Here is a 58,546-nt window from a genome sequence, read left to right as displayed (position 1 = left end):
CCTCGCCCCAGCTGCTGCAGGAATTCAGTACCAGACACTGGTTCATGAATCAATCACCTTTATTCATAGCCCAGATTACAGAGGTACATTCGACAGCAGCAGCAGCAGCTTAGGGCCTGCTGACGATCTGTGCCGTTTATAAAAACAAATACACAACATACGTTAGAATACAAAATAAAAACAGATGGAACATGTCAGACTGCAGACCAGCTTTCAAATGTAAACAAGTAAATGGATGCAGAATATATATATATGTATGTACAATTCAAAGCTTATTTCCACCTGTAGTTTGGTGATGATTTAAAATCCTCCCATTTTCATTATTCCCCCCAAAAAAACCTTGATACCACAGATTGGACCACAAAATATTCATATTTAATATAACTGAATAAATAAAAGAAAACATGGCAAAGTTGAATACACAGATACCGTATGATTCCAATGAGAGTTTTACTATGACGGAGGATTAGGACCATTGTTAGGGGACAAGGAGTTGTAATATTTTGACGGTTAAAATGTTCTTGTGAAACCAGAAGAAAAAAGAAACAGTTTTTGAATAGTAGTTCTAACATGACCATTCTCAGTGCATGAAGACACTTATAATAATAGTAATACTTTGACACTTTTTAAAGAGCTACTGATGCCACCCAGTTAGCCTGGCTCTGCCTAAAGGTGGGAAGTTCAGGAGGTCACATCTCCCATGCAAGTCACATTTCTGCAAATAACCACCTCTAAAGCCACAACGTGTTATTTTTAGTCATCGGTTTCTGTACAGGTTAAACAAACAAGTGGTAATGTGCTAATCAGTGAGCTTTAAAGGTGTTATTAGGTCGACCGTGTTACCTTTAAAGAGCCAGGCTAGCTCCACTTCTTCTGGTAATGCTAAGTTTAGCTAATCAGCTTCATTTTCACAGTACAAATCTGATCAACAAAACTAAACTGCACATTTCCTAAAAATGCTGAACTACTCCTTTAAGATTCACTTCATGAAAGACGAAAGTGACATTTGTCATAACATATGGCTTTGATTTTTGTAATACCACAATTATTGTTATAACACTGACATTTTACCAATAAAATTACAACTTTAATGTAATAAATGACATTTTCCCCCAACAAAGGCCCTCACATTCCATGGGAAATATTGCTATTATGCAAATAATAGTGTGACTTGGTCCTTTTTAAACCATGACATGAAACTTATCGTCCACCCACATATGATGTCTTTAAAAGTAGTCTGTTGTAAAGGACTGAAACATTTAGGTTCACAGCAGCAGCAGCTAAAGAACCAAGATGTTTTAAAAATAAAAATGACTCTACTGATCATTCTTCTAATGTAAAATAAGCAGCCGGAGAGAGAACGTGCAGGAATCACTAGAATTGCACCTTAATTAAAAAGGGAGATTTGCTGTGATTATAAAGTTTTAGAGCACTTACATGTGTCTATATATACTTTCTTGTTCCTGTTTGTAGTATGATGCACAATAAATGACTTTCTTCAGGGCTACATCATCCTCAAAAGTCCCCAGTGGGGGAAAAAAGCTGATTTATGTCAGGCTTTGTCAACACCACCCGTACACTTCGCCCTGCAGGTGCTGCCCTCCTTAATAATCTCTCTCCACACACGCTCAGTTGTGGTTACTCTGATGTTGTCTTAGAGCAAACACAGGCATCAAGGTGAGACGATTAAGTGGTGCTACATTAATTCCCAAAATGCTGTTTGGTTTACATGCATATTCTGAGTCCAGCTGTATCTACTCACACCCTGCAGAAGGCAGATAAGGCTGTAGTGTTCTTACATTCACTGGTTAGACAACCTGGAATTGTGCTTGGAAGGAAGCGGATATTTAGACCTTTATTCTGAGGAAGTAAGGATGCAAGTTTTTTTTTTTGTTGTTGTTTTGGTTCATATTTATTCTCAGGAATCACATGGTGTGTGTGTGTGTGTGTGTGTGTGTGTGTGTGGACAGCAGACGGACGAGTAAGAGGTCACCTGGGTTTACACCAACACCCAGCTGGGTCTCAGAGGTCCCCCTGAATATTGCACATGGGGGACTGGTTCCTCATCACCAAGCTCCTCTTCCCCCTCAGAAGCCTCATCAGTGTCGGTGTCGACGGTCAGCAGGACCTGAGGGAGGAGATGAGCAGGCAACGCTCAGATGACACAGCACAAACCAGACCCTTTAAGACCCCATGCAGAGAATTAATGTCAGATACTGAGAGTTTCATTTTGGATCCAGACCAAAAAAAAAAAAAAAAAAAAAATCTATCAGTCTCCATTTACTCCAACTTTGAAGACACCTTCCAGCAGCACAGAATCAACCATCCAAGGAGTAAATTCCACAAGTCTCTGACAGTTAGAGTTTCATATTTCGGTGTGTTGCAGTAGGTTAGTGTACGACATGGGAAAGCTGATAAAAGACCATTTTAAAGAGCAGCATAGATTCTGACAGTGTGAACACAATGCTGGCAGCATAGACGTCTACCTGATCAATACATATGGGACAAGAATAAGCTGCAACGATCATCTAACTGAACTGCACCATATAGACCCTGTATGGACCACATTAACTGAACTCCCCTGCACCCCCGATGCCACAGGCAGAAACAACAGCAGCATTGTGGCTGTCGCTCCCACCACCACGCCCACTGAGGTCTCATCCGAGTCAATGCCCCTCTCTCCATCTGTGATCCTCCTCCACTTCACTCTACTTTCCATAACATCAGCGCGTGGAAATGGCTCCTAAATGTCACTTTTATTCCCGGGATGAAGGCTCGATTTATGGCTGCCTGGCAGATGACCAGAGGAAAGAGAAAGAGGAGGGAGGGATAAACACACATCCCACTGAAGACCAGGGCCACGCACCCAACAGCCACCAGCCACCAGCCCCCCCCCCTTAGTCTGAGTTCAGTCTTTCCTGAGAGAGGACAAAATACACAACACAGCTATGTGAAGGAGGTGGCTATTAAAGTGAATCTCTGGATTACAGTAACAGCCTGTTATGGTTTCAACCAAAAACACAGGAGCCAAATGAAAAGGTCCAGGGATCCAGTTGCTTCTGCAGCTGAGCCAGAGCCAAAGATCCAACATGTGTTCAACTCAAACACATCTAACAGACTGAGACATATATGATGTTTTTCCCACAATTCACAGTTCACTCTCCATCCTGCCTCCAAAACCACAGACATGTTGAAACCTGGGAAAGTAAAAGTACCAGCATGGCTGCATATAAGCAGCAGTACATAAGAAAGTATAGGAGCAAGGACATTAAATCCACAAATGCACTGCATTGGTCTAAAACAGCTTCCAAAGGGTTTAATGTGGTGTCATTTCCCATAAGTGGCTGTGGGAATCTAACACAGCCAGACTTAAAGAGTCAACTCCCCTAAGTCGACGGGAGAAATATTTTCCCCATTAACCCTGATGTTGGTTTTATTTGCTGAGGTTTTGAAATTTCTACCACCAAAACCTCTAAGTTAGGAAGAAGAAACTATCTTTAACTACATGCAGTTATAAAATATATTTTTAAAAATCTCAAAGGCAGAAATAACACAAGATCTGGAATGAGTCATATTTGTATCCAAATGTCAACGTATAATAATAATTTCAAGGAATTAAAAAGCTTTCACATTTTTAACAGCAAAGAAATCCTGCAAATGCAGAATCTCCCAGCTCGACAGGGAGAAACAGCCTGACTCAGTGTTTCCTGGACTCAGTTCATTTGGGTTTGTTCCTTGATAAAAAGTGTAGACGGAAAATCTGCCCGTGTGAGTGTCTACACTGTGTTCATCCCCCAAAACAACAGGTGCAGCTGACACCCAGCGTGACGGTGCAGACTACATCGGCCGTCAGCACCCGTTTTCACACAGTAAAGGCTGCTGCAAAGATTTTCATCTGCTACATTCTTGTTTGCAGCCATTTGGACGATCCAACACGGACATTATGGGCATTTGGTGGGAATAGTCAATTTTATCACAACAAAAATGATTCCTCTGTATGTTGATTCACTTCCAGAGCAGCAAAGATCTCACTTAAATCAGATGTTTTAATAGGCTCAGCTGTTCTCACCTGGGACTCCTCACTGTTCTCCCAGGGCAGAGAGTCGGCCTTCTTCACCGAGCTGTCGCAGGAGTCGTCCAGGCTCTTCGTCGTCTTGTACTTCCTCATCATCAGGCTGTCCACCACCCAGAACATGATGGACTGTAGGGGGCGCCAGGGAGACACGGATGGGTCACTAATGCTGCAGCGATACGACTGAACTTCTTATATAACATGTGATAAACTCACATTAACTATAAAGGGCACGATGAGCATGACCAGCACCAGCTCCAGCTGAGGGTTCACGATGTAGCTCAGCAAAACCTCCTGCAACTGGAACACAAGAAGAAAACACCGACATCAGGAACCAGGCTGATGGTTACGCTCCGTTACATGGTAAACTGGCCAAATAACAACTAAGATTTTCATTTAGATTTTTTAGTAACTTCAGTACCTGCACACTGTCAATACAAATGAATTATTCTGATCCTAATAATGAGGGTTTAGTCTTTAAACAAAGGAAGTGCTGTCTCCAAACAGCACAAAGAGCTTCACTAAAAACTGATTTCTATCAGGAAGTAAACAAATAAACTGCCTTTTTATCCCTTGAGAGGGCAGCTGTTGCTATGACGAGGCCTTACTCGGATAACAAATATGATCCCCAGTGTCACACAAACAAACTGCCCTTCAAAACATTAGCATTACTCTGTTTCCATTAGAATCCAAGGACAAGTCATTTTTTATCTTCTGCTTGTTTATTCTTGGTGACTTTCATCTCTTGATGCTGCCAGATAATTTCCAATGACAAACCAAACACAGCCAAAATGGAAATATGGGAAGCTTCATAAAATCTGCTGATTTTTTCATGTTGTCTGGTTGACTACAAGATCAGTGTTAGATGTAAAAATGTTCTGTCAGTCACAATAAATATGATCTGAGGTTTATTTAAGATTGGAGCCTCGTGTGTTTTAACAGGTCAAAAAATTCAACTTTTCCCAAGTGTGATATTATCACAGAAACCCATCTTTCCCACAGGACCTGAAAGCAGCACAGACATCTGCACAGTGTCCTTACTTTGGACCATCCGGGGATGAGCAACACCAGGCTGATCACACCTTTCTCCAGCACCATGATCAGCAGGTAGATGCCACACTGGCCCAGCCAGGCTGCAGCCTGAGGAGGGTCCCCTGCAGGGGGAACGAACACAAAAACACAGCACACGATTAAAGCAGCACGATGGTTTAGTCCAAAAGCAGGAAGGAGAAAAGGGGTCTGTGTTTATGGTCTTCTAAAGGTCTGTAATGTGACTCTCCAGCACAAAGGGTGACAGGTCTGTAATTAGGGCAGGAAGGAGAAGATGAGACACAAAGGAACAAACTAGTGCTCATCCTTTAATGATTACTAGACCAAAACAAACTCATCTTATGTGACTTATTGAATAAATACTGAGCATCTCTGTAACACAGCTTTGTGAAATTCATAGTGTTCCCTTCAAAAAGAACCAAAACCCTCAGAGAACTGAAAATTTCCACTACAAACATGGAACATAAGGAAAAAAAAAAGAGTTCCTCCCTGTCTGAAGCCACCGGGAATACTGTCCAGACGGCTGCTGCTGCAGATGTTGATGCTCCTTCCTGCCTGGCTCCAGCTGCCCTGCACTGCCATCTAGTGGTAGAAACCACAGCTGCAGCTTTAAGCTTTAAAAATAAGAACTCACCATATTCTCCAAACACGAGCAACGTCCATTGTTTGTACTCCACCAACTTGGACACCAACTTGACAGCCGCCCAGATGACCAGCATGCCCAGCGTGGCATCCAGCAGGAAGTTCATCAGATACCTGTGGAAAAACAGGAAGTTGTACCTTACTGGTATTTTCCCCAACAGTCGTATCTCATCCCACCATGATGCGTTTGTGGTCATTAATAGCTCACAGCGTGCATGGGTCCTCTTTGGTGAGTGTGGACAGGAAGACATTGGCAAAGTGGATGAATAGAGCACCAATGGCCTGCTTGGATGTGTCAAAAAACCTGGAAAAGATTCATATAAAAGATTTGGATAAACACTTTAGTGTCAGGCATCACCAAGAAAATATATTTGCCAAGAGTTTTATAACTTATGACTGTGTGAGGTGAAATGTGAAGGTTTTGATGGACAGATAGGATGAAAGATAATTCTGACCAGATTCTCCACGGTCGCCTGATTCCTGCAGGTTCCCTGAACCTCTTCACTGTAAACAACAACAAAAAGTCAATCAGTTAATAACTTTGCCATCAGTCTCATGTTTTTCCTGTGAAACAATAACATGCAGGGCGTTGCTGTAACTTCCTTTACAAGCTGCCACTGGGCTCAGGGTGAACAGATTCCTGCTGTTCCTCTATCTCCTTATTTCACAAGGTCACACAGTGAGTCAGTGTCTGAAAACTGGAACAAAGCATCAAGCAGACACATTTTAAATCTGTAAACAACGTTTCTTTTTCCAGATGTGGATCTCTGACTAAGCTGAACTGTGAATAGTGCTGGGTCTCTACACTTTTAAAGTGTCTTCATGAAGTTTTCTTTAGGGCTGAAACATTGTACAAATCTGATGTAGATGCTTCTCAACATTTGCCCTGCAATTAACTTTTCTCTTCAGAAAATTGCTAAATGTGACAGTTTTTAAACCTAAAGCTCTGTGTTAAAGAGCTCTGGTGATGAAGATCCAACTTTTATCTGCAGGTTAAATGACGAGTCAGTGAAGCATAACTCCCAGAAAAAGCTTGGAGGAAGAGGAGCACTCTCAACACAGATCAGCAGAGGGGTGTGTGGTGCAGGCTCGGCTGTGACTTGGCATAGCTCCACTCTGATCATAGCAGTTATTGCTTTGCTGCACATAAATAATGCAGTTTAAATATTAACAGATCTATGTGCTTTAATCAAGAGCAATACTTGTACACATGCCGAGGAGGAAAAGGGGAAAAATGAGGTGGGAGGAGAATCGATCTCTCCGCTAATAAGTAACCGAGTGGAGGTTAGAGCTAATTGATCTCACTCACCCTCAAGGCCCGGCCTCATTCTGCAACACTTCACTGCCCTGAGGATTCAACCGCTCTGAACTCGTCTGTGTGATTAGCTGATGAAATCACCATGACTGCACTGACCTTTAACTGCACACTGATAATTAGATCAGACGACAACACACTCAATGAAATATGTAAACACTGCACAGAATGCTCAAGGAATTAGGATTGCGACACATCCATGGCCATACAATTAGTCTCCACACAGATATTTCAACAATATCTGCATATCAGGCAAAAGGAAAAAATTAAGCACATAGAATTAGGTTTTGGTGAATAGTTCCATTATTTTTTAAATCAACTGAGCAAACTCGGTGTGTAATATTCAGGAAAACACACTGGAAAAGAGGAAAAACTACAAAATAAATATCCAGGAAGTTGTAAAGGCCAACTGTGTGTGTGTCTGGATATCAACTAGGCGAGTCTGTAAAATAAAACCTGGACCCAGGTTCTATTGTTGTTAGTATTAAAGTTTGCCTGTGGTGCCAAAACATTCCCCAAGTCAGCTGCCACAGAATCACAAGTTTGTTTGCAGTCAATAGACACTGATCAGTCTGAGGAAACCACAGTGTTTCACAAGGAGGATCCTGTTGTTATTAAAACTGACATCTCACTCAAAACTGACAGTAATTGTAAAAACCCTTTGGGCAGCAGCCAGTTGAATATTAGGTTCAATTTCACTGAACAAACATGTGGAGGTTTGGTCAACGGGCTGTTGACGAGCCTGTTGGTCGGGTAACAAAAGCCCTTAACCTGCAATTCTTCTCTTGGGAGCACCGCCGACGAGACTTCCCTTGAAATCATTGCAATTTGTGATGCTGCTTTGGTGAAAGGCGCATAATCCATGTGCAGTTGTAAACCAAACGTATTCATCGTTAATTTTGGTCTTAATGGTAAATTCGGTGTATAAATCCTTCAAAAAATACCACGTGATTTTGTTAAAATATGTATCTAAATGAATAGTTCACATGTAGCGCTACCGCTTCCAGCACCTATCTAATTGGTGGACGTGAAAGAGGTTCAGGGTAATGACAGTCAACAAACACAGAAGTTCATTTATAATATGTAATACTTAGAGCATTAGAGTGTGCCGAAAGGAACAGAGACTCATTTTTAGATATGTAATGTTTCAAAAACCGTTACACCTGCTATGTGATCTCACCGAAACGGAAGCTTAAGCCAAAAGTAGCAAATTTTTAAACGGAGTTTGGTACCGAGCTAAGCAGGCAGCGCGCAAACAAACGTCAACAAAAACGCCATGTGGACTCGTGCAGCAGATTTCTGCACCTGAGCAAACACAAACAAACAAACACACACAACAGGGCTGTTTCAGGGGCTCACACACTCACACATCAACGTGCTGAAGGCGACGACGGCCAGCAGCCCCTGGATCAGGACGCCGAACCGGTCGGTCAGAGCCCCGTTGTCGCAGCCGTGAGGTTTCGCCTTGTTGATGTCGGACATGTTTGAGACCACAACCACCGGGGTATCGTCCGCGAATCTCTTCACCAGGAAGACCCCGGTGTATCCGTACAGGTCCATGCTGACGGGACCAAAACAACAACAACACGGCCGCTGCGGACAAAAGGACAGGAAGCGCTTTAAACCTTCCGCTGCTCGACAGAAACAAACCGACGGGCTTTTAATTTCCAGGGGTCGGTTTGAGGTCAGGTCCTGTCCCGTCAGTGCTTCCAGAGGCTGGTGCTACATGTCAGGAGGCCAAAACAAACGACAGGACCGAGAAGGTGACTGGGATCCATGTTTGTGATCAGGGAAACAACAAACAGGCTAACTTCCGTTAATCATACTTCAAAATAAAAGACTTTTGGAACGACCCGCAGAAATAAAATGTTAAACTTTTACAAACTGAAGAGCCATTTTATTTTACAACACGCCTTATAAACACAACATTAGCACCTGAATCGTGCCATCATTATCATGCTTTATATGTTGTCGTTTGGTTGTCTATGCACCTAGACCTCCCTGGAAAACTGTGCTGATACAGACTGGATCATCCTGTTGAAATAAATAGTTTTACATTTAGGCTCTTGTCACCAAAAATGTCCACACTTTTATAAGAATCGTCAAGCAAAGTCTTCAATCTGCAGGTCTAGGAGCATTTTACCTTTGGCCTGTCTTGATCATTTATTTTATACAACCTCGTAACCTTCAAACGTTTGTTGTTATAGATGCAATTTATTTTTTTGTTGGTGTAGAATTTTCTTCACACAAAAGTGGAGGAATCAAATAAGGACAAAACCTGCTCTGAAACTTAAAAAAAGGTTTAATTAGTTTTGTTTAAATAATTTAATGAAATCACTAAAAGTATAAGGAGTTTTTCGAAAATCTCATTTGGTATGTAGAAATGATATAGAAATATCTGTATATTAAAAACTGTCTGGTGTTTTTCCACTGGCTGCTTTTATTAGCTGCACCAGTCTTTTGTTTCTCGACAGCATTTTTCCACTGGTTTTATTCTGAAATAACATTTCCTGCTGTGTTCGCCTCATTTTGACGCAAAATTGGCGCAAGTCTGCCTCACGTGAATCTGTAATAAAGGAGATTTGTAGGTTCAGAGTTTGTCAGGTACAACACCAGTGTGTACATACTGGTCACCAGTAAAGAGGGGGCTCTTACTGTGGGATTCTTTACAACAGAGTCTGATGCCAAAGTAGAGACTTTACAGGATGACACATATATATTTCTGAATTTCCCCCATGGAATAAAGTATCTATCTGTCATATATCTATCTATCTATCTATCTATCTATCTATCTATCTATCTGCTAAGAAAATCAGATAGGTGGATTTATTTCATTTGCAGAAAAGGAGATTGTTAAAAATAAAGTTCTGTCTCTTTACTGGATCATCCCACAAATTACTGTGTGTTTCCACCAGGAGACACAAATGAAACATTTCGGGTGAGGAAATTAGCAGCAAACAAATGTTGAAACTCACATCAGTGATAATTTTATCAACGACCATTAGTGGCTCATTCACTTCCATTACCCTGATTAAACTGAGCTGACTCTCCTTGATAAATGCATCTTTAGAAATGGTTAAAGAATTACTGCTTCATTTATTTACACCGCATATAGATGTTTTGGTTGTTAGTCGTTGTGGAGTAATGGATGGTTTGGGGGATTTTGGATTAAATCCTAAATAAACAGCCAAATAAACTGTTTGCTTCATTTAACAACAAACCCCACACGGTTCTGAACAACTTTACTGTCAGTCAACCTGGAGAAAAACTCTCCTTCACAAGCCAGAATTATAGAAGGGTGCAGTCAAACAAAAAAAATGGTCTGTGCAGCGCGCAGAGGGTCTGCGGGCCCATGCACAAGTCGCATGCATGCACGCATTGCACGTGTGTACGCGTGTGCAAAACGGGGGCACATAATCCTGTCTCCCACGCCCTTGGAAAAGCTTCTTCTCGGGCAGATTAATGGAGCACGGCGCACGCTTCTACCATCTGTTCCTGCAGCGGCACGACACCAGCCCCGGTCCCGGCTCCGGTGCCGCCTCTGCTCTCTTTATGGATCCTTTGTGTCTTTGTGAATCAGACCTGCTGCCAAAAACACAACACCGAACTTCCCGTTACAAGTTTCAAAATAAAATCCATATAGGCTATCAGTTATGAATAATTGCGCCACGGTGCGTCATAGTAGCCGACATTTATTTTGCGGATTAGTGTGTAGGTTATATCCCTTATAATTATTTAGTATTTAGTACTTTTGTTTTTGTCTCCTCTCTAATCATCGCTGGGTCTTAACACCAGTTTAAAAGGCTTTATCAAGCGCAGTTTTATATCTCGGCATCTACTTTTATTTTATTCCTGTGGGTCTTTTGTTGAATTGTGCCGTCAGTCGTGTATCTGTCTGACTCCAGAAGTTTCTGTTTCGTTAACCATCCAGCTCCACGTCTCGATATTGACTTTCAGAGTTAAGAACCACAGATGTGATAACTTTTATCAGGCCTACGTGACAGCATGAGTTTTCTCTACAAGTCTTCCGACATGCACATGAACCTATTAGTTAACATGTATTGTTCCAGGGCAAAATATAGAAATGTGACAAATACACTCGTCATGTTTTGTCTTTTGAATAAACGAGTTATTTTTATTCGACCCGACATTTAGGTGAAAGTCGGGGGACTTCGGTGGTTTTTCAAGGGGGATTCCCAGAGAGAATTTGCTCTACGTCCTAAAGGTCCAGTGGACAACGCGCTTCTGAGCAGTAATTTTATTCCACACGCTGCTCCCAAAGGTCAAGCGTGAAACTCCATGCTTAAAGAGGAACATGCTCTTTGAATTTCCCTGAAGTTTATAAATTGCCCCCAACTAACCTCGTGTCGCACCGTCAGTAAATATAGAGCCACGCAGGTTTCACTTTCTGTGTGCTAAAGGTTATCACCACCCAGTCCAGTTTTAAGTGACTGCCATAAAACCCCGAGCGCATCTCAGTGGCACCAAGTTACCTGCGCTGGGAACATCCGTCGGTTTTGAGGCTTTTACGGAAACACCGTGCCAAACCTTTGAACTATTGTACACGACTGCTCGCCTGTCAGGGGTTGTGTGCAATGTGCTCCTGCCGCTAGAGGATAGTGTTGACTTTGATTAAAAGATGGCCTTGGGTTATTAAAATAACAAAATCTCCAGATATTTCTCAAGAGCTGTTTGGAGAAAAGCAATTGCCCAAAATGCCCAGCGGATCAGAGAGACGTGGTCAGAAGAGCAAACGGTGATAAGAGTTTATAAATTATTTACCTTTCCGGCTGATTCACGCAAATAAGCAACTGAGGATTATTGTTAAGCTGCTGCTGTATTATATTTCCATATATTTCCCATAAATAAGCTTTTATCGTTACTTCGATTATCAGAGACGTTTTTCTTCAGGGTCATAATGGAGCTGGATGTGTGGGAGAAAGAATCATTGCTTTGGATCAAATAACTGCATGTGAAGCCTAAAATAAAAGACGGATTTCACTTAAAATTGAATTTAGTTAAGACTGATGAGGAATTGAAGTATATTTGTAGGTTAATACCGTTACATCAGAACAGGCTTTGATGTTTGGTTGTGTAACGCAGTTTTCCGCTCTGGAGCCGACTGAACTCCAGTTCCCTGTTTATATCAGGCTGGATACACATTTTTCGCTACGGCACTAAAAGGTCAACGAAGGAGTTGGCTTGAAAATATCTGTAGATGTTTTTTGGACATGCGCAGAGGGGAGATGCCATATTGGAACGGGGGCAGCAGCAGCTGAAAGACGTCGCTCGCGTTGCTTTGCTCGAGCTCACGCGAACGAGGAGGGAAAAAAACCGAGGGGGTCTCGAGAAGGAAAGGTGACAGCGAAACTTGGACAGGTAAGACAGGTGGCGGCTCCGGCGGTCCCGGGAGCCTTTCCCGTGGCTGCTGCGTTTTCTTATTTTCCTTGTGTCGACGAAATAAACAGAGGGAGAGTTATTTTTCTCCTCCTCCGCTTTAAGAATCCCGAACTGCTCCCGAGGCCGTTTCTGTAGAAACGAGAAAATAGTCGCGAGCGCTGGCTCACGAGCCCAAGTTGTACAAAGTGTCTCTCACGCGTTGTAATTAACAGCTTTCACCGGCGGTCTCGTGGCACTCTCGGTAATACCGATTATTGCGCTGCGTTTTCCTCCCTTCACGTGTAACTATCATGTTATTAACTGTTTTGCAAATAACGCGAATTTTAATGATCTGCGCGGAAAAACACGCATCGTACCCGCCGAGACGTTAATTCACGCACGTCAGAAGAGCACGACGCAATTTTGTTTGCTCTGAAACGCGAAGTTGTTTTTGCAGATTCATGTTAGGATCGACTTATTGCGATCGTGCGCCTATAGATGAGTCATGTGGAATTTTTTTTCGTCGTGCTTGTGTGCGTAAAAGCCATCGGAAAATACCAGACACTGCCAAAATGTCAAACCACTTTCAACATGGCGGGTTATGGTGTTCGTGGGGGAAAACTGCGCCTTAAAATCTTTGAACGAGGAAAAAATAAAATGATGGCAGATAACGCGCCCGGTTCTGTTTCTTTTGATGCACATACACGAGGTTTAATCAATTAAATTCAAAATGTGCATTTGGCAACTCTGTGGGAGTTTTTTTCCGCTGCAGTTTTGAGTGTGCAAAGTACATGACCGGAGTGCCAGGCAGGCTGCTGGGCGGCTACACCCCTCACAGCCTCATCTTCCTTATGTGCACTTAACGTTTCCTCTTTCACTTTTATCAAAAAATGCTGCTGCTCGATCGATGTCTGCTCCCAGACCACATTTTGTCACATTAATATTCTTTTTCCAAATCAAACCGACAGCGGATTTATTTCATTGCACCTTTTTCATGCCATCTTAGGTAAATATGTTGATGATTGCACAGTCGTATTGTTTCTCCACCGGCGCGTTTGCTATGATTAAGCAGATAATTGGGTTAAACCGCGCGGATCTCTTTTAATTATTTCTCTTTTTTTACGGGTGGTCTGCAAATCCGGGGTTTACAGCTTTGCATTATTTCCGAGGATTCGCCCTCCAGATTAAATTCGTCACCATAATGAACAGAAACAATAAAGCCTGCGCGCTGTGGAGCCGCCGATAGACGTGTTGTTCAGAATGAATCAATTATGCTTCAGACTTCTTGTTGCTCCAGTGTCTTTTTCACGGAGCTGCAGGTTGATCAAGAAAAATGAGCACAATGTAAAAGGAAAATGAAAACGTGGCCATAAAAGTAAAAATACAAACGATCCACTCTCTCCCTGCTGCACAATATTGGCCTGGACTGTAACCACCCAGGACCCGGTCGTGATAAGGCATTGTATGTTAATTCTCTGTGTATCACGCAGTAAGCAAGTCTGCAATAAAGACAGAGGGACAAAGCAGCTGCCACTTTAAAGGAAATATTGATTCCTTTTAGCAAACTAAGTCTCTGCCTGTATTTGAATAAGGGGAGGACTTAGGCAAATGTCAGGTCTGACTTCTCCCGTTTTTAAAGACTGCAGGTTGTGTGGAAAGCTTTGTGCACATGTGTGTTTAGTAGGAAGGTGTTGAAATAAAGGTCTGGGCTGAGGGAGTCCACCCCCCCACCCCCTGACTGCTGCACTCTTTTCTGTTTTCTGGAGCCCACCAGGAGCATTTGCTCTTGTCCCTTCATCGTTTTATAGTTAGCTGAGCTGAGTGAGCATCACAGGCTGCACTGTGCAAACATCAATGTTAAAAAAATAATGTAGGAGGAAAGAAGTCAAATTGTTACAGCACAGCCTCCTGCTGTTAGGAGGAAACAACTCTTGGATGGGTCTAAAAGAGGAGAACCTAATGGGGAGTAATGCAATAAAACCCAAGCCTGTGCAATGGTAGTTAATCTCTAAATCCCCCATTAAATCTTTGGCATGGATGGCTTTACAGAAAGGCAGGAGGACGACACGTGGATGCCCAGCGCCCCATCAGGGGCTAATCAATAAAAACCCCACTTCTAAATGTGAGACCACAGGGGCACAAACGTCCTGTGTCTGAGATTAACTCTCCTCTACCAGTTTAATCCCCCCACTGCCCAATCTGTGCTGCTTCCTCGGGAAAGCCGCGGGCCAGAGCGGTTCTTTAAATACAAACACAACTCCAGTGAACAAACGCTCCGGAAACGCTGCTTGTTTCAGGATTAAAGACATTTACAGCCACGTTCTGAACAAAAGCCTGAGGACGCTTTTCTCTGCCTCACCGTCCGAACGTCTTTCCAATATTGTTTCACCAGTGAGGGAGGAAATAAGGAGAAGCTCATTGTGCTGTTTCAGGGAGCTGAATGTGATTTTCCAACTATGATTAATTTTGGGAGATTCAACAAAGTTTTCTGTAAAAACTCCTCTTTAAATGTTTCTACTCACAGAAACGTGCTTTGACTTTGAGTCTGTGACATGGAAACATCTTCAGGCAACTGTGAAAAAGAAAAAGAGTAAAATATGCGACCTTTGAAATTCCAGAGAAGATCCAAAACTTTGCAAAGATAATAAATATGTCAGGGTAAATTTTAGGGAAATGAGCAATGTGGTCCATAAGTATTTGGACAATGACACATTTCCTGTTTTTTTGGCTGTGAACTCCAGCACATTGGATTTAAAACGAAAGTCCGGAGGAGGTTCCCATTTTCACCGAGTGATCCGTGTGGGAGCACAAGCGGCTTCTGGATAGACAGGAGGACAATGACAGGGCTGCAGTCCCTGCACTGTTCATTTGATGTGGTGGTTAAAAGCCTCAAATTAAAGTCAAAGTCAGAACTTTAACCATGTAGTACCCTGTGCTGCAGTTACAGAGCCATGTTCATCAGGGCTGCGTTTCATTTACAACACAAAACCTCTGACTCTTCAATCAGGGCTGCAATTAATCCTAAATCTCATGTCATTTATCTGCTAAATGCCAGAAAATAGTGCAAAAGATTTTCAGAAAAAGCAGCAAATTGTCACATTTGAGAAGCTGAAACCAGCAACATTTGGCATTTTCCTTAATAAATGACATGTTGATTCATTTGTTTAAATTCATTCATTTACAAATAGAGTTAATGTTGGTTTTAATCATAAACTGGCGCCTGATGTGTAAATAATTCACTCATTTTTAGTGTTAGCTGGGATCAGCAGGCTCGTGCGCTCTGTCAGTGTGATGCTGTTACGCTGTGGGACAAAGATCTGCTGTGCTTCTCCTCCTATTATGGGATGCCAATGTTTGAGTTTTAATGAGCATATGTAAAGGACCGCGATGGTGACACCAGCTGATGACTGTGGGGCAGGAAACAGTGATAGGCTGTGGGAGGGGGCGAAGAAGTGCAGCGAATGGCGTCATATGAGCCAAATGAGCTCAGCGTGTTGTTTACGCAGTGATGTATGCTGGAGCCACCGTGGGACGTGTGCGGTGGGGGGGGGGCACACACAGTCTCTGTAGCCTCTCAGTTCTGTAAATACACCCAGCTCAAACAGCAGCAGGAGCACTTTGTGTGTGCTTTCCTTTTCTCTGCATTTCAGGCTTGTTTTGGACGCGGGGCTTTAGTCTGCTCTCATCCGGATTGTTGCACTCTCGCATTTTTTTCCTGTTTTCTTTATCTCGCCTGGGAACGTCTCAGGATGGCCGGAACACCTGAACACAGGTTGAGGATATTTTCCGCTCCCTTGGATGTTGTTCTCAAAGTTGAGAGTGACAACATGATCCTGGAGATTTGTTTTTGGCGTGATTGAGGATTTCTATGTGATGGCAACGTGTCTCAGAGTCAGGTTGCCAGGTTGATGGAAGTGGAGGGAAGTCGGAGCGTGAGTCACTGCTGATGTGACTGCATGACCACAGGCGACCGCCAGGCAAGTGACAAACAAGGTTATTGTTATTGTGAAGATGATGCTTTCCACATACTGTTCAGATGTTTTCTCCACCTTTCATTCTGCCTGTGCTTTGTGTGCAGTTAAAGTCGGTCTTTTCTGTGATGGACATTCACAGAAGTTGTAGGATTAAGGCAGAAGGACATGACAGATTGTTTTCATGGTTTGTCCTGGTTTCATGAGGCTAATTCATTATGAACTTGAATCATTACCTATATGCAGGAGTTCTTGGGCTGTGTGGAGTCTGCATGTTCTCCCTGTGGCCGTGTGGGTTTTCAAGCAGTAGATAATGGAAGGATCGATGTCTCAGACCCTTTTAAGCGAATATCCTTTTTGGTGTGAGAATGAGTTGGTTTTCTCTTCGTTATATCGTTGTAAACTGGATTTATCCCTGTTAGGTGGAGAAAACAAGACACTTTATGGCATCAGTAACGCCAATGAAACAGACTCTTAGTGTTTTAAACACCAAGCAATTAATCAGTGAATATAAAAAAAACAGCAGATCAATGAAAGAAATGAAAATAGCTATCTGAGTTTGATACCTCTGGCTGAGTGCTGCTGCTTGTTGTCAGACTAATATTTTAAAATGAGATACCATATATGGCTGCTAAGCTAATGAGCAAGTGGAGCTGAATCACACAGGAAACGCCACTAATTTAGTGAAACAAAATTGATAGTGAGTCGAGCTGCGTCAGGATGTTTCTGATTCAGATCCACAGTTCTCCGATAGACTGAGCACATGGTTTGGTTATTAATCAGAACACGAGGCAAAACTAAACTTCACATTCTTGGGACAACGAGATGATGTAGTGAGACATTTCCACACCAGTGAATACACCAAGGTGAAGTTTGGTAGAGCAATGTTAGCAAATAAAAACATGATCCTCATCAGTAAACGTGATTTTTTGCCAAATGTATCATGGTGATTTTTAACATGAGACAGCTCAAGTCCTTCTCATCATAAATACATATTAACTGTCACACTTCCTCTTTTACTGTCCATATTAAGCTGCAGTGACATTACTCTGCAGTTCTGTTTTATTCTGTCTCCATGGCTGCCTGTGAATGATTATTTTCAGGCTGCACTAATTTATCTTCCTGTTGTCTCTCTCATGTCATTCCAGTTTTTCTACTTTGTTTGGCTCTGATTGGTTATCTGATGCAGTTTTGCTGTGTTATGCGAACGCACGCGGCCGGTAGACAATATGGATAATCAGATATTACAAAACCCAGGCTGAAGAGGCAGAGGCTGGTCTGCAGTTTAGCAAAATAACAGGCGTCTCACTTGGCTTTTATGATGTTGAGAATTAGTTTGAGCGTTTAAATGTCCTTTTTAGTTTCTTTCTTGTCGTACACGCTGCCTCTGCCTTGGCTGCTGTGTTTCTGCTCTGGAATGAGATCAGCAGTGTTTTCCTCAGACTGTGTGTTGATTAAGTTAAAGTTTCTGGCATCGTTTTCTTTTTGCCTTATCAGCCCCGATGGCTGTCACTGCTCATGCTAAACCCACACTTCTTCTTTTGTTTATTCTGAAGAAAGTGGAAATGCACAGTGCATCATTTCCTGTATGCCAGATGATTTTTCAAGGAAATTCTTCACAAATAGCAGGTGGTTATTTGAGCTGTCCAACGTCTCAGTTTATCGGAAGGTTTGGACATTATTCGATACGTGAAACGAATGTGTTAATTTCTGTTTTCTGCTCCAGGGACATTGACGAAGGTCCAGAGATGCAGTGACGCTGAACTGAAACAGCTCAGGTCAGATGTTAAAGCTCACCCGGAAGCAGAGGATGCAGTCTCGCACTCAGGAGCAGCCACTGGCCCTCACAGTCAAGTCGTACACGACAGCCACTGTGAAGGAAGAAGAGTTGAACACAGGTGAGGTAGCTTTATCTTCATTATATCTGTGGCCAGATCAGTTTCATGAATCCACTGTCATCACATCAACAGATCAGTGGTGGGAAGAATAGGTGAGAACACGTATGAGGAATCTCAGTTATGGAAGGACAGCCTCTGGATTTAATCATTTCATCCTCTCCTCTAGATTTATTTACATAAAAGTCCCAGAAAATCCTACATTTGTTGTGTCATTATTTTATTCTATTACTTATTGTACTGTGCAATATTTCCCACTATTTGAAATTGAAACCTTTCCCCTCTTTATTCAAATGACTTGAACAAACAGCAGGTATCTGTATATAAATAGCCCAAACTGTCAAGGCCAGCACACACACGCTATGATGTACATTAAAACAGCTGCACCCGTATTTGTCTATGCCAGCCTGCACGCTGCTGCCTTTGCTGAATGCGTCAGGATATGTTCTGGGCCTGTGTCTCTAAAATCCATGGAACAGCAGCAGCTTTGACTCTCTGCATCAACACGCTCCTGTACCTGTGTGTAACTGCTTCCTCTCTCTGTACAGTATGATGCATGTCAAATGATATGATGCTGTGTGACCCTGCCAGTGTGTTTGCACTCAGTAATACAACAAAAGCATGATGACTGGACACAGTGAGGGCTTGTTCTGTCAACAGACGTACTGATAAGTGCAACATGAATATAATGTATTTTGTCACTTTCTCACTCCCTATACATTGTTTACGTTTTGCCATTAGCTGTTCCTTACAGCACACACTCATTCTAAGCAGGTGTGTGTTAATATGCGTACGCAAATGCTTGACTCTTCAGTGTGCTGCTGTTGATGGACAGTTTTTTTTGCTTATGATTTGCATGATTTGCTTTGCACAAAGGAAATGAAGGAGCTGCTGGCAGATGAAATTATACTAATTTTGGATGTGACAATCCTCAACACAAAAACAACTTCTGCGCTAGATGTGTATTGGCGATTTTTGTTTTTATACAATGGTCAAATACACAGACGTGTGTACACAACCTATGATAATTAGTATGAAGTATTTATTACATACAGTGTGTATTAAGATACGTGGGCAGGCTGAGGCAGCTCTACTACTGAGCCTGTTTTTGGTTTATAATTTGATGAATCCTGCTGTAATAACAATCGATATCTATGGATGTTCATCCAAAATGCCAGTTTAGAAAGTTGCGATATTCAACACTAAATGTGTCAATTGGCTGAACAGATACAAAATATAAATCTAAATGGAAATCCTTAGGAGTGAGGACATTTTGGCTCGAAAGGCTGTTATGACTTGGTCTTAGATTTAGATTCAGGTTTGGGTTTATTGTTTATCGGGGTTATGGCAGTGAACGTCCTCACAAAGACAAGAACAAAACTGTGTGACATTACAATCTACCTGAAACAAACTCCATCAGCCGTTCCCTCTCGTCAGACAGAGCAGGTTCAGTCCTGTATTCTTCACACTGAGGAGTCTCCTGAGACCCAACACACACACACACACACACACACACACACACACATTTCACACACACGCTTACACACAAACACCTTACGCACAGACAGAAACCTAAGAAATAAGACACAGAACACCTGAGATGTAGCAGTCTCTCACAGGCAAAGTGAGCAATTCTCACCTTCAGGAGGAGCATTAGTGACATTACACAGTGCACACATGCCGTGCACACACACACACACACACTCCACATTCCAGCACCTGTGAATTTTTAGCTACAGTTGCGAAACATCAGGACTGGGTATTGAACTGCTACCTCTTTGCGATCCTACCCCATGAATGAAACGCATTTGTAGCCTCCAGCCCAGGCGGCACGTTTTATCACGGATGACTGACGGGAGATTTTGTTTATTCAGATGCAGATTCAATGGAGGAAGAGGCGGAGTTTAACTGGGAGGAGTACATGGAGGAGACGGGGGCTGATGCCGCCCCTCACACCACCTTCAAACATGTGAGTGACTGCGTACGATCTACACCTCACACTCTAATCCAATCCCCAGGGTGATCCTTTAAATACAGCCTCATAGATAAGTAGCACATGCAGAAATCCTTTAATATTAGGGAGAGCCAGGCCCCGTCATCACTGCGTTCAGTCCGGTGCTCTCATTGGCTTTGTTCTCTCATGACGCAGAACTCGTCAGACTACTTTGGCTGGTTTGTGAAAACACGGTGTGTGGGTTTTGTGGGTAATTACTGAAGCAGAAAGGAAAACAATACAATGAGTACAAATCAGTACTGGCTCAAAGTTTTGCTTTTGAGGAAGGTCATTTAAGATCATTTCATTTCTCAGTTGAAGCAAATTGTCAAAAGAAAATTCTGGTAATTCACTTTTTTATGAGGTTCAATGGTTTTAACTGAAGACATAAATACATAAGGTCACAAATGTAAAAGTAAAATTTTGTTGTGTATTTGTTGGGGACTATTTTCAGTGGCGGACTAATCCAGGATGGACACTCTAGTGAGTGTTTCCCACAGCAGGACAGCGAATGTCAGAATTAACGTTTGTTTATGGTAATGAAGGAACATGTGTGATGGATTGGCTCACTGATGTGTATTTAACAGTTTCTGGACACACTGGAGTCTCTATAAGACACGTTCAGCTCTACACACACACACACACACACACACACACACACACACAGACACACACACAGTTTGTTAGTGTCAACACTTCATTGTTGGTTCTAGGCTTTTCGTGGGATTTGCTGATAAAAAGAAATATCTCATCTTTTAAATAAAGTAACTGATGTTTCCTGTTTTTGCGACACTTCTGACCAAACCAGTGGTTTTAATTTGTTCCACTGATTTTTGTTTGGTTTTGATTAGATCTTGGGCATAATAATTACTTTGGACAGGAGTGTGTTGAGTGACAGCCTGTCAAAACTATAACATTAATGTGTTTCGAAACCACAAGGCCTTTAAAATCTGCAGTTTTTATGCAGAGTCAAAGTCTTTGTTCCAAAAGGGGAAATTGCTGGATATTTTAGACGTGTGTTTTACAGGACGCCTGAACTTTATCTCAGGCTAAGTGGGGAAATTGTTTACGGCTTAAATTCTCTAGAAAAGTGCATCATCAGCCTGAAGTGTATTAGCATGCAGCTCCACGGGAGCAGGGTTGATGGATAAAGGTAGGTTTTTGGCAGTGAGTCTGCAGGCCAGCTGTGCTCTGCTCTGATTCACTGGGTTAAAACTCGTATCTGATACTGAAGTCAAGTGAAGCGCAGCCTTTGGAGCCAGTTCACACAAGGTCATAGGTCAGGTCTGCATGTTGCCGTCACCAACTGAGCTGAGTAAACGTGTCAAACTCACCTGTTTAATCTCTGCTGATGCTGAATACAAGACACCTCACACACCTACAGGAGAGGAGCAGAGGAAAATCTATATTTACATTCGATTTTAATGGGGCTGTCAAAGTCAGCGTGATAATAATGAGTTAGCACACGTCACATCTAACACCACTAATTTCCACCATGTCTGCAGCTTCAAGTATCCTGGATGATATTCTACACAGTATTTGTTGTTGTTCTGGATTGTTGCAGCAATAATAAACAAAGAACTGCATAAGCAGCATATTTGTCCACTCCCATGCTGATAAGAGCAATAAAAACGTGACAAATATCCAGATCAGAACCAATAAAAACTAATTCGGGTTTTTAGGTAGAGTATCTTAATATTCAGCTTTGAGGTTGGCTGCTGCTTTCAGAAACAATACTGAATCTATTTTTCCTGCTAAATGCTTAAATTAACATGCGTACCATAATATAAATAAAGTGTTTTCTTTGTGTGCTTAGGTTTAGAAGTGGCACCAGAACTAAAGACACAGTTTGGTTCCCAGCTGAAGTGGATGTTGCTCTTTTTCTTTATGTGTGGGAGCTTCAGCTGTTTTTATATTTTTATTGTCCATCATTAGCTGGTCACAGACCTCGGAAGGACTGAATGAAACTAAACCTAAACAGATTTATCGGCATGAACCATAAACTTGTTTTACTTTTAATCCACACAATCCAACAGTATGAAGTGGTGATCAGGGGCTGCAGCATCTTAAAGCACGTTCATAAATATTACTCACATGTTCGAAGCATGACTGCTGTTCATGTAAATGTAAAAACGTGGACTGAGCGAGAGAGCAGATTGTATCTTAGGTAACTGTTTACTGATCCAGGTTTTAGGAACCTGCCTGTTGTTTTGATTATGATGATGATGATAATGTAGCTGATTGATTTTCATGGTATTTCAGAGCATTACAAGATTTTCCATTTTCTGAGCTTCCTCTTGATGTAATTTTACTTGCAGCTCCCAAAAAAAAAAACAACAAGGCTTTGCCTCAGTTAACATGTTACATCACAGGAAAGGGCCAGATGGGCAAATTTAGTTGATCCTGGATGTGGATCTTTATCCACCTCAGCTGACTCGGGGTTTGACGGACGCAGCAGCTGTCTGTGCCGACGCCGCTCCCAGTGCTCAGCGAACAGCAGGACACGCTGCAGAGGTGGAGAGGTGTCTGCTGGTGATTTACGATCTGAAGAAATCTGCCAGTGTTTCAGTTTCTTACATCACTCAGAGCCATAAATGTAATATGGGGGGGAAACATGAGAATTTGCGGGTTATATCAGCAAACACCAGTGTCGGACAAACTGCGTGATGATCTGAGCAGCTGAGGTCTCCTGGGAAGCTAAATTGCCTTGTTGGTAAGTGGATTGAGTCACTGGGAAACAGACCATGAATTCTCCAGTAAAATGTGATTCAGTAAAGTGCAGCCCTCATCTCTCTCTCTCTCGCTCTGTGCCTGGACAAATTGAAACAGTGATTTCTCTTGGGCCTGCACACGCACACACACACACACACACACACACACACACACACACACGCAAACACACACACTGTGTGTGTGTGTTTGCCGCTGAGGCTGCCCATAGCTCTCTTACATAAGCCAGAGTGATGCAGCACGTTTGCATTGTTGTAGCAGGAAGTCACGGGGCCTTTTGTATTGTGTTTATTTCAAAGATGCTGGCTTTTTCCATTCAGCTGTGTGTGTGTGTGAGTGTGTGTGTGTATTTGTGTGTTAGTGTGAATGTTGAATGTGAACATCCTGTTGGGCTTGTAGTGTTCTCAAGAACTGAATGGGAGCCTGTGGCCATGGTGGAAGCACATTACATTGTGCTGTATTATCACTGTGAATGCGCCAGAACAAACTGAGCGTTGGTTTTTATATAAAAGTCAATAACTTTATTAACTTATTTAAATCTCACCTGTGATTTGCAGCCCTGTAGAGCGCTTCCTTGTACAATTAGCGCTTGGAGGTGCAATTTCTTTTCTCACCAGCTGGATTCAGGTGATATATATATATATATAATGATATTAATTGATTCGTTAGTGTATTAAAGAGCAGAAAAATACTCCGAGCCTGAGGAGATGTGTCTGAAATGTTTCATGCAGCTGGTTTAAAAGGAGATGAAACAGATAAATACAGCAAATACGTATGAGAGTGGAGCCAGTAAATGTTTACCATTGAATTAGCTAATTAAGAGATAAGCACACGGGTCTGATTGATCAGTCACGCCAGCACTAATTGTGATATCGCAGTATGACTGAAATTACAGGTAATTGAGCTTATTTTTTAAATTTTTTTTAAAGATTATTTTATTGCTGTAGTTTAGTGAAATGCTTCGTGCTTCTGTCAGGCTTTTTGTTCTTAATTTGACATCTCAGGCTCAAGCCACAATGACCCTGATGAAACCATCACAGGCTATTTTCTCTGTTTTTACAAAAAACAGAAACTATTAAGCAACACAGGCTGTGCAGGACTTCCCATAAAGTGATCTAAATCTGTGAAGCTTCCCTTTACTCTTTATTGGCTCAGCCCCATCCACCACTTTTTCTTAGTGTGTTTGAAGCAGTGAAGACTAATAAGGTTTTAATTTCCTAGTTTGAAAGTTACTCACCAAATTAAGTCCTGAGATGTGCCTGGAGTCGAACACAGCAAGGAGCATCAGACGGGCTGTAAAAAATAAAAAACAACTTTTACTAAAATTATTTGAAGGCAAAATAAAAGTCAGACGTTAAACTTATTACACATCTGTCCAGTTTGTTTCACCTCGAATTAAGTAACTCCCCAGGTTTGAGTAACATGTATTCAGAAATAACGCCAAAAAATAAAACCCTGTTTGTAAAACAGACGGAATATTCCTTTAATGATTTTGCTGCTGTCCATCCCACCCAGGTGGAGCTCAGCCTGCAGAGCAGCTTCCAGCCTGGCATGAAACTGGAAGTGGCCAATAAGAGCAACCCGGACACGTACTGGGTGGCCACCATCATCACCACATGTGGCCAGCTGCTGCTGCTGCGCTTCAGCGGCTACGGCGAAGACCGCAAGGCCGACTTCTGGTGTGACGTCATGACGGCCGAGCTGCACCCGGTGGGCTGGTGTGCCCAGAACAACAAGACCCTGATGCCCCCTGAAGGTAGGAAGGAACACCTTGAACGTCACCCGAATGTGGTCTCACACATAAGGTCTGACTTTAACTGGGCTGCGATTATTACCGTTCATTTTATAATCTCCCAGAATAAATAATCAAACTATCAACTGACTTCATGTTTTGCTGAGGATTCAGAGAAAGCACACTGACGGCACAGTTAGAGGCTGCAATTCAGACTGGATTTTGGCCATTAGTTTCTGGGTGGAACAGGAGTTCAGGCCTATTGGATAATAGATGCCCGGGCGTGACATGTCAGAGCCATTGTTCAGGCTCCACTCCCACATTTTAGATCAGGACAGTAAAACAATAAAACGCACATAAGTGATGTTAGACCAAATCCAGAGCAGTGTCTTTAGTGATGAGCTCAATCAGTAACGAGTCAATTAGAAAAGTTATTCTCTTTGTATAATTGAAGGCTGCTGATCAACCATCATTTTTCTCTGGTTTCTCTGATGTGAGAAGATTCAGCTGCTCATCACTAAAACACTTTTTGTTTATGACATCACAGACCAGGTAGAAATCCAAGAAAAAACCATTAATGCAGTGAAAAGCAGACAGTAAAAATCCTCTTTTCAGTCCGGTGGTCCTGTGTTTTAATTTACGTCACTACTTTTATTCGTTTGAGAGATTCTGACACATAATTCTGCTGCTATAATTTGCATTTCCTCCCTATTTTCGCTTCAGTTTCTAAAAGCAGATTATCTTCTGAGCAGCGCTTGTTGCAACAGGACCTTGTTTACTATAAGCACGGATGAATAGTGTCTTTTAGATGTGAGGGCACTTTGCAAAAATCTTTTCTGGGTGATTTTTTGTCTTTTATTAGCATTTTATGCACCATGTTATTTGACTTGACACTTTTTTTAAAAGAAAAAACATTTTAAATAGTTAGAAGTAAGAAAAAAACTCAAAACTATAAAATCTTTATATGAAAATGGGCAATTTAGATTTTACATATGAGCCGAAATGTCAGCTAAAGGGTGAGTCACTTCGTCCACTTTCAAGAGTCAGTATGAATTGAATGCACACACACACACACACACACACACACACACACACACACACACACACACACACACACACACCTCCCATCTTTACCTTGCAAAGAATGCCTTAAATAAACTGAGTGGAAAGACTGGTTTTCCTTGAAGCGCTTTGATTGTCAACTGCCATTTTTCTACACCTCACACCCTCGCCATCACACTCACTCACAGTCGCAGGATAAACGCAACACAGGCCGCTACTTTTCTAAAACAACCACCTTTAGCCTCTGAGAGCGTCTGGTACTTACAAACTAAAGGGCTATCCCTCACGTCTCCAGCAGCCATTCCCCTCCTGCTTCTATCGCTTTCACAACATCACAACTTTCCCTCACACCACCTGCAGCACCGACCCCTCAGCCTCATCCAGACCATTTATTTTTCCAGACACTTCCCCGCTCACAGACAGCGTGCACCGGTGTTGTTGTGGAGACGACCTGGAAATGTTTGCGCCTGACTTGGGCGTTCTCGCCCTCACACCAGCTCCAAATGTCCCTTTCGCTCAGCATCAGTGTATTCTTTATTCGTCTGCAGCAGCAGGCGGTTCAGCAATATCTGTATTCACAAGCTGCTCTATTCACATCTCACAGTGGATTGTTATCAAGCAGTGAAACAACACATTACATTTCCCTTTAGTGCTGCAGCACAGCAGCTGTTACTTTAGCTGTTTTTGTGTTTCACTGAAGGAGAGCTGAATATATGAGGTTCAACGGATCTGTTGATTTTCTCACGTAAGACGACAGAAAAAAAATCCCATTACAATTTTCTGACGCCCAAGTTCATCTATTTTGATTCATTTGATTAGCTCGTTTTAGGCAATTTTTGCTTAGAAGTGATTAGTTTTCTGCTGATTGATCAGTTTATTGAATAAACATCTCAGCTCTGCACAGAGTAAAATATATCAGCATGTAAATCACATCCAACTGATCAGATGTGAACTGTTTAAATTAGTAATGACTTGATTTTAAAGGAAAGAACTAGTTTAAACTCTCTTCTGCAAAATGCTCCAACTTATCGTCCTGTACTAAAATATCAACTTATGACAACTGAAGCGCTTCATCTTACACAAAGCACTTTCTCAATAATTAACCACCATCTTGACGTAACCTTACCCAGAGTTTCAGTTGCACTGGTCTAACCACACGTGGGACCCAGAATGTGAACCCTGGTCTCTCACTTTGTTTTTTTTAATATCAGTCATCCACACTGACCTCCCTGTTTGGTGCAAGTGTGATATGAAAGCACAGACTGACATACACACAAACCTCCCGGAGCAGAAATTCACTTCAAAATCTGTAAAGGCTCAAACTAAATGTCTCCAAACGACACCTGTGCACGTTTCACCTCGCCCCAGAGACGCACGCTCTAACTTTTGTCAGCGAACACAACCCAGGCAGCATTTACGCTTCCTCCAAAATCTGTTTGTTGAAGACACTTAGCAGCATATGAACATAACTGATTGAACAACCACATGATCCTCCATCAGTCTGAGCGTGAACAAAACTTGACAAAACCCATTTGCTGAATTAAGATTGAAAATATGAAAAACACGGAGCTTGGTAACAGTTTCTCCTGTGGAGGTGTGTATATTCATTTGTATCAAAGAAAATATGTTGTCCAGTAAAAACAAAACGTGACATTTTTCACGTTGCTGCATCTTTAACGGTGCAGCTTAAATCCTGTGATGAGGCAGGTTGATAAATTTAAAGAAACGTCTACAAGACACTGCCAATATGTGAATATGAACAGAGAAAGTATTGTGTTGCTTTGTTTCAAGGCTTTGCATCATGTCATGCATATTTCCATGTGTGTGCGTTGCTAGAATATGAGCAGAGAAAAGACGAGTGTGTACCTGTGAGAGCTTACACCTGTGTTACAGTTACCTGTTTTATTTGTTTCCTTTTTGTTTGTGTTTTGTTTCTCAGATAACATTTACCTAAGAAAAGGTAAGCAGCTCTAACAGCGCCTCTGACTAACTTCACCTGCCTGGCTCACTAGCACTGTGTCAATGCTCGGCCTCACAGCTGCATGTACAGTGTGCTTCCTCCTCCTCCTCTTCCTCTTTTCACCTCCGTACAGGAGGTGACCTCACAGCTCAGTTGCCCTGCCTCTTCTTGCATGTGACTCCTTCCTAGTTGAGTATTGAGTGGAATGTCTTAGCAGAGCAATATCACACACTCACACACACACACACACACACACACACACACACACACACACACACACACTGCTGTCTGTGCCTGCTAAGACCAAGCTGTGCTCGTATGATAAGTAGCGCAAGACGCAGCAGCTCAGTTAGAAACATGCTGCTTTGATAAACAGGCGTCTTCTGGTTGTGCAGCAAACAAACTGTGCCCTGCATCAGAAACAGCAGCTCACTGGTTCAAGAGACCAGATAAAAGGTCAGAGGTTAAAGGGCTGCTGGCTGTTAAAACCATGTGCTGGCTGATAAAACCCGTGTGTCATCGTCACCAGACACTTGTGACAATGTTCAACACAGATTTTTATCAGGTCGTTAGTGACTAAACTGTATTTGATGATAAGCCAAAGCATGACAGGAAATACACGAATGATTTTTAATCAATTGATTATCTATTCTACTAAATGTCTTATTAAGACATTCCAGATGTGTATATATGCAGATGTGGGAAATGAAATGAGATGTATGAGGATAAGTTCACCACTTATCCTCATACATCTCATTTCTTTTCCGTTAAGGGCTGGTGCAGAACTGCTTCCCCTGCTTTGTTCTTATTTTTGTCTCTTTGTGTATTGTTTTTCTGTTTTCAGCTCTGGATGTGAGTGGGTGGGTGTGTAGGGATGTGAGGATGTAGGACTTTTCTGCCTGGTGACACCACCGAAAATCATTACCCAAAAAAAAAAAAAAAAAAAAACAACACAGAAAATGTCAGATATTGAGGAACATTCGCTGTCTGCTCCCTGACACCACGTTTTTGTTTTCCCCATAGCCAAAACATTTTCTTCAAATGACATCAGGAAGGCTTCTCAGAAGCCGTGGGTGTAGTAGTGTTTGTTTTTTTTTTTAGAAATGTGCTACAACAATTGGTGAAATAATCTTACCACAAGGTCTTTTCAACACTGAGCTGAAGCTTGTGAGTTTCACACGATTGATCTCAGCAGACAACGTTTGCACAGTCGCTCTGAACTGTAGATGTGTTTGCAATTTAACGACGTCAGTTTGATTTTACCCAAACGTTCATTCTAGACCCTTGAAACAGCAGGTTTGTCTGTTTAACAATTACATCCTTATTTGGAAACAGAAAGATGTTCAGTGCCATGATTGGGTCAGTTTACCCACATTACAAAACCTCAGGTTCTTACTTGCAGATACAACGTTCTGCTTAAGAAATGTTCTCCATGAAGCATGCTGTCAGTGTGCTGTTTGGGTTTCCAAGACTAATGGGGACATTATTTATGTAAAGATACTCGATGTTCCTGATGAACATTTTTTAGAGTGTCTTTTCAAAGCTCTGAGCGCCAGAGTAAATTCCATTCGGGCTGAATAAAACCAAAACTATCTGCGTGGCTTGATAAAGATGGATGTTTGTGGTGAGTCACATTTTCAAGGAAAGCTCAGGATGATTGAGGCAAAAAGCAGCAAATACATCTGAGCGGCTGGAACCAGCGACTAATTGGCCTCATTTAATATAAAGTAATGATTCTTATTTTTGTATTCAGAAGATGTGATGTGATCAGAACATAATTAGAAAAAAAACTTCATGTCAAGCTGAGACTTAGCCCAACTATGCCCATGAGCTTAGAAAGAGTCTCCATTCTGAAATGCACTGATGGGCTCTTGTTTTTGGTCCTCAGAAAGCAGCTGTGTCCCCACAATGTGACTGTGTAAACAGATTTATGTCTGCACAACATGAGCCACACACACACACACACACACTCACACACTCACACACACACACACTCACACACTCAGCTCCTTCGCCTCGCCCTGCTAACTGATGCGTTCAGCAAAGCTCTTGTGCTCATCAAATCAGCACCCAAATTAATCAGCTCTCTGTTTGCAAGAACAACACACGAGTCTGCGGCGCTGCGAGCACTTCACTGGCATAATCTGCTCATTTTTAGAAATTAGAAAGTCATTTAAAAGGCAGTTAACAGGTTAAACTTAGATTAGGCTCCCACACATAATGACTCAATGTCCCTCCTGCTGCTGGAATATTAGTTGAATCTTACACTTAATTTATATGAGGTGAAAATAATTCACATGTTTTTGAAAATGCATAATGAATGTAAAATAAGTGCAGGTAAATCTTGGAAAATAAAGCTTTTAATTTACAGGTGAGTTAAAAAAGTTCAGGTGGTTCAGGAAATGAACTTTTAGGGTTTTTGAATCTGTATGAAGCCTCAGGGTCAGGAAAACAAAGTGCTGTGAATTCCCTCGGTCTCTTGTGCACGTGCACGTGTGTGTGTGTGTGTGTGTAGGATTCATTCAGTCATTTCATGTAAAGAGCTTTTTAAAGCTACGTCACAGGTTTGGTCATGTGCTAAGGTAGCTGCTCACTGAACAGATCCTCCTGAGATCATTTGCATAATGAATTCACCACACTGCTTCTTGCCGGAGCCGACTGGAGATGCTGCTCTGAGACAGACATGCCTCCTGCTCTGTGTGTGTGTGTGTGTGTGTGTGTGTCACTGTGTCGCCGGTTGTGTTTGGACCAATAATAGCACAGTGCTGAGAAACAAGAGACAGGTTTAGCTGGGCTGAAAGGTGAATCTATGATTCTGGGTTTGTTAACTTACATTGCACGATGTAGATTTGTACATTTTACTTTTTTGTTTTAAAGCTACAACCTTAAATTCTTTTCTTTCTCATGACAATGGCTTTACATTACCTGTTTTTCCCACTAAGACTAAAGATATTCAGCAGGTTCGCACAAAGAAAATGTGTCACGTTTTTACTTAATAATTAATAATTACTTGATGAATGATTGACTTAAAGACTGACAGCGTGATCACTTCACTCCTAATTTGTCTAATATAAACAGATGACAGACTTTCTTCAGGCTAAGGGGGAAACTATCACTCACACAACGGCCTCATGCCGACCACCACAGCTCCGCCGGTCTCTACACAGTTTAGTGTATCTGTAACCAGCTGAGCTCCAACATGTGGTCACGTTACTGAGGACGTGCATGTGATCTAAGGTGTAGCTGCAGGTGTTAAACTCAGCTGAACAGGAGGCGGAGCTGCAACCGTCATCAGCCTTTTCCACCATCAACAACAGCCCAAACGCAAACATTTATCGTTGTTTGTGCTCTCAACATCAGCAGCGATGACTTGCTCACTACTGATAAAGCATAAAGAGAGGGCAGTAATAACAGCACAATGAGATTTCCATTACAGACAAATGCAAAACGATGACTAGTTCATCTGAAAGTGGCTGTAAAGGCTCTTCCTCATTCATTGCCAGGTGATGCTGCACTACGGTCACAATTGTTTGTTGTGTTTGTGTCTGTGATAATTAATACAACAACGTTCACTGCACTGAAAACAACAGGTTTATCATATGAAATTTGACATGTGATGGAAAAATATTTGTGCAGATCACTGCAGCCTGAAAACTGCCTGAATCTCATACTAAAAACCAGCAGCTCAGCAAACACAAACATCATGTAAAACAAGGTGTCTGGAGTCAGACACACAGCTTCACATTCTGCCAGCCCGTCCTGCTGTAACCTCGTGATTTGCATAACCTCACAATGGTTGTGTTTTCTCTTGAGTGAATGTGTGTTTGTCTTTTTGTGTGCACAGCCATAATATTTATAAGCAGTGCAATCTGAGAAGCTTTTTTCATGAATGGAGAGCAGAATCAAAGTGTATGTGACAGTACGTGGGTACTGTGAAGCCCACACACACACACACACACACACACACACACACACACGTCTTTACATCTCCACGTGTGCCGCTCCAGCGGGGCCCTTCAGCGCTCGGCGCTAACGCTGCACTGAGGCGAATCATATTTACACAAATTGTCTAACGTCCCTTGGCCCCGTCATTAAAGGAGCTGTAAAAATGTTAACAACATGGCATTTACTCCTGTCCAGGCATAATTCAGCCGACGACGACAGCGCTCCGCGTTTCAACAAGCTCACACGTTTGTGTTGTGTGGCAGTTTACATGCGGCCGCGTGCTGCAGTCATTATGCTCACGGCCTATTTGGAAAGCCTGTCAGTTAAAATGGAAGTAGGTAATTGTTTGAACTGTCTAGGCTTTTTATCCTTGTGCGTTCAGTGTTGCTCATCTCCACGCCAGCGCATAATGACTGGATAAGACAGAGGGGGAATCAAGCGTAATTTGCTCCCATTAACTCTGATTAGAATCTGTTGCACTGCTGTGATCGCAGCTAAAAACACAGAAACGATTTTTCTTCTCTAATTATAACATTGATTATCTAAAGTAAAGCTTTTAAATAAGCCTTGTGCACAAAGCCGAGGTTGTTTACAGAGAAGAGGAGCAGGCAGAACATGCAAATACCTAGTTTCAAGCATATGCATACTCATATTAGTGTGTTGTTTCTTTAATGCCAGATATTTCCTTCAGCCAGCTCTGGTGCAGCTTAGGCCTCTGGGAGGGGGAGGAGGTGAGGTTGGCACTGGGATAGTGCAGGAGGATGGAGGAGGAGGTGGAGGAGAGAGGTGTTTTAAATATCTCCTCCCTCAAGGTTAATTATGCACTTATTGTTATGTGAAAGTCAGGCTTTCAGCACTGTGGGTCTGCTGCCTTCAGGATGGAAATGAAGAAAAATAGATACTTATTTTTATACACAGTACTAGAGTATAGTAAAACTGCAGGATGGGGGAGGGGAGCTGGAGGAGAGGGAAAGAGAAAGAGAAAGAGAGAGAGAGAGAGAAGCATGAAGGATGTTGAAGTTCACGTGTTTTTGCTTCTTTTGCTGCTGTTCAGCTGAGCTCTAAATGGCATCATGACTAATCATGGCAGGATCTGTAAATATAGTGTCTATTTCTGCACACACAACAACACAGGGCTGTGTGTGCAGCATGCATGTGTTTGTCACTGTGCATACACTTGCAAAGTCTAGCAGCAGCAGCAGCAGCAGCGAGGAGAGAAAACAGTCTCACAGGAAAAAACTGGCATTATTAAAGCAGCGTGCAGAAAAATGGTTTCTCCTGTGTTGACACATTGAGTTGTTTACTTTATTTAGGCAGGACCTCCAGAGCCCAGAGCCAGGAGGGGGTTTATAGATTTGGTCTCATAAGTCAATTGTGTTTTTAAAACTATTTTTACTGAAATCTCTGCTCTCAGGAGGCTTTATATGGACTTTAATAAAAAAAGGTTGTAGCACTCGGGAAATAGTTAAGTGGGAAAAGTAAAGTAAAGTGAAGAAAGATTTAGCCCTTAGTTTCTCTAACAGGGAGACAGCTCCCCCGATACAGGAGCAGCTGTAGACTTTGTTTACGCATATTGCAAATTCGTTTGTTGCCCGACCGCACCTGAAGTTCATACCGTCTGCGATTAATAATAATAAAATGATATGCACCAAAGTAAAACACCTTATTATTATGACTTCCTGTCTTATAATTTCTACATGTTGTTTTCAGGTGTTTTGACCATATTTTATATTACATGTTTATTTTCATAGCTGTGAGATCGTTCCACTTAATTAGAAGCTACTGAGTCTTAATTATGAGGTATGGCCAGCATAGGTTTTTTTTTTTCTCTTTGGTGAACGCTTTTGCACACACACACACACACACACACACACACACACACACACACACACACACACACACACACACACACACACACACACACACACACACACACACACACACACTCGGAGTCTGTCCTTGAACAAATTCATGGTGCTGCACACCTGGACAGTCACGGTGTGAAGAGGCTGCATGTCGGACGGCAGTTTGGAAAGTCAGAGGAAAATAGTTGGACTGAGAAATACAAAAAAAAAAAAAAAAAAACACAAATCAGATCTTGATAAAGAAAGCAAACACTGTCCATATGCTCAAAGTCTAGTGTGTTCTCTTGACTCTTTATCTTGGAAATACACACATTTCACCAACAGACCAGGCAAAACAAAACAGAACATTCCAGCAGAAACACTTCGCAGGGCCAACTAACCTAAATCCAGAACTTTTCATTATCAGCAGCAACGTGCTTGGGCCTATGGATCACATTTCACTTTCAGTTCAGCTTGATGCTAATCAGTGCTGCAGGTATTGTCAGTTGTCAACATTTTGGAGTCATTCTGTAACTGTGACTCATTTGGCAACGTTTCGGTGACTCCCACTAGTGTGAGTTTGTGGAGGGTTTTTTTTTGTTGTTTTTTTCTGTAAGCGACTAACAGGAAAACACGCCGGGCACCGAAGGCCACACAGCATCTTCCTTGGAACTCCTTGGAATGTCAGCTCTGTTTTTTTGGAGGAGGTGGAGATAATCATGAGGCTGATATCGCGAGTCAAATTATGTAACACTGTGGGAAACAGGAAGCAGCCTAATCCACATTTCCCCATGCAAATTTGCTGAAAGTCGTCTTTTTAGCATGGGCCTGGAGCTGTGGTCACTGTGGGCATTTGTGCATACTGCTATTAGTCACATTCTGTAATAAGTGTACAGTGTACAAAACAAGGAAGGCACATCACCCATTGAGACATATAACAGCTTTGATTGGTTAATGCTGTGACTCCTTGTTTTTCTGGTTGTTACCTAAAAACTTTGTTTTTTTTAAATAAGAAGAGACTGATTTAAACATTCAGCCAGATCTAACGTTCTCTGCATTCGGAAATTCAGAACATTTTTCCTGTAAGAAAACAGTGCGGTTTACTGTAAACAAGGTGAATCATCTGTGGTGGGGACAGAAAACGCTTCCAGTAATAGTTGGTGGAGAGAAAACTGGGAAGGAAATGCAAATAATACATATATATATATGTGTGTGTGTGTGTGTGTGTGTGTGTACTCCGTGCATATACATCCAGCTATAAAGATTCATACTATTGCATATACGGTACATACATCTATATATAGTTCCTGTATATTTCTTATTTTTGCACATTCATATGTGTATATATATATATATATATATATATATATGTGTGTATTATTTGCATATATCTATATATATATATATATACACACATATCTGTAAACATACATTTACTGTACATTCATTTATACTATTACTCTATGCACAATATCCATCTATGCTCACTTATATACTATTCATATTCAAATTCAATTTATATATAGCTTTTATTTATATCCGTTTTCTATATATCTGTTCATATTGCACTGCTAACTTGCACTTCTGGTTAGATGCTAACTGCATTTCGTTGCCTTGACTCTACTCTCTCTAAAATAAGATGCACGTTCAGTTGCTGAGTAATTAATATGGCCAAACTAAGCAAATGCTTTTACTGCAAAGACCCTACAGAGCCAGGGTAAACGTACGCAGTTAGTCTGATCGGTCGTCTTCTCTGAACAGCGTGGGCGTGTTAGGGACGATTTACCAATATAATGTTCCTGCTGGTTCACAGACCGGGGACCTCATCAGCCAGAATAACTGAAAACATCTGTGTAGGTGTTCACTTCCTTTAAAATCAGCTTTTTGTTTAGGGCCAGACACTGTGGATGTGCTTCTATTCACACGACAGTCGGCGAAAGTGTATGCAAACTGCTTTCTGTGTTGGAAAACACAGCGTGACGTCCGACAGCAAGACGCAGAACAGCTTCTTTGTTGTGTTTGGCTCAACACCATAAAAACATAAAAAAAACAGACACTGTACATTTCCAGATTTTACAGGTTAAAACCAAAACTAAAGAGCCAGGCTGATGCTACACGGGGCATTTTTGAGGGAAAGAAAATTAGTAAATTGCTGGTGAACAAATTCATCTGCGTGTTTGTCGTCTATGATCCTGCAGGCTGACTTAATTATTAGTATTTCTATCTATTTTCCTGTTATTTTAGCATTTTTCAAGGTTGCCGCACTTGCCTCATTTGTTTCTTAATGTCACAGTGAAGCTGACATTTTCAGTTCAGATTTCAGCTGCTTTCAGATGTGGCCTTCAACCTGACACAAATTTAATTTCCGACGGCGTGACCTCAGCCTCAACAGTCATGTTTGAATTCATGCACCATTTACCGCTCGCAGAGGAAGTTACACCCTAAAACCTTTGATACCTGAAATTCTGGATGGAACTTGTTACTGTTCCCACCGCGGAGCTACACTGCTGCTCTGCAAAAAAAAAGCCACAATTGAAAGGCTTTGGTCAAATTTGCAGCCACTGATCTGCACATCAACAGTAAATTGCCACAATTCAGTGTTTTTCCTTTGCACCGTTTGCTTCTGTAGAAGCCTGGCTGATGTCTTTTTGCTTTTTCTCTTGTATTTGCAAGCCCAGAAATCATCTCAGTCAAATAAAGAATCTGAATTGAGCATTAATGTTTGCAGTGTGAACAAAGCCACTGAGGCTTCAGAGGCTCTTCCAGGAAAAACAACACTGAATACATGAATTTTTTTCTACGTCTTTAGCATAAAATCAATTGAACTCGGAGCAGTTCATTGTTAAACTACTGCACATCTGCAGCTTTAATTAAAAATCCTTGACGCCTCGATAAACCAGCGTTAGTAGAAATGCTGTGTGTTTATGTTTTCAAGTACATGCATGCACTTTCTCATGCATGCTGTTCTCTGGAGACTACACCTAACAAAGCTCTGCAGTCACACACGTTTAATAATTTACAACCACACAAGAACGTAACAGTGTGCTCTCTTTCCTTTGTCCGCATGCTTTTCAGTCTCTGTTCGCTGTGTTTTTGTCCGTTTGCAGCCATCAAGGAGAAATACAGCGACTGGACAGAGTTCCTCATTCAGGACCTGACCGGCTCCAGGACGGCACCGGCCAACCTGCTGGAGGGGGTGAGTGTGAATGTCTGCACCGGTTATGTAAAAATTAGGATTCATATTTCTACTGTTCTAAATTGGGCTTTAATTATTTAATGGATTGCAACACATGTTGCTTGACGGAAAGGAAAGGACAGAACTTTTGTAATTCAATTTAGCAGCTACTGTAACTTAGGAAGGAGGAAGAAGAAAGTCAAGCAAATGTTTGGACCTGACATGCAGGTTGCAGCTTTTAGTGGTGCCTGTTAGCACAGCTCTCTGGGAGGAAATCGAGCTAGGAATTATAGAAAAGATAGATTTTATTTTTAGGTCACTGCAGTACGAAGCTGAAAGCTCTTAATTAAAGTCACTTTTCTGACCAAACATTTTGAGCGTTTTGTCTCTGCTGGGGAAATGATGACAGAGCAGGAGCAGCACCCACAGACCGTGGCCGGAGTTGAACTGGTGAAACGAGGGTTCGGAGTCGGTGCTTTAACACCTCAGCACCTGGGGCTGCTGCTTTCTGGTGGACCGTTAGATAAGAGGACTGATACAGGCCTCTGCTGCAGCCTTTCTTTATAACAGTCAGATATGAGAGTGCTATCAAACTCTACACACGACACAGATACGTTTATCTCCCAGCATGTCAGCTTATTGATTTAAAGTGAAGCAGCAGAGACAGAGCAGCCAGCACTAAAACCCACAGAGGAACAAACTTTAGAAAGCAGCTAAAAAAGAAACCGTACATGTTAAAACAGGTTCATCAGTTCACTGAAACATTAAAGAAAAAGCAGCTTAAGAGTGTTTTTAACTTCTGACTCACTGAGCAGGCTGACTATCTAACGTTCTCTCCCACCTGTACGGTCAGATAATACAGAGAAGTGTCTGCACTGCTGACCTTTTTACTCCAGGTGTATAAGACCAGCTTCCTCTTTTGTTACCTCTTAGACTGTAAATGTAACACACCTGCACATCACAACCTTAGTTGTTTAACACAGAAACACAATAAGATGAAAAATGGGAACTGTCTGTCTGTCTGTCTGTCTGTCTGTCTGTCTGTCTGTCTGTCTGTCAGCCTCTGCGAGGTAAGAACACGGTGGATCTGATTGTGGAGGATTCGGTTTTGGAGCTTCAGGATATTTCGGATCCCTTCCTGTACTGGCCCGCCCGCGTCATCCGGAACGTCGGAGGGAGGCTGCGCCTGCGTTACGCTGGTCTCTCTGATGATCACCAGACCCTGGACATTTGGCTGTTTTACCTGGACATGAGACTCCGGCCCCTCGGCTGGGCCCTGGAGAACCATCTCGCCTTAGAACCGCCCACAGGTGATCATCTAATCCGCTAACACTGACTTTTCTGAAACGTGTGTGAGACAGTTAATGATCCTTAATGAGTCTTTTTTTCTTTATGATGTCTAAGGCCACCGACATTTCATAGATGAAGCACCAGCTGCTTTGGTAGTTTTGTACCGTTCTGTGCTAATTAACTGGGTTTTACTTGGACAAAGGTTCTTCTCAAACTGCTGAATATTTAAAAGAGGAATTTCAATCGTATCATCTGTGAATTTTAGTTTTAATTAGGCCAGTCTACACCTCAAAGCGTTGTAACTTACGTAGAATCATAAGAAACAGAACTTTTCCAACATATTTTCTCTCCTCAGAGCTCAGGTCTCTAAAGAGCACCCCCGACTGGCAGCAAGCCCTGGAGGACGCTCAGCTGGACGGGCAGAAGAGGCCGCTGCCGCTCGAGGTGTTCAAGGTGAGTCGCAAACACATTTAATTTCTGCTCTTTTCACTGTGTGTGTGTGTGTGTGTGTGTGTGTGTGTGTGAGGGTGTGTGTGTGTGTGTGTGAGTGATGGCACGGGGCCACGCTGTAGGACTGCCTGGGTGAGACGAGACTGTTTTTGTGGCTGTTTTTATGATTTCAAACTCAGATGATAAATGGTAGCACTTTATTTTACGGGTCCATAATTAGATGTTTCCTAGTAGATATTTCTTTATTAACATAGTCAACTTCCTACTCTGTGTTTTATTGTCTCTTCTATGTCCAACTGACCTACCCAGGTCACTGGAATTGATTAAGTAGAGGCCTGTTATATGAGGATAGAGTCTCTAGCAATAAATCACGCCACCAGTGCTCCAGGATTGAAATGCATTAAACTCCTGCTGTGTTATGCACGAGCAGGGAGATCTAATGCATTAAAACAAACACTCCTCCTACAGAATAAGACTCAAACGACAAAAACTTCGGTCTTACCAGAAAAAAAACAACAAAAAAAAAAACAGGCTGGAATGAGCTGCACTCATTTGGACTGAAATAATAAAGAGACCGGACAAAGATGATGAATCTGTCAGTTCAGTCCAAAAACTGAACACACCAAACAAAAACTTCTCCACCACACCTGACAAGTTCTCAGGGGCATGAGAAGATTTTATTAATAAGTCTAATCTCAACACTGAGAAAGAAAATCATCATTTGTACAGCTTTTCTTATCTCCACCGTCACTGTACAGGAGGTCAGAACAAAACAAACATCTCAGGAACCGGTTCTGTCCACAAAGAAGAGAAGAAGAACACAAACACAAATCCTATCGATGTCAAATGCAACAAAAGCTGATATAACACTTCCTGCACCTTTTCATTACCCATTAATCCGTGAACACTCACCCACAGTGGGCGCTTCATTCATAACATACCCACCCAGCAGGGTTCGCATGACCCACATTGTCTTGCCTTATCAGAAGTGGAGCACATTTGTCTAAAAGTCTTGACTTTTCTGTGTTAGGACCACGAAGACCTGCCCAAGCACTCCTTCAAAACAGGGATGAAGCTGGAGATGGTTTCTGCATGGGAGCAGCTCCAGATCTGCCCCGTTTCTGTCACCAAGGTGAGCCACGCTGAAAGAGCCTGAAACTATGTCTTATCAAGGGAAACTATCCAGCAGACTCCTCCCTCCTGCATTCTTCAACTGCCTCTAAGAACATGGCTACGGATTTTTTACATGTTTTTGCCAAGGAGGTTTTTGGACTCCAGGGCCTGGTATCTTGAGTATTTTATCTTATGTGTGCCAGAGTATTTTTGTCTGTATTTTAACCAGTTTGGATTAATAAAACCACCAACACTTTGTATACCTGTAATGATTTAAATAAGCAGTTTTACAAAAACACGAATCTTGAATCTGAAATCTGAAAAATGTTATTCCAGCTTATTCATGTATTCTGTTTGACATTGGAGACTGGAACAAATAAGGGTTTTTTAAATTTATTTATTTATTTTTATTTATATAAGAAAGATGTAAATAAAGATGTTTATCATTATTTTTTTTTTTTTTTAGATTTTTAAAAAGGGGACGTGGTTTTTATTTAGATTTGAATTATTATGGCTCCTGTTTGCTTCTATATGAAACCTAAAGGCACATCCAGCGATTTAGTACTTCACCTCCCTAAACATGTGGGTGTGTCAGATACATATTTTTAAAAAGAAAAGTTTAACCCTAAAGCAGCCGACGTGAAAACAACGTTAGAATAAGGTTTTGCTGCAGCACCGCAGGACGAGTGCGCAGCATGAACTAGTCCATTACAGGCCAGGTGAATCTGTCGGAGCACGTTAGCACAGTCAAGGTAAAACTAGGCCACGTTTAAGGGAGTGTGCGTGTTTGGCTATTAAATTAACATACCTATTACTGGTAAATTAACATACCTATTACTGTATTTGTCTGTTGTAGTTAAATTTAAGTGCTTTATCTATTTGCGTACTGTTGGAGTAAATATGCTGGAGTAAATGGAAAACATTTCCCTCCGACGTGAGTTTGGCCAAATCAAAAACTGAAATAAAAAAATAAAAAGAACAGGTTTACATGAATTCATGTTTCTGTGGAAGCTGATTAACGCGTCTCTGCTTCTCCTCAGGTCTACAATGACGTCTACTTCCAGGTCACGCTGGATGACCTCTCTTCTGACACTAAGCCACGGTTTGTGGTGTGTCACTCCAACTCACCGGGCATCCTGCCCGTCCAGTGGTGTCTGAAGAACGGTGTTAGCCTGGAGCGGCCCCGGGGCTACGAGGGCCAGGACTTCGACTGGGCCGACTACCTGAAACAGACCGGGACGGAAGCAGCTCCTGACGCCTGCTTTCCTGATGTAAGTCTCCGACCAGACGACTGTCCTGGAGCATTAACTTCTGCGTCCTGACTGGTCCAGTTTATCATCGATGAAGTCACATTTAAAAAGTGTTTATGGAAAGTGTTGAAAAGCAAAATTACAAGTGAGAGGGGCCTGCACGATTCAGCCGTTAGCTACAGACTTCAGCTTCAACATCAGCACCTGACACGACCCAAAGCAGTTCAGCAGGTGAAAATAGGATTTGGTCAATGCATTTTCTGTGCTGACTGTGCAGCTGTGGGCTCTCACTGATGATGAGACACAACCAGTGACACATCACCTGCAGCAAAATCCTGACAATATCAGAAATTTAGCACCGGATTCTGCTGCTGGGACCGGTTTTACAAACCCTCCAATGCTGCAGACACAGAACACAGTATATTCTGCCTGACACAGATTGTGAGTGAGATTTTAGTAGACCCTTCCGGTGCATTTAAAAACGAATTGCCTGTAAATGAAGCCGAGTTTTAGTTTATCCCAGGTCAGATCACTGTCCTGATCACCCTTCTCCTCCTCTGGGTCTGTGTTCAGATGTGGAAGAACAGAGACTTTGCCAAGGACATGTGGCTGGAGGCGGTGAACCCTCACCGGCCGGCGGAGGTGTGTGTGGCTCAGATCACACAGGTCAGGGGACGCCTGCTGTGGCTGCGACTGGAAGGTACGGCCGTGTGTGTGGACGATTAAGTGTCAGGGGACTCCTGCTGTGTCTCAGTGTGTGTGTGTGATAGCGGCCTCACCCCTACTCTCTCTCTGCTGTCTACCTGTCTCCAGGTGTGGCGAAGCCCCTGTCGGAGTGCATCGTGGACGTCGAGTCCATGGACATCTTCCCTGTCGGCTGGTGCGAAGCCAACAGTTACCCTCTGACCCCACCACTCAAACCTGTCTGTAGGTGCACACGCACACGCACACACACACACACACACAGTTCCCAGGGAGTGTCAGCTTAATGCAAACACTAATTATTGTCTCCACAGGTCAGAAGCAGAAGAAGATAGCGGTGGTCCAGCCAGAGAAACAGTAAGAGACACACATTTTTATCAAAACCTGCTGCAGCAGAGACTTTTAGTTTGGGAGGTACTTTGGTGGTGAAGCTGCAAGTATTTTTGCCAGTTCTCAAAAGATCAGATTCCAAATCCAGCCGTCCATTAGCTGTAGATAAAGTCTTTTCTTAGCATCTGTTTCTGCTTTTCAACATTTACTCTACTATTTCTCCACATAAGATCATGACTTGTCCACTCACTGAGGCCAGTGCTATGAGCAATACACACACACACACACACACACACACACAGACACATCAGTGCTACCTTCACTACTTATTCACATCTGTTCTTGTGATCACAGAGTAAAATCATTGGCCTGAATGATTTTCTGCACAGCAAACAGGCAGCTGTTACACAGTGAAGTCACTGGAACAAAGTGTCACGTTCAGCAACAGCACAAAGGTCAAATATCTTTCAGCTGGAAAATCACAATCGTGTTTATTACGTGGCGTTTTGAGTTTTGGTGCCTAAATGGAGTAATATTTGCCTTTGCAGTGGCGTTACTACGAGCGTGGAACTTATCTAATCACTTACGCAGATAAAAAGTACTGGGACAGATCGTAGTGAACCATAAAAATCAACACTCCAGGGAAACAGCCTTTATATTTGTCATGCTGTATTGTTGCAGAGGTGACTGTATTCCCCTCAAATTCCATTAAAGGGTCATTTCACCTATTGCCAATAAAACGATATCATCACCAGACAACTGATCATAATGTTTTATCATTCGAAGTCTGTAAAGCTTTATGCTTTGGTGGCAAAAAAAAAAAAAAAAAAGAGCCTGTGCGACAATTTTACAGAATCTAAACACGCACATTAATGTTTGGTGCATTTTTAATCAATTACAACTGTTTGTTTTTGTTCTCTCAGCACTGATTTGTTTCCCAAATATGTTTTTCAAGTGTTAAACGACAGTAAAAACCAAGCTGCTGTCTCTTTCTACCTGTGAGCCAGTGAAGGTTTCCTCAGAAAACCCTCGAGGCTTTTGTCCCTCACTCCACAGCCATTAATTGAAACAGTGGCTTTTTAGAGCAGAAATTGTTTTCCCGCAGTGCTGATTGATTTTGTTGACAAATGACATGTTACACCGTCTGCTGGCAAACGCAGCCCCGGGAGGACGGGGGGGGGGGGGGGGGGGGATGGAGGTCAGAGAGAGAGAGAGAGAGAGAGAGCAGGAAAAATATGAAGTCTTCAGCAGCACTTTGTCACCTCTCTCATCTAATCACTAATTTCATTTCTCACCCTCTCACCTTCCATCTCCGTCCCCATGCTGCTTTCTAACACACCTGCCTCCAAATCTGACTCAAGCTGCAGTAGCTGCTGCGCAGATTGATCGGCCGAGTGAGCCGTCATTTAGTCGTGCCGCTGTTTCCTGTTTGATTAGATCGGCTGGGTAATTTTATTGATTAGTTTGACTGAAATGATTGGCTTTTCCTGCAGGTTGGCTCCACCCCAGCCGGTAGAGACAACGCCTGTGAACCACTGCCAGCTCGTCACCATGGATCCAGGTAATCAAAAGGCTCATTACACATGATTTATGTCCAGTAATTAATGCCTGTGAGCTGCTGTGATGAGAGACAGAACCTGCTCGTCAGAAACTCCCTGCACAAATATCAGCAGTTTAAGTTCCTCATTCACAGCCCTTGTCAGTCACGAGGCGTGTGCCAGCGTTGGCGTCTTTTATGCGTTAGAGTGGTGGCTCTTCGCCTTCATTCACATCAGCTACAGTGCAAAAAGGAAGCAATGAGATGCAAAGCAATGACATCAAAAGATCAAGTGTTTCTGCTTTCACAGGCCACATCAATGAGCTTTACTCATCTGAACACTTATTCAGTGACCAGTGTTGATCTCCTGATAGATTCTCATCAGTGTTATCTTTCATCAGATGTTTAGAGAACAGAATGATTTAAGAAGGAAATAATTAAGTTGAGCCTCTGGGTTAAATACCCTTTTTGGCCATGCGCTGCTTGTGAAACACTGGATCTTCAGTTGTTCAAGTCATGAACGTTCAGAGAGGATCCAGTAGGATCAATACCAAAAATACTGATGTCACCAACACTAAGGCTTGTTCTGAGGACCACTAATCAGGTTAAGCAGATTTTATTGTCACTGAAAACGATCTTGTGTTTTCTAACATTCGTGGGTTTAAGCCGTGAACAGGGAAAAAAGTGCGTTTGGTTTTTGTGTGATAACTGACAGACATGCATTTTGGTGCTCTCTGTAAATCTGACAGCACTGATCTTATTCAGTCAGCAAGCCAACATGCAAACTGCCATTATGTCAGTGTAATGAGGTGGCATGTCTGGAAAAAAAAAAAAAAAGCCTGAGAGCGTCTTTTACCATCTCAGCCTGAAGGGAAACACACTGTTTGCGTGTAGGCGATAAAAGAGACACTGACACTGCAGTAATTCTTCTTGTGTGTCAAGTAAACCTGCAGTACAGACAGAACAACGCTCGGTGTGCCTGGGCTGATCTGAACAATCACTGAAGAACACAAAGAGCTCTTACTACAAGATGCAACTTGTGTCTGTAATTTGCACCCTGACCCACTGAGCATCATTTCCTCTTTAGTCGTTTTTTTTTTCTTTCTCTAAACTACAAACAAACACACAACTGAGAAGTATTTCCCTGTGTAGTTTTTCTACGTTGCATTAGAGAAGAGAAACGTTTCTCTACTCTGAAATGTTATTATAGCTGCAGTCTATTTGGCTCTCTATCAACTGGATGAAGAGAAATACACCCACAAACAAAACAGATGCAGAGATGCAGCATCCTGTTTGTAACCATGGAGAGTGAAGAAATATCACTTCATGCAACTTATTCGCCGTCTCATAGTCGTAGTTTCATCCATGATTTCTGTCATTTACTTTAAGACACAGAAACCAGAGCTACCCCATCCCCAGATCTCAATGAACCAAAACCAATGGGATTAAAGCCAAAACTGAGAAAACCAGGTCCAGCTAAAATAGACTCAGCAGGTCGGGTATGTTTCCAAGAAACCAAGCTCAAAGCGGAAGCGGCAGTGTTTTGTTTGTGGTGGATCTGTATGTAAACAGTGTGTATGCTCAGCACAAAGAGAGTAGGGGGATAAGTGTTGTTTCCGTGAGACCCTTGCCCTCTTTTCCAAGTTCCCTGTTTAAAAACCTCCCACTCACTCATGCATATTCATCACCTTAGCTAATTACCATTCACCCTGGCAGTGCGGTTCCAGGTGCCGGCGGTAATCAGGGGCTGCAGGAAAGACGGAGAGCAGTGTGGTTCAGTCTTTTTATCTGGGGGGTGGGGGTGCGAGTAGGGACACGGTCATAGCCCAGTTGGACTATGCCTCCACCTGTATGGTGAAACGCTGAGAGCCACTAGTCACCTAATTGACCTAGTTGACCTAAAAGATACTTTAGAGTCTTTAAACTGATGAATCAGGAGTAATTAACTATTGCCAAACACACACTTCATATATCTCCTTCATACATATACATACATGTCCACATATGTTGCACTGTGGTTTCCCCGTGTTTACAGTGTGTCATCTGCATGTGACGATGGCTGTAAACCAGAACTGAAACCACAGCTCTCCTCCTGACTCTCCCCGTCTCTCTGAAACCTGCCAGCTGTCACATTAAATGTAAAAAATCTCCGAGAGAAGAAGTGACAGTGAGAAGATCTGAAGGCAGATGCAGGTTCTGCATTTAAGAAGAGCCTCTCTGTCGGCCCAGGACTGCAAACACAGTCTGTCTGCAATCAGCTGCATTCAGTCTTTAATTGCTCTATAATATTACGTCTTAAATATTCTGACCATTTAACCACATACATGCACAGACCTGCAAACTCAGGGCTGCTAAAATAAAAATAAACCTTAAAGCTGAGACTACTGAGACTATCTTTAGTTCAGTGAAAGGTAAACAACCTAGAGTAAGAAGATCACCTGTATCACAATGGTTTCATATCCCTGTTTATGGTCTTTCCTCTGTCTCAGGCTCAGCCAATGGCAGATACTGCTGCTCCAAGATTTTTGTCAACCACCGCTGTTTCTCAGGACCCTACCTCAACAAGGGACGCATTGCAGAGCTGCCGCAGGCCGTCGGGCCAGGAAAGTGCACACTGGTCCTCAAAGAGGTGGGCTGATGTCAGGAGCAGTGGGGGGGGGGCAGAGAGGAACAGGTTTAATCACAGAGTTAGACACTTTCAAAGGGAGAGCAGGGCTGACAGACTGAACGAGGTAGGAGGTGAAAGATGGAGGGCGAGACAGTGTTGTCTTGTTAACCACCTGCAGTGTCCCAGCAGTGCCTTCAATTTAATGTGAGGACCTGTCAGTCAAGTGTGTTTACACATACACAGTCGCTACGGCTCAGAAAAACAGCCTCTTAATTTCTCTGGAGACTCCGTTTGTTCATGCACATGCACAATCTGTGTGTGTGTGTGTGTGTGTGTGTGTGTGTGTAAGCTTTTAGTTTTGCAAGCCTCCATGATTTGTAAAGAAAAGTGCGACCTGTGTTTGTGCAGTTTCTCTGATTCTTCTGGGGAACCGTTCAGTTTTTTTGATGTGAGTTCTGCTTTTGCCTCCAGCTGCTGAGCATGCTGATCAACGCCGCCTACAAGCCTGGACGAGTCCTCAAAGAGCTGCAGGAGCTGGAGGATCAGAGCTGGGACTGCCAAGAGGAGACCCTCAAAGCCAAGTGAGAAGACCAAATTCTAAAACAGCGCATGAGACGAGCACCAGAACAGATTCTTTTCCCATTAGATCTGGTCATTTTCCGGTTCTGGTCAATTTGAGGGGCGATTTCATTCATCTCTGCAGCCCTAAAGTTTTGTTCCATGTTGGTTTCTATGCTTAATATGTCCTAAATCATAATAATTGAGACTATCATTACATTTTCCCCACTGTTACAAATCATTTCAGAAGAGTATGCTGTTCCTCCTATGAGTCCTTTCTGCACGGCTCCATTGAATATTTGGGGTTTCTTCTTGCTGCAGTGGTTTGTGTGAGGTCTGCACCGCTGAGCCAAATTATTCCACAGCTTCAGGCTGCACTCTCTGTTTTCTAATCAAAAACGCTCTCGTTTTTCTGGCTGAAGTGAAAAGAAAAATCGCCAGTCATACGCTCTCAGGAGTCACCTGCAGAGACCTGCACAGCACTGCCATCACATTCACGCAGGAACACTCTGGTTTTATGTTTTATGTGTATTTACCTTCTGATTTGGTTCTGTATACGTTTGAACACAGAAGCTCTTCTGGATTGTTAAGGCTTTAGACCAAAGATGACGTGACCTCTGCTTCAAATTAAATCAGGTCGTACGTTTTAAAGCGATTTGTCCTTGAGCGCTGCCAACAGATCGGCCCACCTCTCCTGACCTTAGCCGTTAGGTGGGAGATTGCAAAATTGACCCCACGTCACACTCGGCTCTCATCATTGACACGATGTGAATTCACGCCAGCTCTCCTAAAGAAGCCGGCTTTCACATCATTACAGTGCAGGCAATCATCATTCACTGTCGAGTGCTTTGATGGATTACGGTTTAATTATCCATTGTTCTCATAAATAAAAGTGTAATCACTGTCTGACAATGTCACTTCACCCTCTCCCTGTCTCCTCTTTCTTTCTTTTCTTCCAGATATAAAGGGAAAACCTATCGCTCCACCATCCGGATAGTCCGCCTGGCAGACCAGATCCCGGACTTCTGTCGTAAGGTGTGTGTGAAGCTGCAGTGCTGCCCGAACCTCTTCAGCCCCATCCTCGTCACCGACAAGTGCCCAGAGAACTGCTCGGTTCAGACAAAAACCAAATACAGTGAGTCTCTGTAATTATACACATCACTTCCTTCGCCACAGCTATGAAGCAGACCTGAATCAAAGCCTGTGGCTGCAGAGTGCATAACTGCCTCTGATGAGGATCTCAAGTTTGTTTTGGGTGCATTGTTTTCAACATCTGCTGTGCACCCACAGCCTATTACTATGGGAAGAAGAGGAAGCTGTCCAAGCCAATGGCAGGAGAGGAGACAGCAGAGGGGGAGCTGGCCAAGCCGACGCGCCGCAGGAAGAAGAGGAAAGCTATCTTTGTGCAGAAGAAAAGACGCTCGTCCGCCGTGGACTACACTCCTGCTGGCTCACCGCAGGTTAAATAACACTTCTCTCCTTCACTCTGTTTTCCTTCCTCTACCACATTGTGTCAACAGGTGTCCTGTAGGCTCCTGCTCACATGACGGCCAAGCAACAAACACAAACAAACTCATCCGTGAATGTGTCAGAGGCAGGAAGAGGAGGAGCTTCGCAGGCAGATTTTACATCTTGGTCACAACATGCATGGACTTTAATGCACAAGAAAGTTTATTCATTAGTCGCTTAGTTTAACCTGCAACTACTCTAATTATAAATTTGTTTACATTTTAAAGCAAACATGATTTCCATGCTCCGGTTCTGTTTTTTGTTTTTAAATCATTGCAAACTGAATATTTTGGACTTGGACAAAACGTGACATTTAATGACATTTTGAGCTGTAGAAAACGTTCATGGACAATTTCCCCCCATTTTATTACATTTTACAGACCAAACAACAAATCACTTGAGAAAACAATCAGCGCATTCATTGATTATTGATTATTTCCTTGCAGTGAAATGTTGTTACACCAAAAGTTAAAAACCCAAAATATGATAAAAAAGTAGATGTTGAGTGGTTGCAGAGTTATGTTTGCTGGTTTTGACGTTTAACACTATTATAAACTATTAGTCCATATCAAATGTCCAATGTTAATAATCTATCAAATCTGGTCAATCGTCCATTATTTTTGAATAATAAGACTCATCAATCATAAAGTAAATATTTTAGAAATGTTTGCTGTTTTCTTAATTAACTACCTGGATGTCTCCTATATTTGTCTTAGCTATAAATAAAATGTGTAAATATACATAAACATAAGCTAGAACTCAAAGTACACAAAGTGTACACACACACACACACACACACACACCAATGCCAGCGCTACGACCTGATCTGCGAGTTGCAGAAACCCAACCCTCAGTAACAAAGTTATCTAACTCCTAAGACCTAAATCCTGAAACCTGAACCTCCGACAACATGAGAACAGACTTACCTGCCCAGCTCAAATGTCCGTTCCTGACCAACATTCGGCTGTTTCTCTCCGTCAACAAACATTTTAGAAGGAGATTTAGACCAAATGTTGCAGAGACACAACTCACGGTTGGAACAGGTGGGGTTTCACAAAAACACACTTCACTATTTGTTTGTCAACAAAAGGCACCAACACCCACGTCCTGTTCAGAGAAAACTGACTGCACAATAATGACTGAAAATACTGGAAGTGTGTGAATATATTTGCCTCTCGGTGCTAAAAGTAGAACTTTACATTAAATTATTTCTGGCCCAGTCCAGGTCCACAGTTTGTGTAACGATCTATGTCTAAAAACCAGAACGAAGCCAAAACAGCACAAGCTGCCCCTCACCTGTCTGACTCAGCTGTTCTTGCTCTCTCAGGACAGCGATGAAGGCCTGGAGGATGAGGAGATGGGGTTGCAGTCGGGCAGCGAAGGCACCGGCTCAGAGCCGCGCGAGGATCACACCGACGCCTCCTCGGTGGAGGTGACCAGCAGCCGTCCTCGCCGGGCTGTGACGCTGCGCAGGGCCGTCAGCGCGGGAAACGCCACGGGCAGCCAGGAGGCCCCCGAGGGCCGCAGGAGGTCGACCCGCTCGCTGTCTGCCTATAACCAGAACAACAACAAGTACCAGCCGCCCAAGGGCCAGGACATGCAGGTGAGACAGGTGGACAGGTGTTAAGACGTGATTAGTGGATTATTTCATTTCATTTTGAACTAAAAAAATATGTTTTCACTAAAAAAAGTGAAATCCATCAAGTATATAACCACAAAAACACACAACATATATCAACCACAGAAATAACTGTTAGATTTTGCTCTTTTCAAAATAAAAGACTAACATGAGCATTGACTGACAGCAATGTTTCTAAGCTGAGCTTTGTGCTGCTGTTTCCTGTCACATATATTCTTTATACAGTGTTTGATGATTTAAGGCCCTGAAACATTTGCACCATGTGTTAACAGGCTGAAGCAGCTTGAAGAACAAACTGTAGATGTGTTTCACATTTAACTCTACCTTGGGAAAATGGTCTGTGTGTGTGTGTGTGTGTGTGTGTCAGATGGAGGAGGAGGAGGGTCAGCTGGTTTTGGATAGAAACCCTCTGGAGTGGACTGTAGACGAAGTCGTTCAGTTTATCAGCTCGACCGACTGTGCGTCTCTGGCCACCATCTTCCAGGAGCAGGTACATATTCAGACAATCATCTACATCATTTCACACACAGAAAGGACTAAATTCACCTTTTGCTGTTTATTACAGCTTCATACGATGGGGTGTGTGAGATTTATTCAGAGTTGATTACAACATGCTGATCAGATTCCTTTTATCCATCCCTGATATTAGGGATTATTACTTTCAGGTTAAAACATCGACCTAATAAATTTATTCTGGTTATCAAAGAAAAAAACAAAACAAACAAACAAACAAACAAAAAAAACGTGTCAAAATTGAATTAAACTTTTTATGATCAAGTATTTTCAAGTCTAGGTAGAGAGCCTAGTTTTTTATAAGTTGCAGTAAATAGCATTTTCACAGCATGAAAGACAACAACATGGAGAAAACAGTAAAAAAATAATAGAAGTGATAAGTCTGAACATCTGAGGGAGACAGGAAATGTAAAATGCATGAGCTGAAAAATACCATTAGAAAGCTTCAAAGCCAGAGCGTCTGTTTCTCAGTTGAAATATTTATGGTATCTCTTTGTGTGCAGGACATCGATGGTCAGGCGCTGCTGCTGCTGACTCTGCCCACAGTCCAGGAGTGCATGGACCTGAAGCTCGGGCCCGCCATCAAACTGTGCCACCAGATCGAGCGCGTCAAGTTTGCCTTTTACAGACAGTACGCCAACTGATGGAGGAGCAGCAACAGCAGGCGGCCCGCCGAACGCCCGCTCAGTCAGAGTGTTGTGGTTGTGCATGACGGGGAACGTTGGATTGCCTCCCTCCTGGTGCACAACCTGTGGGGATGTGGAGTTTTTCCAACTTACAAGAAGAAGGTTTGTTTTTCAGAGTCGCTGGAAAAACACAAACTAATGGCAACACATGAAATCTGGAGGACCACTGCCTACAAGGACTTGAAGGATTGATTTCAGTGTGGAAATGTGATACAGCAAACACACAAACTCTGAACAAAACACACCGGAGTCCACCCGTGTGCTTTACTGATCTGTGAAGAAGTTCTGTGGAGAAGCTAAAGATGTGTTTCTGTTTTTCTTACTTTTCTTACCATTTTATTTGTGACAGAGGAGCGTTGAAGTTAAGTATTATTCCCCTCATTTATGTGAAATAATTGGTTATAGTCACAAAATATTTAAGGAGAAGAAGTAATATATTTGGAATATTTATTGGTATCCTTATTTAAAAGGAGCAGAAAAACAGCTGATCCACTGAATCAGAACATTAAAGGACGTATATGCTATTTCACAAACACAAACCAGGATCTGCACCTAATATCTGTAGATTCCCACCTCAGTCTGTGGTTGTAAAGAAAAAAAAAAAAAAAAAAAAAAACACCCTCTGAACCCAGGTCTGCTCTCTTCTCATTGTTACAATCACATGAAGCAATCACGTCAGATATTTTGTGTCCATCTATGCAAATGTGTTGCAGATATTTTTGATAAGAAAATAAATTTCTATTGATTTTTTATTTGTTTTTGTGCGGAGCTTTCCTTTTTTCATGCACCCATTAAGATGATAACTTTGGATAAGCCGACTCTCCACAGGAACTAAACATACATTTGTCTTTCTGTGTAAAGCTGTCGGCTGTACAGTTGTTTCAGGGAGAGTTAAGGGTTAACACAGTTGCTCCCGCCTGCATGTTGAGATATAGGAAGTCAGACGTCGCTGTGGTTTACAGAACAAACGCAGCGTGATGCACAAAGTCACATTTTAAAGAGGAACCACTCTCCTCACTGCTGCTCTTTCAGTGCATTTCACCCTTCACTTAGCTCCTACTACTGAATTATCAGCTCATAGGAAACGAGGGTGAATAGTGTAAATAGTGCATTGAATTTACTGCACTGAAACATTATTACTAAGAAACGACATAGAAAACATAACAGGCTGAGTGGTTGTACCAGATTCACACTGCAAAATCTAATTAGCTAATATGAGCTGCAAAAAAAAAAAAAAAAAAATCAGTATTTGATGAAAAATATATATTTATAGAGTCAGCTATGACAACTGAGCCCTGGAGAGAGTGTGAAGATTATAATTAGTTAGATGTAAGAAATTGTTAAATGCTGAAAAGAATTGATTAAAAGAAATAGAACTGGTTCAAATAGCAAAAAGAAATTTAGCAAAAAATATGTTTGGTATATGTGGCTGAAATTGTTAGATAAAATAATTAACTAATGTTTACATGGCTAAAAATTCTGACATAGGTTTGAAAAAGTAATTTTAAAAACCCATTAAAAACTGTTACCTAATGGTTGCAGTGGTTAAAAGGTAAAAACCGCAGTAGAAGTACGATCACAAACTACAGTAATTAAAAATAAGCCTGATGGGTCAGTTGGATGGAGAAATAACGGTAACTACTTTTATCCACAATAACAAAGATAGTTAATTCAATGAATATGAATATGAAGGGATTGTGGCACAGACAAATGCTAACATATGTGTTAATTATTGCCTGTATAGAGAAATACAGAAACCAGTATTTTAATAAGCAAACACCAGCAGAGTCATAGCAGGAAGTTGAATAATATGAATCATGTTTATAAAATTAGTTTTCTTAACTTACTCTGTGGTTAAAGAACAAAACTGACAGCTCTGACGGACACTAATGGATCCCACAAAAACCAGACGCTGCAATTACACATGAAATGAAACTGTTTTCAAAACAAACAAAGCAAAATGCCATGAGAGCTAAAAAAAAAAAAAAAAAAAAAAAAAAAAAAATTGATGTGTGTAAACAAAAGCTGCAATTTATCTCCCCTTGGAAAAAAGTCTTTTCATACAAAGAGAGCAAGCTTTCAGAAATCCAGCCCTCTCTTCCCTCCACAGACACCTGAGAGACAACCAGCCATTAAGTTACAATCCTTCTTTTCTCCAGGCTTCATTCGGCTGAGCAGACCTGCGTTTACAGCAACACAACAGAGTCAAGAAAACAGATGCAGGTATATCAATATCAACACTGATGATGACTCTAATATGTCCAATTGGTTTTATTGATTGTTTTTCTGCTGTTACGTCCGTGTAGTGCTTCGTTCAGTCGGGCTGCAAACGTCATTAGCATTTTTAGCTCGTCTTCTATAAAGATCATCCCAATGAGATACACACACAGATTTTAGAAATCAATTTATTGATGAACTGAATTATTGTTTGATACAACATCACAGCAGCAAAAATAGCAAGTACAACAAAACTAAATAAACTCTGATTAAATTATACATATAAAACTGAAGGTCCAACAAATCGCTCTGGTCTGAATTAGCAGCAGATTGTGGACGTACACAGCTCACAGCTCAGTTTAAAGCTTCGCAGACTTGATGGCTCTGTGTCTCTTCTCTGTGCAGGAGGGACAAGTGGGGCTTCCTGGAGCTCCTGTAGTCCACAATGATCCAAAAACTCCTCCAGAAGTTGAACCTTCTCCCTGCAGGACATACAACCACTGGCAGAAATGAGTCCGACTATGGGGGTATCATCAGGAGACTTTATTATAGCGGCAAAGGAATGAAACTGGGGTAATCATGGGTGAAGAGGGTGCAGACTGGACCCATAGCCTGTTGCAGGCCAGTGTTCAGGTGGAGGTCCATAATCCAGTTTATCAGAATCAGTAAACAGCTCTTCTGGGCACAGGGGGTCCAAGGACCCAGGGGTCCTCAGTGGAGCCTCTGTATGAAATGATGGGCTTGTTGGAAAGTCGATGAAGTGACTATGATGATTAAAACTGGATCCAAAACAACCATAAAGAGAAGAAACTATAAAGTCTGAGCACAAAGACCCAAAATGACTGATGTCTTATATGGACTTTTACATGTTTGTGTCCAGGGTCCAGCTGCCTCACAATCTACCTGTGCTGATCATTTAAGGTGAGATCTCCTGAGAATACAATGTCAGGTTCTAGTTTATCAAACAAACACAAAGTGCCATTAAATGCTGGATATGAAATGACTGAGGCATCAGAAGGTGTTTCAGTGGCGAAATAAAAGCAATAACCCCCCGTGTGGTGATGATGCCTGTTTCATGTAGCAACATAATTGAAGGTAATGCTGTGCTAGTCACGCACGCGGCACACGACCTGATACGCTGATTCATTTGCACAGTTTTAACATTAACCAACAGAAACTCATGACAGCAGTGATTCACATTCTGCAGCGAGATGTGTCGTGCCTCACCAGCTCTCTGTATGAGAGCAGCTGAATTCATTTAATGGCTTTCTCTCCCACAGCGCTTCCCCAACCCCGACACTTCGTACTGAGGCGCTCGGCGAAGCTGCTGCCTGTCAACCTCGAATAAAACGTCCTCTGCGCCTAATTTTCCTCCCGTTGTGTGAGAATACAAACTAAGTCGTGACAGCAGAGGAGTAAACAGACGCTTGACTTTAAGGGAAGCCCAGAATAAGAGCAGACTGGGAATTTATGTTTCATACATACAGCTGCTGTAGTTTTAATGGTTCCAGTTAAAGGCGCTGACAGATGTAATGGCTCCAGAGTACTGATAGGAGATCAGACATGTTGTCAAGAGTCTGACTCATCACAGCTCGTCTTTGTCAAAGGAATGATCCATCACTGAAAGACGTTTCAGCAGATATTTAGGAGCCATCTTTGACTTTTGGACCAATTTTCCAGTTTCGGTGAAAAACCAGTCAATCAGACCGAACTTGACATCATAGCCAGATATACCCATCACAGCTGTACTTCACTGACAGGCGTTTCTATTATTCTGTCCACTCCATTTATACGAACGAGGCTGGACTAAATAACAGAAATAGTGTTTATGCAGCACCGTTCAACAGCAGCACTAAACCTCAGTAAAACGACCTAAGTTCATAATTCTAATGCAGAACCTGATGTAAAATGTGGACGGTCAGTAGAGCTGGTTTTGTTTTTGGCCTTTATCAATCGATTCATTTGCTGATTCTTCTCTTGACCTTTTACAAAATCAAAAACTTTAACACTTTTATTAGATTTGAAACTCTACTAAAATAAGAAAATCAAAAATCTCTTGTCACAGACATCGAATGTAAAAGACAGATCCCAACCTCAATGACCAGCATGCATTGCAGGGTTTCTTTTGATAGATCATTTGCTGTGTGTGACACTGTTTATTTTTTATTGTCTGGAAAATTTTTCTATCGTTCCCTCCTACGTATTGAACCCACAGCTGAATGGAACAAACTTGAGCCCCCTCTTTATGTGGGCTGTCAGAGTCACTCTGGGTAATGTAGGAAATCCCAAACTGTATCCAAAACGACCGTGGTTGTATAAGCCACTAGCATTAAAAGTGAAATTTACTTTGAATAAAACTTTCTCTAAACGTGATGATTCCATGACTTTAACCTGCACATCTCACCGTGTGTGCAGGAAACCCACTCCTGCTTCAAAAACCACAATCAGTCAAAATAAAAACTGCATTTACTGTCTCCCTTTCTGCTTCAGTTCAGCACCACGCTGCACGGCCGAGCTGCTGTCAGGTCATTATCTTGGAGCGACTCCGTGAAGAGCTTCAAGGACTCCGCTGTGGGCGAGTCTGAGAGGAAAAGGTGGGAGGCAGAGGTGCAAGAAGGAGAGGAGGAGTGCACTGGAGGCCGAGTGAGGGGGAGGGAAAGCAAGCGAGCTGAGGTCTGGTGGTTGGAAAGGGCAAGATGCAGAAAATGTTTAGACTGATGCATCATTTTGTAGATGCTGAACACGAGGTTGATGATGTGTTTTTTTATTGAAAATTACATGTGACTGTGGAAATCGCAGCATTTTGCTTGATTCACTGGAGTCTGATTCATCTGATGCATGCAGAAACAAATGTTTTTAATCAAATATGAAGACGTGTCTGCAGACACACCAAACTCAACTGTGTCACAGAGAAGTTGTGTCTCCTATTGTCAGCATTTATTCTGAATGTGTGGCTGCATCTGTGTCCCCTTTACACTACAAGGACCTTGAGTGGGCGGTAAGAGGACCTTGGGTTGAGGTTGTTTTGTCGGCTCATGTTTTGTCTGAGTGAACTGACGGGCTCATTTTTATGAAGCAGTTTAGATCCTTTCAGCGTGTCCTTCTGTGGGGTCGGACGTACGAGGTGACTGATTACTGATGTGTTTCAAATTAGATATAAACTACGCAGAAACGTGTTTTATCTTCATCATTCTGGTGATGTCTGTGTCATACAGACCTAATCATGAATCTCATTTCATTTTAAAAGAAAGAAAAAATAAACCTTACCAGTTTTATTCTGCAGCCACATTTGAATATTTCATTTAGAATAACAGCTTTAGATCATCGTGAATGTATTATATCTTTACTAGTCAAACAAAAGGACAAATGCAACACACTCAAAAATCTGCGCTTCTACCATAACTTGCAATATGATATTTTTCTAATTGTGTATTGTTGATTCATTAAAACCAGTGAAAACATTTCAATACAACAACAAATCCATCAGAATCTGACACAAACAATGAGGCAAATGTGTCATTAAAAGACTAGGTAACTAGAAAGAGGGATTTATTCCATCGATACACGACATTAATTCACCTGGCCAGTGTGATCAAATGCTGACAGTAAAGAACAAAAGCAAAAACTCTTCTCAACACGACAAGAAAGAGCACAAGTGACAATTATAGGACAAAACCCAGAGTGTGTGTGACAGGGCACAGCAGCATGAAGGTAATTTCACATTGTGTGTGTGGGATGTGGGGTAAGGAGAGGTGTATGGTTAACCATAGACTGAGCTCTTTGTGTCTTTTACACACACACAAACCATCATTTCCATTGCACTGCAGACTCGAAATCTAGGTCACGCTAACACACGCACACAAACACACAGTTTAAAGTCTCGACTACGAGAGGGGAGATTCAGGCGAGGCTCGACCTGGCAGCTCACCACTGTGCTACTTCAAACTGCTCACTAACTAAATCCACCCACTCTGAAAACACTTCGATTCCTATCAGTGTTTCACTTCTCTCAGCTGCTCACAAGTCGTTTTCTTGATGAGGTCTGTCCTCCTGTGTTGTTAACCGTTTATCTCGCCCTGCCTTGCCTGTGACTTGATGTAACACAGCACAGAAGATGTGTGAACTTGTTGCAGTGAGCTGTGGGTTAGAGGTGTGAGCAGAGCGGAGCAGAACAAGTTTAGTCAGCTGAGGGAAAAAAAGCGACTGGATCTCCAGATCAGGGGTCGAATATAAAAGATAACCACACCGATGACACGCCTTCGTACCTGCACGTCAGACTGAGCCCAGGTGGAGGATTCTCAACCACAGGTTAAGAAATGTCCTTAAAAAATAGATGTAGAACCAACACAGAACCGGTTTGAATGTGGATAAAATGAATTTCTTATTGTGCAGGCTCCACGTTGGCTTTGATAACACTGGTATATAAAGAAACTGGACAATTGTGAGCAAACTGAAATGAAATGAAATGTGTTTGTGCTCTTTCAGGTTGGGCATAACAAAAATCTATGTGGGATCAGCAGAAATTTGAAAAGAAGAAGCACAAAAAAACAACAAAACGGTGGGTCAGTGGAAAAGTCGGAGCATTAATGAAGAAAAGCACAATAAAGGCTGAAAAAATCAAACTGTTATTGCTGTTCATTGTTAGACTCTACAGAAAGTCCAAAAGGCTCAATAGGGGATTATGTAGTTTCATGTTACTGTTATTTCTATGACGATTTTTCATTTTAAAAAAATATTTGCATAAACATCACTGATGGTAACATCCACACTTTATTTAGGAGGAATTTCAGAAACGAGCTTGGAGAACATATTAAGAAAACAATCACTGTTTGAACACCAGGGTTAATTATTGGCCTCTGGGAGCAGTTTGCAGTTACAAAACAGTGAAGGCTCAAAGGTCCACGAGTGTTTAACCGGTGCTGTTTTATATGTTTTGACATTTTATAAATGAGTCTCTGCTGCAGCCACAGCCTTTCTGCTAAACCTGCAGTATAAATAAACATGCAGCTGTTGACTGCTGGTTTCTTTGTGCTCCTGTGTGTTCAGCTAAACTTTCTGCAGGGCTTCTGAAAACATTAGGAGCCAGTCATCTCCCAGTCACATGTTTCTGCCTCCTCACACATTAATCATCTGCCATCAGAACAAAACAACTTGCAACAAAGCTCAATAGTTTTACTCTTAAAGTCTGAGCTTTGAGCAGCACAGACTGTTGTCAGCCCTAAAAACTGACTTTAGCTTTATTTAGCACAGTGGAAACAAAAATGTCATGATGCTGATTTTTGATCATTTAACTGAGCCCCACACAGACGTGTCTGTGATTTGGATACTGCTTTGGCATTTTGTGCTTTGTCTTGGCTAAACGTGATAAATGTCCATCTT

General features: G+C 42.1%; 2 protein-coding genes across 5 annotated transcripts; one reads left to right on the top strand and one right to left on the bottom strand.

Annotated features, from left to right (window-relative positions):
- Nucleotides 1-1,881: 1,881 nt before the first annotated feature.
- tmem110l (transmembrane protein 110, like) lies at nucleotides 1,882-8,897 on the bottom strand. Its single transcript, XM_026327007.2, has 8 exons — nucleotides 8,447-8,897; nucleotides 6,220-6,268; nucleotides 5,973-6,068; nucleotides 5,757-5,878; nucleotides 5,114-5,226; nucleotides 4,289-4,372; nucleotides 4,070-4,201; nucleotides 1,882-2,128 (listed from the first exon to the last, which is right to left on the bottom strand). The coding sequence occupies exons 1-8, from the start codon at nucleotides 8,637-8,639 to the stop codon at nucleotides 2,000-2,002; spliced, it is 918 nt and encodes a 305-aa protein (XP_026182792.1). The 5' UTR covers nucleotides 8,640-8,897; the 3' UTR covers nucleotides 1,882-1,999.
- Nucleotides 8,898-12,232: 3,335 nt separating this feature from the next.
- sfmbt2 (Scm like with four mbt domains 2) lies at nucleotides 12,233-51,702 on the top strand. 4 transcript variants are annotated; one of them, XM_026327002.2, is made up of 21 exons: nucleotides 12,233-12,458; nucleotides 18,156-18,327; nucleotides 20,199-20,293; nucleotides 24,563-24,803; nucleotides 27,781-27,801; nucleotides 36,698-36,786; nucleotides 37,826-38,075; nucleotides 38,411-38,508; nucleotides 39,536-39,637; nucleotides 40,659-40,889; nucleotides 41,442-41,568; nucleotides 41,682-41,795; nucleotides 41,885-41,927; nucleotides 43,394-43,461; nucleotides 45,927-46,066; nucleotides 46,517-46,626; nucleotides 47,563-47,738; nucleotides 47,894-48,063; nucleotides 49,440-49,715; nucleotides 50,119-50,241; nucleotides 50,768-51,702. In XM_026327002.2, the coding sequence occupies exons 2-21, from the start codon at nucleotides 18,213-18,215 to the stop codon at nucleotides 50,906-50,908; spliced, it is 2,730 nt and encodes a 909-aa protein (XP_026182787.1). In that variant the 5' UTR covers nucleotides 12,233-12,458; nucleotides 18,156-18,212; the 3' UTR covers nucleotides 50,909-51,702. The 4 variants fall into 4 exon arrangements, with proteins under 4 accessions (XP_026182787.1, XP_026182790.1, XP_026182788.1 ...); XM_026327003.1 differs by lacking the exon at nucleotides 12,233-12,458 and adding an exon at nucleotides 13,337-13,464; XM_026327004.1 differs by lacking the exon at nucleotides 12,233-12,458 and adding an exon at nucleotides 17,993-18,058.
- The last annotated feature ends 6,844 nt before the right edge of the window (nucleotides 51,703-58,546 follow it).

The sequence above is a fragment of the Mastacembelus armatus genome, chromosome 23 (genome assembly GCF_900324485.2).
Source record: "Mastacembelus armatus chromosome 23, fMasArm1.2, whole genome shotgun sequence".
Lineage (NCBI taxonomy): Eukaryota > Metazoa > Chordata > Actinopteri > Synbranchiformes > Mastacembelidae > Mastacembelus > Mastacembelus armatus.
The sequence above is the reverse complement of the archived record's forward strand: the minus strand, read 5'-3'. Positions and strand labels throughout refer to the sequence as shown.

Bases quoted from the DNA above. Each gene is read 5' to 3' on its own strand.
- tmem110l (XM_026327007.2), bottom strand. From the start codon at position 8,639: ATGGACCTGTACGGATACACCGGGGTCTTCCTGGTGAAGAGATTCGCG. The intron at 6,269-8,446 runs GTGAGTGTGTGA...TGTTGTTTACAG, and splicing joins CGCCTTCAGCACGTTGATGT to TGAAGAGGTTCAGGGAACCT. The intron at 4,373-5,113 runs GTAAGGACACTG...CTTGTGTTCCAG, and splicing joins TCATCCCCGGATGGTCCAAA to TTGCAGGAGGTTTTGCTGAG.
- sfmbt2 (XM_026327002.2), top strand. From the start codon at position 18,213: ATGTTAAAGCTCACCCGGAAGCAGAGGATGCAGTCTCGCACTCAGGAG. The intron at 46,627-47,562 runs GTGAGAAGACCA...CTTTTCTTCCAG, and splicing joins GAGGAGACCCTCAAAGCCAA to ATATAAAGGGAAAACCTATC. The intron at 50,242-50,767 runs GTACATATTCAG...CTTTGTGTGCAG, and splicing joins CCACCATCTTCCAGGAGCAG to GACATCGATGGTCAGGCGCT.